We start from the raw sequence: 71,193 nt of genomic DNA on the forward strand, positions 1-71,193 counted from the left end.
GGAAGGGGAGAAGAGGCAGGGATGGTTGCAGAGAGATTTGGAGTCCCAGGGGCCAGGGTGAGCGACCACCACTCACCTGGACGTCACCCCATGCCCATGGGTCAGTGACTTCCCTCCCTGCGTCCCAGCCTCCCCATCTTTTTTTTTTTTTTTTTTTTTTTTTGAGAGAGAGAGAGCAAGAGAGCGAGTGAGCATGAGCAGAAGAGGAGCAGAGAGACAGGAAGATGCAGAATCCGAAGAAGGCTCCAGGCTCTGAGCTGTCAGCACAGGGCCCGACGCCGGACTCGAACTCAGGAACCGTGAGATCATGACCTGAGCCGAAGTCGGACGCGTAACTGACTGAGCCACCCAGGTGCCACCCCAGCACCTCCCCCCCCATGTAAATCAGATCGGTGCCTACCTCAAAGGACTGTGGCAAGGATGAAGGGAATCCACAAAGTGCTTAGTAGGATACGTGTCCTGGTGCGCATACTCAACAAGGTCAGAAAACACTATTGGGGCAGCGATCACAGGCATCGGGAGCTGCCTCCTCCTGCCGTTCACCAGGTCTGCTGCTCTGGTGCCACATGTCTAGTTATTTAAAAGCCGTAAATGAGGCCAATAAGCCATTTAAAAAATGTTTTATCCTCCCACCTTGATATGCCTTCATGACACAAAATAGAAGACTCTTTATAGAGAGGCGCCTGGGTATCTCATTGGGTTCAGTGTCCGACTCTTGATTTCGACTCAGGTCATGCATGATCTCACGGCTCGTGAGATCGAGCCCTGCGCTCAGCTTTGTGCTGACAGCACGGAGCCTGCTTGGGATTCTCTCTCTCCCTCTCTCTCTGCCCCTCTCCCGCTCTCTCGCTCTCTCTCTCTCACTCTCAAAATAAATAAATAAACTCTCTCGCTCTCTCTCTCTCAAAATAAATAAATAAACTTTAAAAAAGGGAACATATTTATAGAGCTATGGTTTTTCTATGACTAAAAAGTAGCAAAATATGGAAGGAGGAGGAATATGATCCTTTGTAAGCCTGCCTGGGATGTTGTTTGGCAAGCGTTGGTTGGATGACTAAAGAATAAAGACATAAATTTATAATTTTTTAAATGTTTATTTATTTTTGAGAGAGAGAGAGACAGAGTGTGAGCAGGGGAGGGGCAGAGAGAGAGGGAGACACAGAATCCAAAGCAGGTTCCAGGCTCCGAGCTGTCAGCACAGAGCCTGACTCGGGGCTCGAACTCACAGACTGTGAGATTATGACCTGAGCCAAAGTTGGATGCTTAACCGACTAAGCCACCCAGATGCCCCAAGACATAAATTTATAAATTATTATATATTTATTTAATAAAATTCATCTTCTTACCTTCATTTCAGTAAAATCGTTAATTATATTCTTATAATCAAGAGTTTCACAATCTGTGTTCCAGTGATAGCAACAATCTAACAGATTAAAAATAAATGTAATTATATTAAAATATACAAAATTGTAATATATTTTAATCAACATGTAGATTAGCATCAATGTGAGAAGCTAAAAATTTAATTATTTTAGATATGTTTTCACAAAACTAATTTTTATTCCAAAATATTCAAAATTATCCATTGTAACTGAAATGCAGATACAAATTACTTACTGAATATGAAAAGTTAAAATAAAATTACTTAAGTAGATCTGAAGGTTTTTAGAAGATTTTTTTTAGTATATAATTACATCTCAGTGTGTATTTTTATAAAAATAAAACTATTTGCAATTCTAGTAAAATTTGTTTAGCTGTTAACGTCGAGAACTGCTTTTACACAGGTGCACCCGGGTGGCTCAGTCGGTTAAGCGTCTGACTCTTGGTTTCGGCTCGGGCCATGATCTCAAGGTTCGCGAGTTCGAGCCCCACGTTGGGCTCTTTGCTGACAGGGGAGCCTGCTTGGGATCCTCTCTCCCTCTGTCTCTACCCCTCCCCCGCTTGCACTCTTTCATGCTCTCTCAAAATAAATAAATAAACTTAAAAAAAAAAAGAACTGCTTTTATACATCACATATATCTATCTAGGACTATATTTGTGTATATAAGTAATGAAATATGAATTATGTGGTATTGCAAAATGTATGCGCAATTGTCGGGTATCCTGTGTGTAATTTTTTAGCACCCCAGGGACCCTGGGTTGGAATGTGAAGAGAAGAAAATGGACTTTCAGCTCTACTGGGAAATAGCTATTGATCACGCAAGAATTTATTACATCTTTGCTAGAGGAGGGGAGAATTAACAAGGAAAAGATTTTGTGTTTCCTCTTCTCCCGGCATTTCTGCTGCTCGAATTCTCTCTACGCTTTGGAGTCATGCGTCATGGTCATTTCCAACGTCAGTAGTAGTGCGAACACACCTTCTTGGCACTCGGTACTCGGATGCAGGGCCTTTTACTTCAAGGCCAGAGATGCAGGAGGTGTCCCTGGGGCCTGAGCGGTATTGGTCACAAGAGCGGATCTTTAGGATTATCGGTTGTCATGCCTGCATTGAAGCAAAAATGGGCCTCAAGTCATGCTTGCACACACGCGCGCGCGCGCGCGCGTGTGTGTGTGTGTGTGTGTGTGTGTGTATGTCCAGGATCAGAGACTCTCTTGCAAAGGCAACTCTCCGATAAAGAAACACAGGACATCGTGCACAGATATTTCTTGGGATAGATTTTCCACAGTGTGCAAATCCTTCTTATAAACACCATTAACCACAGTCGTCCCCTCACTGACTTTGAATCTATTCTAGAGTCCCGTGCCCACCCTGCATGGCTTGACGTTTAAAACACTGTGTCCTGTGTCCGTTTTGACAATTTATGAGAAAAGGTAGAGGAGAGAAGCTCCCTCCTTTCTCACCACCAGGACCCATTCCAGAATTCGACAGCCCCCGGAATCAGAGCAGCCCGTTGGCGGGAAGGCCCCAAGACCTAGAGCTGCCGAGCAAACGTCCGGAGGAGGAAGGATAGTCAGCAGGTCCAGATGCGGCTCTGAGCCACCACTGTGTTCGTTAAGAAACTCTTCGAAGCTTGCCCCTTTTTTTCATTATCTCTGAAGCTCAGTTGGACTTTCCTTCCTCCCAGAAGCTTCCAGGCATTTGTCAGGGGAACAAGACTCCTAGGAATTTAGGGGGAGTGTGTTTGGATGTGAGGCCACTGTTCTGACAGCTTGGGCTGGGAGAAACTGTTGGTGCCGTCTGTGGAGCTGGGGCTCGGAGCCCGGGAGCAGCATTGGACATCAACCTGAACTGGCCTGCAGAGGGGATCGGAGCCCACACATCCGGGCCCCGAGTCCCACGCCACAAGCCAGGAGGAGCGGCCCGGTGTCCAGTCATCTAGAAAAAGGCAAAAGGTAGTGCACGAGGCTTTGAATTCAATCAATTCTTCCGTCAAATAAGTCACAATTCTCCTAAAAATCGTTTATACCTTTACCCCTGGCTTATCTTAGATCTCTAGCCTACGCTGTTTGAATACCATCATTTCAAAATGGCAGGTTTTTCTTCTCATTCGTTTAAAGCAGTGACCTCATTTCCCTCCGTGCTACCTTAGCTTTCAAATCATCCTTCTCCCGAGGTATGTTTAAGGGCAGCGTCTCAATACACTGCGTGTTGCTTTATGTGTGATATAACTAAATAATTATATCCTATAACGTTGATACAGATGGCTTTCAGGAATATAAAGACTGACGGAAAGGCAGGGAGAAGGGGAAGAGAATCAATCTACGTTTCCCCTGGGAGATGATAAGTCATTTCGGTGAATCTCTCTTGAGAGCCCACTGTGTGTCTGCCACTGTCCTAACGCTCGGATCGGTTGTATATCTTCTCCCGAGCTGCTCGTAATCTTGGAGGGAAGAGAAACCCCGTATACCAACGACTGTGAATGAAGGGAGACCGAGCTGAAGTTATGAGAGAAAGATAGTTCAAACCGTCGGCAGCTCTCTGTATGGATCAGGAAGTTTCGTGATGGGTGTCTGAACAAAGGCGTAGGAGCAACGTCCCAGGGGCCAGGAAGTGTCGGCTGCCTCGGGAACTCAGCCGTGTCGGATAGGGTTCGAGATGCCGGGCTGACACGCGTGGCTTCCTTTGGTGGGCAGTGGGGAGCACAAAGGTGGTTAAGCAGGGAGGAGTCTGATGAGAGCTTCCTTTAGGAAGATAAATCTGGCAGCAAAGTAGACAACAGATTCAAGTAAGAAGAAGCAGGAGATTGAGAGGCCTGTCGGAATGTGTGATGGGGTCTTGACATGGAAGAAATGAGGGTCTGAGCTAAGAGGGAAGACAGGACACTGGCCAAAGACTTCTGGATCTACCGGTAGGGACACACTCCCATCTTCAAGGCCGAATGATACTCCTACACCCGCCCACGTCTGTTTCTGTTATGCTTTATGCACATCAGTTGCAGGTGTGGACTATGTCGAGAACCTGACCAGTGTGACTTACGTCCCAGGTTGGGACACTCCAGGCATTGTCAGGGTTAAAAGAAGTGTCGCAGGAAGAACACAGCTCTCTTGTTGGCTGTGGGTGTAGGTGAGTCCCACAAAACACAGTAACGAACACCAGAAAATTCTAGCGAGCCGAAAGGAAAAATGAAATGAGCCAATAGGCACACAGCGGTGCCAAAGGCCAGGTGGGCAGGAAAACTGAAATGTTGGGATGGGTTTGAGACCACAGCCTGCATGAGACCTCCCTTTGTCATCAGGACCTGAAGCCTTGCTCAGCGACGTTTGATTAACTTCTGCGTTAGGTGGGATTCCTGGGAATCTGGGTCTGAGGCTGCAAGGTGCACACAGGACATTTATCAGGGAATGCTCTTGGGACTAACACCCGCTGGGGGGGGGGGTGGAGGAAGCCGAAGGGGGGACAGGGAGGGGTGTGGAAATGTGAAGTAGTTGCAATAGCCCTGGAGTCAGGATGGTCCTTAGGGCTTGACCTCAGCTGAGGCCAGAAGGCTGGGCCTGTATCCCCCATCCATTACTCGGTGGCCGCCGCTGTTCCCCAGAAGGGTGGAGGGGGACCTCGGTGACTCCCATCGGGCAGGGGTGGTTTCTGGAGCGAGTCTCAGCTGTGAGCCCTCGGCAGCCAATGCTTCCAGCAGCGGGGGGGAATAAGAGCCTCCATCCTGGAGGAGAGATCTCAGAGGCAGGCCACGGCATCTCCAGCATCATCCGCTTTCTGGGGATTTGCCTCGTCTGTTGGGAGACTCTTGGGGTGCAGGCCGGCCGAGGGAACGCTGTCACCTAGAGCTCTGGGCTCGTCCAAGCCGACACATGGTGCAAAGCCAGCAGCTGAGGGACACAGAATGGCAAGGCCAGAGCCTCCGAGAGGGCCCAGCCGCGTGACCTTGGGCACACGACTTCATCTCTTTGTCCCTCAGTTTCTCCATTTGTCCAATAGGGACAAAATTAGTACTTACCTCATGAGTTCTTGCAAGACTAACTGAGACAGTGCACGCGAAGCGCGTTGCACTGGCCCATCATATGCAAGGATCTGTGGACAGTGGCTGGCAGAACGTTCATTGCTGCTAATCATTTCGCAAACTTGGAGAAAGGCCTGAGACCAATGTTGAGAGCCCAAGTCCTCATCCAAGAGGTCTAAGAGTCAGGGAAGTCGGATCCATCCCGGAAGCGAGAGGTAGGTTTGTGCAAGGCGGGGAGTCCCGACAGATACCCAGCCCGGGACTATTGGCCCTTGACTTTCACATGTTTGTTTTCAACTGGGTGAGACTTGGCAGAGACAGCCCTACCGACAGGACAAGAGCGAAACCACATATTTCTGGTGAAAAAGTTGCTGCCTTCTTCCTTCTGCCCTATTCCTTTAGTTAGGTTTAATGGCAAGCTTAGCCTTCCCACTGAGTTTTCTTCTCCCTTGAACTTGAAATCCTGGCTTTGCCACCTGTCACCTGTACGGCCTTGTGAAAGTCACAGGACCTCTCTGAACTTCAGTGTCCTTGTCCTTAAAATGAGACGGATAATACTCGATCTCCCTTGGTGGTTGTGAGATTCGAATGAGATATTTGGAAGCAGTTCGCAAATTGTAAAACACAACCCAGATGTCACGGTTATTGGGGGTGTTCTGCTTACTGCTTTTTCTTCTCTTTTCTCTCTCTCTCTCTCTCTCTCTCTCTCTCTCTCTCTCTGGATACGGTGTTCGTGACCAATAGAGAGGCTGGGGAGGACAACCACAGGTTAATGAACGCAAAAGAGTGAAAAGCCCCTGGTGAAAGTGATCTGACAAGAGCTTTCTTCTCTGAGCAAGGACGACGCTATCTTTTGTCCCTTCATATACGAAGGGCCTTTTTTTGTGCCAGAGCCTGTCCGAGGCCCTCAAGGTCTAGAGAGAGAAGACCTCCATTATCTCAAGGTATTCATGTCATCTGTTTTGTCATGTGTGTTAGATTATTTTTCCATTGGTAGCAAAAGGTTTGCGCACGTTCACCCGCGCTCTATCTCCTGGCCCCTAAACCATCTAGCTAAAGCCCTCCTGGGAACAGTAAGACCCTCCCAGGCCTATGACATCCTTAATCCTTGCCACACTCAATGTGGCAGCAACCTTTGACGGAACACCTCACTTCACGTGCACTGCTACCCACACCAACACATGTTTAACTTAACTCAATTGGAGTGGAGAGTGGGGTCTTTGACGAACAGAAATTTCAAGGCTTAATGAATTTTAATTCATCGAGCTTTCTTTTAAGAATGCTTTTTGTTGTTGTTGTTGTTGTTGTTGATCTAGTTTTCAAAACCTCTCCCTACTCCATGGTCTTGGAGGTTTGTTTTTGTTTTTGTTTTGTTTTGACATTTGGACCTGAAATGTGACTTGAATTAGCTTCTGTGGCTGTGTGCAGGGGGGGATCTAATGTCTTTTTTTCTCCAAAGGTGTATTTTTTTTTTTTTTTTTAAGTAGAGGACACTTCCAAGATGGTAAGAAATGTGAATGTGTTGTAAGAAAGAAACAAACAGAACTGGGGAGAGATTCCAGGCAGTTCAGAAGAATAGGCCAGTCTCCAGGGTTTATTAAGATAAAGCCCTGCGGGCCAAGGGGTAATCATGGGGGCTAATCCCTATCCTCAAGGAGCTCACTGTCTCAGTGTGAACACGTGATTATGACAGATTTTCATCTATGGCCGGGAACCCCTCACCTTCATTAAAACTTTCACAGTTAACAAAGGATTCCTATATGTGCTTCTTCACGATGTATTCCTGACCACGTCTGTACCTGTCACTGGGATTCACAGAAGCTCAGGGACTCGCCCAAGGTAACACAGCCAGTGAGCACAGGGCTGGACATAAAATCTGGAATGTCTTCTCAGCCTGGTGTTTTTTCAGCCACGCTGTCTCTCAGCTTGATCTCCACTTTCCAGCGGCTTTTATTATACAATGAAATCTGCTAAATCTGTTTCTGTCTCTCCATCTATCAGCCCTATTTGTCCTATTTGTCCAGCCACCAGTTTATCTGTCCGTGTATCTACCCATTGTCTATGCGTTCATCTGGAATGCAGTCGTCTGCCTATCCGCCTACCTATCTGGGAAGGTCGGGCGGGTGATGGCAGAGTACTGGGAGAGTGGGGGGAGGGGGCACCTGAATTCAGCCAGATCCCAAGCTCACCCCCAGCCAGTTGCCTAACATCATGCCGGTCGCCTCGTGCGTTTGCAAATCAGTTTCCACGTCTATAAAATGAGGTGTTTGGACTAAATGCTTTTTAAAATGTGGCCCCTTTCTAACTCGATTTTTCCGGCTATTGTCTCTAATACTATTTTCTTTACTAATAAATAATTTACTTCACCTCCGTGCACCTTTTGTCTACAGCTTACCCTCATGCCCCTTCCCTGCTTCTTTGACTGCAAGCAATAAATACACAGCTCACAGTCACGCAGGCACGAGGCTGTTGGTTTACACAGTTCAAGTACCGGGTTGATCACAGAGTTGAGAGGAGTAACAGGTGGAAGCAGGGTCTCTGAACTGGAACTGGGGATTCTAAGTAGCCATCCACATTTTATTCTGCTTATCTGTTCCTGTTTATCCGTAGGTCCTACTCTTTTACAGGAGGGCCTTTATCCACACCCTGGGAAATATGGCCCCCGCCAGCCCCCGATAAGCAGCTCCAGCAGAAAAATTCTCATGTTGTGTATACCATAATTGAAGGGGGAGGGTCTGACTGTCCTCTACCAGGTTTTTTGGTTGGGGGACAGGATGATTGTAGCCAAGAGCCCTTTAACCCATAACTCTAATGGAACTTTGTGGAATAGAAGAACATCTCTCCCCCCCCCCCCCCAAAATATATTGAACAGGCCCCCAAAATGTCCTTTACACGCACTGATCCAATAATAAGGTGTGGGTGGGCCAAAAACCAACTTGGAAAAGTTAAGGCCGAATGATGGTTAGGATCATGGGCCCTGGAAACAGTTCTCCTGGATGAATTCGAGGAAATTTCACGTTGACAAGCCAACGTGCCCAAACGATATATCCTCTTTGGGAGAATAACATTACCTATGGCAACAAGTTATCGTGAGGGCCAAGGACAAAAATGAGGTTGTCTGTTACCGCTGCCACAACTGCCCGTTTGAAGAGTGTCATAAATAATAGATTCTGAACAAAAATGATGCCTGCTGATGCCTGACCTAGAGCTCCTCCCACCGTCCCGTGATTTGGAAGGTAGCAGATGAACCAAGACAGAAATGGAATGAGCAACATTGTGACGCTGGCATTTCTGGATCCTTGTCACAGGCCGGTGGCCAGCGTCCCCTCTTTATTTGGCCTCTTATTGCCCCGTGTCACAGAAGCGGGAACTGAGGCATAGAGTGATGAACGTCCGGCTGGGTCACCCAGCCAGCTGGTGGTGGAGGCTCCGTTAGGGGCGTTGCTGATGGACGGACAGAAGCGTAAGCGGGGTTTCCGAGAGTCTCTGGCCGGACGGGACGAGCTTCGACGTCGTCTCTCTTCATTGTGCTTTGCCTCGTGTGCTGTTGTTGGGCTCGCTGTGGGCGCCCTGTCTTTTCAGAGAACACGCGGACGGATGTCGACCGCGGCAGCAGATGGAGAAGAAAACAGCAAAAAGGTACAACTCAGACGCCAACACTTGTGGGTGAATTTACAGTTGTAGGGAAGAGAAACTTCCCAGGTAAATAACATTGTTACCGTGAATTAAATGCCTGGCTTTTATGCAACCTTGGGATTGATTTCTGCTACGAAGGAACAGCGAACGTAAACCTGCTTCAGACTCCGTCATTCTTAGGTTTTTACCATCCAGGGATTTCAAAATCAGAAAGGCGTGTTAGGTCATCCATAGACCTGTTGCTCTTTGTTATTCAACCCTGCAGTCTGGCGGTCCGCTCCGAATTTCTGCAGGATGCCTCATCCTGTACCTGCCGCAGAGCCGTGACTCAGCCCTATTGAATAACTCCCTTTCCCCCCCGTATGACATGTCAACTTCGTTTCATTGCTATGGCATGTTTCTTGCCCTGTGGCTGATAAACAAGGCAACCCAGGCAGGAAACCAAAGCAAATTCCCTACTTCTGATTCAAAGCGGGAGGTCTGCCAGCATAGACCTGGAAGACACGCTCCCTTACCTTGCCCAGTCCCCTGAGGAAGCTGGTTTTCTCTTCCTTAGCCTCCATCCCTCCTCTCGTTCCTGGCCCCCCCGCCTCCCCAGGAGAGGACCACAAAACCCTGGAGCTCTTTTTACCTGAAAAATAAATCCAGGAGCAAGACCTTTTACGTTACGTTTATCAAAAGGGAGGATGTTCGTCTCATGACTCCTTTAAAATGAAGCATTTGTGTCTGAGAGGTTTGAAGTGACTGGTGTCTGTAGGACCGGGATCCACGCTAGGATTCTCTGACTACGTCACAGCCGGGTGGCCACTCGAAAGTCTGGGCTCAGAGAGATAGCACGGTGTCATGGATGCAAAAAGAAAGGCTTTGGGGTTTCCAAGCTTCGCTTTTGTTATCTAAAAATGGGGATTAAAAAACTTTCTTTTTGGGGCGCCTGGGTGGCCCTGACGGTTGGGCTTCTGACGGCTCAGGTCATGATCTCACAGTTCGTGGGTTCGAGCCCCGCATCGGGCTCTGTGCTGACAGCTCGGAGCCTAGAGCCTGCTTTGGATTCTGTTTCTCCCTCTCTCTGTCTGCCCCTCCCCTGCTCACACTCTGTCTTCTATGTCTCTCTCTCTCTCTCAAAATAAATAAACATTAAAAAAAAAAACTTTCTTTGGGGGATTGTTGTAAAAATGAAATGACAGTACACATCAACCACATGTGAAGATATATCCCAGATCGGCGTGATGGTAGCTTTTCTCATGGACGTGCTGTGTCGCGTTCACCGTGATACTGGTTTCTGCCTTAATTGTTTCAAATGACAAAACAGAGCTAATTACAGTTGCCACTAAATCATGTTTTAAAAAGATGGAACTAGTGAAGGTACAAATTCGTAGAACTTTTCTGGAGGCAATTTAGTATTATCTATCAAATAAATATATATGTGTATATATATTTTTTTTTAATAGAATTTTACTCTAAGAATTTGTTAGGAGAGTAGGCAGATGTCATTCATAAGTATGGTAATCATGACATGGTTGACAATATGAAAATTTACAAACAACCTATAAATTCTACATAGGAGACTGGTTAGGTAAATTATTATACATCTATACAGAGGAATACCGTCTAGGTAGCCATTAAAAATCATTTATTCTTATGGGAAATATTCATTTGTGTATCATTAAGTGAAAATTGCAAAGAGTAAACTGGGGTACACTGTTATTGTTAATAAATAAGAAAAGCACGTATAGACAACGGAAAGAAAAAAAAAAAAAAGGAGGGTTCATACCGAAACATTAATCATAGTTTTCTTTGGCTGGAATCCAAGTGATTTTTGTTGTCTTCCTTTGTGTTTTCTGTATTTTACAAATTTCTTGTACCCCATATACTTTATCTCTTTAATTAGAAAAAAACCATGATTTTAAAATATGGCCACTTAACTCATCACGTTTTCAAATGAGCGTTAAGTTTAATTAAGTTTAAAATGCTTCAGAGAGGGGGCACCTGGGTGGCTTAGTCGGTTGGGCTTCTGACCTCGGCTCAGGTCATGATCTCACGGTTCATGGGTTCGAGCCCCGCGTCGGGCTCTGTGCTGACAGCTCGGAGCCTGGAGCCTGCTTCCGATTCTGTGTTTCCCTCTCTCTCTGTCCTTCCCATGCTCTGTCTCTCTCTGTCTCTCAATAGTAAGTAAATGTTAACACAATTTTTTTTTAAGGCTTCAGAGAGACTTTGAAAGAACTTATAAATGTGTACATAGAAGCAAAGCTGAGAAGAAACACCTCAAAATGTGCACAACATGATTTCTGTGTGGTGGTTTAGGCAGTCATTTTATTATCGATCTTTTATTTTGCTGAATTTTCAAAATTTCTACAGTCTACATGTATTACTCTATGAACAGGGAAAATGCTATCAGAGTATCTGAAAAATTGGATAACTATTATTTACTAAGAGTAATATTTTCTCAGTGCCTTCTGTGATTTCTGGTTGATTTGAGCTTTTTTTTTTTTTTTTCTCCTTTACTGAATTTAGTTTATCTTGCAAGTAAATAAACCGACTCAGAGGCAGCCCGTTTGTCAGTTTCAAGATGTCTAATTTGAAAAAAATCTAAAAAATTAAAAAAAAAAAAAAAAAAGGGGGCGCCTGGGTGGCGCAGTCGGTTAAGCGTCCGACTTCAGCCAGGTCACGATCTCGCGGTCCGGGAGTTCGAGCCCCGCGTCAGGCTCTGGGCTGACGGCTCGGAGCCTGGAGCCTGTTTCCGATTCTGTGTCTCCCCTCTCTCTCTGCCCCTCCCCCGTTCATGCTCTGTCTCTCTCTGTCCCAAAAATAAATAAAAAACGTTGAAAAAAAATTTAAAAAAAAATCTAATTTTTTTTCTTCTTAAAATCTCTCATTCAGGGGCGCCTGGGTGGCGCAGTCGGTTAAGCGTCCGACTTCAGCCAGGTCACGATCTCGCGGTCTGGGAGTTCGAGCCCCGCATCAGGCTCTGGGCTGATGGCTCGGAGCCTGGAGCCTGTTTCCGATTCTGTGTCTCCCTCTCTCTTTCTGCCCCTCCCCCGTTCATGCTCTGTCTCTCTCTGTCCCCAAAATAAATAAACGTTGAAAAAGAAAAAAAAATCTCTCATTCATATATCAGGGAGACTTTAATTTGTAGCATCAAGTTATTCAAAGCCCAAGTCCTAAGCGGCCGGAGGGAAGACCGTTCCCAAAAGCGGCCCCTGAATCTGAGGAAAGCCTGAAAATCTTCCGGGCGAGTCTGGCCTCACAGGATTGTCAGCCTGATTTTAGATCAAAGGGGCTCAGATAAACGCATTAACTTTCGACTACTTCTCCTCCAAGCCTCAGATCCCCTGGACGCTTGCCCATTTGGGCTGAGACCTGGAGGCGGCTGTTTTTGGAGCAAGGGTGTCTTGAGGTCGCAGCTAACGCACAGATTTCCATGTCTGGTAAAACAACCAGCATGTGTTTACCAACACGAATGGTATTTTTCAAGGTCAACGCTGGGTTCCTAGCAAACGGAAAAAATAATTGGTATGCAGGATAGGAAAAAAAGCCAAGAAAGTGGTAGGCCTATTGTTAAAGCCCTCTGAACAGCACACAGTTTTAGGGAGGCCTCTCGCGGGCCAGCCTGCCGTGTGCACTCCACCCTCTCGCCCACAGATTGGATCTCACCGTGGACATATACAGGGGAATGAAGTTGGGACATGATTACATTTTCCCCCATCTTTTGTCCTCTTCTTAAAGGGTCACAGTTCTTTTGGTATTGGATAAGAGCTCTTATTGACAAATACGAACAAGGCTGACATGTGCTTAAATACCATCGCAGGTAAGAAAATGAAAAACGAAAAAACTAGCAACGTATTCCTTTCCTGCATCCGTGCGCAGGCCCAACTTAACCCCGCTTTCAGAGACGCCCTTATGGGATGCAAACCTAACTACTGTTCCCCCTTCAAACCTGCTTCTCTCTGGGACAGGACCTGAGCTCCTTGGTGTAGCATTTGGGGGTCTTAGCCACCGCATATCTCTTTAGCCTTTAGCCACCTCTACCCCTCCCACTTCCAACCCAAACTTCCTGTCCTGTCCTGGACCCCAGGAGGGTAGGTCCATAAATAGCAGGACCCAGAACACGGTGAAACAGCAGGCCCTTGTTCAAAACAAAAATTCAAGGATAAGATTAAAAATTTCAAGGGGCTCCTGGGTGGCTCAGTCGGTTAAGCGTCCAACTTCAGCTCAGGTCATGATCTCGCCGTTTGTGAGTTCGAGCCCCGCGTCGGGCTCTGTGCTGACGGCTCAGAGCCTGGAGCCTGCTTTGAATTCTGTGTCTCCCCCTCTCTCTCCCCTTCCCCTGCTCGTGCTCTCTCTGTCTCTGTCTCTTTCAAAAATAAATAAACATTAAAAAAAAAAAAATGAAGAATTTCAAAATGGCGGCCACAGAGCATTAAGCCCCAAGTACAAGGCCCGTGTGACTTTTTGGGTCAAATGCCCATGAAGTCACCCTAACCTGTGGCACGTTTTCACCTCAGTTTCCTCGCTCCTATGGTGTGTGGCCTGGAGTGTCCTATCTATTGTCTGCTTCCATCATCTTCCCTCCTCCGTATTCTTTAAGATTCACTTGGCTTGGGTATCTGTGCCAAAGAGTCTCCCAAACTTCCCTCCCACAACCCCGCACCCACAAGCTGGGGTGGGTATTCCTCTTCTGAGCACCTTTTAGACCAGTGATTCCCAAAGGCTGAGCCGGCCACCACCTACTGTATATGTACCTGGGGCGGTCGTGAAAATGGATCTGAATCTCAGGGAGAGGAGCTTAGGCATCTGCCCTTTGAGAGTTCCAGAATGGATATGCATGCACACTGAAGCTTGAGAACGAATGCCCCTTGCCCAGTGTCCTTGCCAAGCCTGTGCTCAGTTCCCTTGTTTCCTTAACATCTGGCCCTACGTTCACGTGGTTCCTTGTTTGCTGGACGGAGCTAACTGTTCCCATTTCAGGTCTGCCTTCTTTCCGCTCGTGCTTCTCACTGGCTCCCGGGTCCTCAGAGCCTCTCCTCCTTTCCCTCCAGAGTTAATGCAGCTCCACGTGGCATCTCTGGCTGGCCCCGGGCCCCAGGAGTGACCCGTGGGGTTGGCACTTTCTGGACGGAGCTGCCAGGTGGTAACGTGGTAAGTGCCCGGCCTCCATGATTGCGAACCCCAAAGGGAGACCCTAAGTGTTTGCTTCTTGAGGACCTCCAGCTGGAGGAGAGAGAGAGAGAGAGAGGGATGACCCTCTCTCCACAGAGGTGCGCGTGAGAGAGCATCTCATTTTCTCTGTGGTCAGGGGCCCTCGTGTGAGACCTCAGGCAGTCTGCAGGCCGAGGAGACTACAGATGGCACCACCAGGCCCCAAACGGCCGGCATGTTGAGAGGCAGCAGTGAGCTTGTCTGTGGATGGGTTTTCTCCGGTCCCAGCCCACATGTTGGGAGCGCTGATCACAGAGGAGCTGTGCACAAGGCCTGACAGAGCTCCCGTCCCTGTGCCTCAAGCCTGAGCTTGCAGAGGAGGGCCCAGACACTGGAGAGATGTGGATGACAGACCACCCCAGCCCTGAGACTCAACACAGGGCACTGGATGTTTCTTTTGCAGGAAGGGGGAAGAAGTGCCTGGGGGTGGTGCGTGAGCAAAGGAAACAATGGCCTGAGGTGGCCTCCCCGGTGGACTGGGGGCATGAGCTGTCCGTGTGTCCCCCATGCTGGGCTCACCTCAGCTCGGCCCCGCGGTCTCGGCCGGCCACACTCTCAAGACCACCCCAGGGCCTCCGAGATCCGTGAGCCCCACAAGGAGCAAGCCAGCTCCAGGTCTTGGGTCTCCCCGTCGCCCTCCCTCGAGGCACCTGGGGCACGACGACACCAGCTTCCCTCGGCCCTGTTTTGAGGCCTATCTACCAGGAGCTGGAAGACCGCCTCAGGAAAACTTGGCCCTCTCTCTCCTGTTTTGATTAGCGTTTTTGCTTTGTTTAACAAATATCTCACGGCTGTTGTTTCAAAAATTAGTTTTTTCTCATTCGGGGCATCGTCAAATCTGGATCCCGTGCCAGCCAAACTAGGCAAAAATTTCTAGGCCTCCAGGAAGCTGTTACAGAGAGGGGAGCCCTGTGGTTCCCACAGCGTGAAGGAGGACAGGTCACCCCATGGACCATTAAGCAATTGTCTGGGAGCCAGTTGTCTGCTGGTCTGTGAATAGTTGCCTGAGTAAGCAGATGTCTCGCGGATCATGAGGTAATTGGGGCCACGATACCCAGTGCTTCAGCCGCACGATTTCTCCGTCTCCCCTTGAAATTTTCCTTACTCGCCATCATCATCCTCCCTCGCCGTACGAGCTTAAAGGTACCGAGTGCTTAGTATGTGCAAGGCACGGTCTTAAGCTTCTCCTTAACGAGTCTCATTGTTTGCCATCATACCCCTGAAGTGTTGCAGTTATAACCCCTTTTACGGATGGAGCGATTGAGCCTCCGAGGCGCAAGTGTCCTGTCCGAGGTCGGACGGGTATCAGGATTCAAACATCCCACGTGTCCTAGCCATAGTGAGCCTCTGCAGATACGATTCTCTCCAAGTGCAACCTGGTCCGAGGACCGCTTCCGCTTTGTAGCCTCCCGTTAGCAGGCGGGGCTCACAGTTCTCTGCAGCACCTGCCACATGCATTTGTATTTCTGTCTACCTGTGGTATAATAAAAAAATATATATATATGTATATTTTGTCTTTGTCCCTGGTTCCCGGCACAGAGTTCGTAAAACCCTTGGGATTTCCTGAGTGATAGGAATGTTACTTATTTATTTTATTATTTTTTTTAATGTTTATTTATATTTTTGAGAGACAGAGAGGCAGAGAATGAGTGGGGGAGGAGCAGAGAGAGAGGGAGACACAGGATCCAAAACAGGCTCCAGGCTCTGAGCCGTCAGCGCAGAGCCCGATGCGGGGCTCAAACTCACAAGCTGTGAGAGCATGACCTGAGCCAAAGGTGGACACTTAACTGACTGAGCCACCCAGGCGCCCCAGGAATGTTATTTATAAAGGTCCCTTTGACCATACCTGAGTTTATGCTAATGAGGTGACTCCTGAGGGCTCCCAGAGGAACCAAACACGTGATTCACAGGGTAGGAACTTTCAGTCCCACCCCACCTCATCCTCGATCTCCAGAGAGGGGGGAGGGACTGGGGATTGAGTTCAATCACCAATGGCCAATGCCATTAATCATTAATCAGCGGTGCCTACTTATTGAAGCCTCCATTATAAAATCTAAAGGACAAGGACAGAGGAGCCTCTGAGTCGGCAAACACACTCATGTGCCAGGAGGGTGGTGCGCCCCAACTCCACGGAGAAAGAGGCTTCTGCGCTGGGGACCTTTCCAGATCTTGCCCTATGTACTGTTTCATCTGGCTGTTCATTTCTACCCTGTGTGATAAACTGCATTCTAAGTATAGTGCTTTTCTTTTTTGTTTTTTGGGTTTTTTTTTTTTTGGTAATGTTTGTTTATATGTGACAGAGAGAGCACGAGTGGGGAAGGGACAGAGAGAGGGAGAGAGAGAGAGAGAGAGAATCCCAAGCAGGCTCCGTGCTGTCAGTGCGGATCCCAAAGCTGGGCTTGAACTCATGACCCGTGAGATTGTGATCTGAGCCGAAGTCGGATGCTTAACGACTGAGCCACCCAGGCACCCCAGTGCTTTTCTGGTTCTGTGAGTCCTTCCAATGAATTGCTGAGCCTGAGGGCAGGTGGCAGGACGCACTGACCTTGTAGTCAGCCGGTGGAGGTACAGGTAGCCCCGGGACCCCGCGAACAGCCAGTGTCTGATATGGGGGCAGGATCGTGGGGTCAGTTGGTGTCGGAATTGGTTTGAGTTGTGGGTCACCCAGCTTATGCCAGAGGACTGGAGAGTGGCTGGTGTGGAAGAGCTACCCCAACCCCCCACCGGCCAGTGAGACTCGTAGGTCTGGGGAGGGGCTCGTGTCGCTGGTTAATCAACACGGTGGGGGCGGGGGGGGGGGAGGCGGTGCTGCAATGCGTTGCCTGCTCAGCATGGCTCACTCCTCCACCTGCAACTTCAGACTCTCAACCCCCAGCGGGAGCTTCTGGAACCTCTCTTCACCTTCAGGTGTTGAGACAGATATTCACTGGGTTGGTTACAGTGAGGCCGACCTTCAAGTGACGGGGAGTAGTAAGTTTCAGCGCCAGGGTCACACTGATACTTGGTGACAGAGCAAGGACCGGGCTTCCCAGTCTCATGACTGACACACCTCTACCTCACCGTCTTTCGCCTTTCCAAAGTATCCTTCCTGATCCGATGCCACAATTCTCTGGGGCCAAAATGCAAAATGAAGTCACCGTGAAGCTGCCGTTGACTCACTACGGGACCCTGGTTTCCAGGTCGGTGTCACTTCCACTCCAAAATAGTCCAAACTGGACTATTTTCCATCGGGGGTGTAAATGGCCCTTAGGTCTCAGCTTCCTCCCCTCCCCCACCAGATGTTGTGAATCATAGGCCTGTGAATCTCAAGGCCTCCGTCCAATAAAGACGCAGGAGCTAAAGGCAGGTGGGGAGGGGGAAGATCCCGGAAAGTCCCCACCACTGTCAGCAGCTTCCATGGCAGGGAGGATTCACCGGGCTGGCTGGGTCCGGAGCTTGGAGGCCAACTGAGGATCTGTCATCAGCTCCCTCTTGTTCCAGAAACAGCTTCTTCAAAGGGGTCTGCAGCGGCGGTGGGGAGGCCTGCTCAGAGTCTCTGGGATTGTTGGAAGGTGGAAGGAAGAGAAGAAGGTGGGGAGGACGCCTGGAGCCCTGCCACCCGAGTGAGGCCGGTGACAGGAAGAATCTATCAATCTTGTGTGCAGAGCCAAATATGGTGCTGAGGCTCGATAGGTAATAAACAATGGTCACATTGCGGGCTCGACAAGGAGAGACATTACAGACGAGAGCCAGGGGCAGCCTGACGTCACTGTGTGCGGCCGAGCCGGCTGGCTCACCCTGGGCTGCAGAAATTCCATATTTGTCCTTTTTGAGCCCACATGGGCTTTCTTCTCCATGTGCTCAGAGCAGGAAGGGGAAACTGAGGCCCGTGTGTCGCTTGGGAGATGTATCCCCCGGGGTGTGGTAGGAATTGAGCCTGTCTTATCTCGTGACTTGCTTTTGGCAGCCTTGTCCACATGCAGCCAGGCTCTTAGAGGCAACAGCAAGAGATCCATGAGTGGAAATCACCAGAACTGGCACTTCAAAAAATTTATTATTATTATTTTTAATGTTTGTCTATTTTTGAGAGACAGAGAGAGACAGAGCACGCGTGGGGAAGGAACAAAGAGAGAGGGAGACGCAGAATCCCAAGCAGGCCCCAGGCTCCCAGCTGTCAGCACAGAGCCCGACACGGGGCTCGAACCCACGGACCGCGAGATCATGACCCTAGCCAAAGTCGGCGCTTAACCGACTGAGCCACCCAGGCATCCTGAACTGGTACGTTTGTTAATGAAAGTGGTTTAAGCAGACATTAAAGTGTGAGTTTTAGATACTCCAGGACTGGTTTGTTGGGGGTGGGCGGGGGGGGAACACGGGGACACCTAAGGCTGGCCGCTTCTCAGAGCGCTGAAGACAGTCTAGCAGGAGACCAGCTCTCACACATACAGATCTGAGAGCAGGGCATGGTGTTTTCCTATCCAGGCCAAACAGTTGGCACGCATAAGGGCAGTGGGGCCAGGAAACACCCACGCTCTCTTCCTGCACATCACGAATAAGGTGGCACATATTCCTTTCCCTGTGCCTGTCTGTATTCAGGTTTTCTTAACAATGAGATTTCTCTGGAGCGCGTGTCCTATATAGCCGCAGAGACGAGTAGCTGACGAGGGAGGCAGTGTCGACTCGCACAGGATTCTGAGCCAGAGAGTCCTGGCTTTGTGTCTTAGAACCCCAGCTGTGCCCACCACCAGCTGTGAGACCTTAGGGTGTTCACCTCACTCCCCATAAAAATGGGGCAATCTCTTCCTCTCTGCAGGGTTTTCGGGAGAGTCAGAAAGAGCCCTCCAAAAGGGCCGAGCGTCGTGGTAGGTTCTCAGGAAATGGAATGAATTCGGGTTCTCCTAAACTGAAATCATAAACTACCTGTAGGTTGTCATTGGCTAGAAGCCCTCCTCACTCCTGCTTAGAGCTCTCGAGAACAGGCTGTGGCTTTAAAAATGCAGATGCCTTCTGCAGAAGAGGAAAGGCTGTGCGAGGAAAGCCAAAGGGCACCGTGTCCTAACTGGCACGACTCTGTCTGCACCCTGATGCCCGCCTTGTTGGTCCCAGAATGCTGAGCAGGGACCCGGACCAGGGCTTCTGTGGTTGCGGGCCCAACTGTAAGGCCATAATACATCACCATTCTTTCCCCAATGGTCATCCCCAGGGAAAATGCACGTATGCCTCAGAAAGCCTTCAAGGGGGTCAGCAGCACAAGGTGTGGGAACCGGAGGTGGGGGTGGGGAAGATGCAGTTCCCGGGCTGCCCGGAAGCGACGGGCTCTCTGGAGTGCGTTGCTGATGGCAATATGGCCGCCACACTTGGCGCCGGAAGTGATGGCCGCCATATGCATTTTATGCCGTCGTGTTGATTAGACCCGCTCCTGTTTGCTCTCTGCAAATACTGCCTGATTGGAAAATTAGGAGAGCTACGTGCATTTGCTTCATATTGTCCAGGATGGAAAACCCCGGCCCTTTGTGCCAGAAGGAAAATATCTGAGAGGCTATTGGTCTAAGTTTGTTTGTTTTTTTAATGTTTATTTATTTCCTTTTGAGAGAGAGAGCGTGAACAAGTGGGGGAGGGACAGAGAGAGAGAGAGAGGGAGACACAAAATCCAAAGCACACTCCAGGCTCTGAGCTGTCAGCACAGAGCCCAACACGGGGCTTGACTCACAAACCGTGAGATCAGGACCTGAGTGGAAGTCAGACACTTAACCGACTGAGGCCCCTGGGCGCCCCAATGGGGTCTGAGCTTTCAATGTCACGGAGAGAGAATGCGCCAGAGCGGCATCAACAATGATGGACCAAAATGGTGAGGAAAATGGGGTAAAAATGGGAAATAAATTGGGATGTCTGAGAGGCAAGCCATCACTAACACCAGAGAAGGATTAAACCCCAAACACTACTTATGAGTTTTATGTGTAAGTTTACAATTCATATTAGTCCCACAGAGAAGCTACATTAAGAATAGTGGATTAAATAAATAAATAAAGAATAATGGCAGACTGTGGCGATTGTCATTTGTCACCCATAGTGCTCCACGTCTCCACTCGGTGGCAACAAAACCAGTGATCTAAATATTAGCAAGTGGAACACACGATAAACATTTAGTTATATATTATTATCCCTGTAAAGTCATTACAACAGAAATAAAAACTGTTTTTTATTTTAACTATTAATATTCATCAAATGTTAATGAAAATACCTAACAAATAATTATGAAAAAACACATGGCTTAAGTAATAAAGATGAAAGAGATGATAATCGTTGTGAATATTTAATCTGCAAAATAAAGAACATACCATTAATAAGACTTAATTATGTCATTAAATATTTAACTTTACTTTCGCTCCTAAATTTTGTTTGCACTTGGCATATTTCAAATGCAAAAAGCTTTTCAGTAAGATTTGTGGTTTCAGCAACATCAAATGCCAGCACATCTAAGTTTGACTTACTGTCTTCATCAAATTGGTCAAACATCATTTTATTTATCATTAAGTGAAATGAACGACGCTCTTGGCGTTCACTACAAGTTATGCTTTATACAAAAGAGGGGTTTAATAATTGATTCTAGGTTAGAGCCACAAAAACAGTGTTTTCTAGTGGTGAGGAAAAATAATTGCTTTTCTTTTATTTTTTTTGTTTGTTTTGTTTGTTTGTTTGTTTTTTGGAGTATCACACTACCTTGTGTATTCCCTACCGTTTGCATAGACAAATGCAGATCTGATTCTGCCTTGGCTTGCTAGAGAATGGATCCTACAGCAGCCACCAATAGACCCACCCATTTCCTCGGAATTGGTCCCTTATAACTCCTGTTTCCCGAAACACGCTTACAAGTAACAGAGAGTAAGATAGGTTCCTGGTGCTGCTGAAGGCACTGGGAACTCCCGCCCTCCCCCTGGCATGAAGTGACAGCCTCCTCTCTGTCGCCCAGTGCAGGGCTTGGCCGTATCGCTCAGTGGGCACAGCCAGACCACACGCACAGCATAGGGACACAGCTGGCCCTGCTCGTCACGGCCAACTACGCGCATCTCTTCACATTCTGTGTTCAGCGGCATCACACTGGTGGCTGGAAATCAGCCGTGAAACGTTTACACCAAAGAAATGGGCAAATGCTACTCTGGGCTCCACCGCGCCCCCCCACCCTAGAGGACCCGTTAAACGTCTACTAGCGCATCCCTGCGCGCACATGCAGGGACCCGGACGTGATGCCCGGCCGTCTCCTCCTGTGCCCTTTCCCTATCCGGGCCTCTGATGACCCGAAGCTCAAACACTCTGTGGTCGCCAGCAGGGCAGGGCACCAGGCACCCACCTCAGGCAGCTCTCACTGTGCGGTGTGGCCGCTCGGTCTTTCTCCCCTGGCCTCTGAGTCTCCTGACCAACTTTTCTTCCTGGTCAGGCAGCTGAGGCAGGGGCGTAAACGGCCTTGGCAGGCTTTTCCTTCGCTGACTAGAACATAAAGAGCTCTTTGTTGGGAGAGGAAGGCCAATCCTTTCATGGAAGTCTCTAGCTATGTTTGCTGCTCAGTCAGTACCTCAAGTTGGGGCCTGAGGGCCAAGCAGGAAGCTGGACGAGAGGCAAGGGACCCACTGTCCCAGTTGGCCCAGGACTGAGGGCCTTACTGTACTAAAACTAAGGGTAGTTCCAGACGACCCTAGCTGGTTGGTCACCCTCAGGGCGTCTCCCATCATTTCTCTCTCTCTGAGGCTGGACGCTGGGTGACATCAGGAGGCCCAGATCTTTGGAAAGGCCCCTTCCTCCTCTGATGGCTGCCGGCAAGAACAGGAGAAAGCAGGGAAGAAACCAGAATTCCTGAGGGTAGATGCAGTGTTTCCATCCTGGGGCGTAAATGAAGGTCGTGGGCTCAATCCGTCACCCATTAAGGACCCCAGTTACCTAATCTCCAGGGCGTGAGCCCCAGCTGCTGGGAGAGGCCTGCAGGGAGGCTGGTCTGGCCTCCCGCCTCCTGACTGTCAGGCCTGTGCAGGCCCATTGATATTCCAGGGCGGTCGGCAGCCTCAGAGTTTCCCAGCCCCCACAGACATGCTCTTCTGACTTTCCTTTCCAACTTGGCTGTCGGTACCTGACTGGCACACCGGTCCGGCCCTTGGGGGCAGCAGCCTGGCACGTCGGCCTGTCGATACTAGACAAACAGGCCCATCCTGACCCCCGCGGCGGCCTTCAGGGACGTGCTGGCCCTTTTCAGAGGAAACATTGGTGTCTGTGCAAAACTTCCAACTTTGAAAGAATGAACGGTGACCAGAATAATAATGGGGCGAGGCGCCCGACTCCTCGTGCTCAAACTTGTCTTAGAGTCGAGCCATTTTTGACCGTCTCCCCGTTTTCCCATCTCTGCGGTGAGGTGGGCAGTCAGGCGGGCCCCAGGGCTGCTGGGCTGGGGGTGGTGTTGGGTGGTTCCCCTTACTCCTGAGGGGCTCTGTCCACATAGGGGGTGCTCGTGCACAGGCTGGAGTCTGTCTTGTTAGCCAGCAAGAAGCTGATTAACTGTCCCTAGAGATTCAGAGGCTGGGACGGGTGACTTTAGTCACCGCGTAAGGCCCGGCCACTCATCGGTTTTGCCTCCCTCCACCTGCCTGCCATTTGCCAGCCCTCTAAGGGTCTACTCAGGGACCACCCCTCCGAGGTCTCAGCAGCTCAGTCACAGGTTCCCTCTCCAGGCTCACCTGGCACTCAGTGCTTAAGTCTTTCATGGCCCTTGCTCATATCAACACTATTTTTTGTCCTCCTCGAGGACTTCTGGGCGGAAGGGAGCTTTTCGTATCATCTCTGCATCGATAACAGCGCCTTATACTCAGTAAATGCTCAATAAATGCCCACCGAGGGTTTTGAATGCTTGCAGGACTCCCTTTGAATCACAGCTCAAGGGATTACCTACCTCTCCCGGGAAGCTTTTTTGGGTTAATCAAGGGTATCTTCACCTTTAAGTATGATCCCGACCCTCCCTTATGTTGGGAAGTAGTGAATATGGTGTAATTAGTCCTGATAGCTAATGTGAGTTGAGCACTCACAACATGCCAGGCGCTGTGGGAAGCACTTCACGTGCCTTTCTGTCCTTAAGTGACAACACCCCACTGAATTAAGTTCTGCTAACATGGTCCCCATTATCCAGATGATAAAGCGAAGGCACCGAGAGGTTAAGAAACTTACGTAAGTTGACTTATCTGGGAAGTGCTGAGGTCAGGATCGAACCCATCTCGTCTGGCTTTCGACTGGCTCGCTCACGATGTCCTACTCTCTCTGAGTTTTATATTTGGTTGCGTATTGAATGAATGGTTGAAATCCCCAGGGTGGCATTTCTGTGATGAAATGTGCCTGCACAGTCCAACCGGCAGCCCCTTTTCCCGTGGGGCCGCTGAGCCCCTGAAATGTGGCGAGAGTGTGCCCAAGAAAATAAAACGTTTACGTTTTAACTAATGTCAGTTTCAATAGCCTCATGTGACTAGTCGCTACTGTATTGGACAGCACAGCACAGAAGCTGAAGGATGTATTTTGACTATCTTTTCTAAGTCTCTTGCCGTGTAGTCCACGGCCATCCAAGAAGAACTTGGAATGGCTAGTCTTCGTGTCTTTCAGTGCTGGGAAAACACCCAGCTATTACTTGCGCTGAATTCGTGGAATAAGTCGATGTCCATCCTTACAGTGTTTTTTTTCTACCTCCAGTGGTTTCCCGTACGCGAAGACACGCACAGTTCTAGTTTCTTCATTCACAGAGGCCTGGAGAAGAATAGACGGTCCAGGGAGGACTGGTAAACTAGCGCTGAGACCAGGGACAGGAAGTGAGCTACCCTAACAACACCTACTACGCGCTGGGTCTTGCGTTGGGCATTATCTTATTTACTCCGAAAAGCGATTGGGCGGCCTCACTAATTCCCATTGTGTGGTTGGGGAAAACTCAGAAAGTCACACTCAGGAAGTGACAGAGCCGTGGCTTGAGCTGAGTCTGTGTGATTTCACTGGCCCGTCAACTTTCATCTTGATCACAGAATGGTCACTGTTCAACGGCAAAGAGGAATATTCGAGACTGACCACCTGTTCGAAGTGTGTGTGTGTGTGTTTATTGTTCCAATAGTGATACAAGGCAATTGGTTAGAATTTAGCGTCCTAGCAAAATGGACCTCTTTTGTATTCTTACCTCTCTGTATTCCTCATAGGATAGAAAATTCTAGAGCTGCAATGTCCAATACGGTAGGCAGTAGCCACTGTGGCTAGTGGGCCCTCGAAACGTGGCTCATTGAGATGTGTTACAAGTATAAAACACACACCAGGGGCGCCTGGGTGGCGCAGTCGGTTAAGCGACCGACTTCAGCCAGGTCACGATCTCGCGGTCTGGGAGTTCGAGCCCCGCGTCGGGCTCTGGGCTGATGGCTCAGAGCCTGGAGACTGTTTCCAATTCTGTGTCTCCCTCTCTCTCTGCCCCTCCCCCGTTCATGCTCTGTCTCTCTCTGTCCCAAGATGAGTGAACATTGAAAAAAAAAAATTAAAAAAAAAAAAAAAAAACACACACACCAGATCTCAAAGATTTGGTATGGAAAAAAAAAAGAATATAAAATACCTCACTGATGATTTCTATATGGATTATACTGAAATGATTGCATTTTAGATATATTGAGGGTAGAGAGCAATTGATGTTCTTTCTTTTTACTTTTAAAAATATGGCTCCTAGGAAAATCTAAGCGGCCTCTGCGGTTCACATTATATTTACATCGGAGAGCGCCGGTGTCTAGGGGAGTGTATTTGCGAATTCTGGATGAAAGGTAAGCGGCTTGTTAAAATTCTCCTCAGCCTCAGAAAACGCTTTCGTGCCACTAACACCGGCCCCGAAAGGAAGCAAAGTTGGGAGGCTCAGTCGCGGCGTGGGCCCGTGCAGCCCTCCTGGCCCCCCGCGGGCCGCGCTGGGGGCTCCGTCATGCTCCTGCCCTTAAACTGCGCCATCATTTCTTCTCTTGAGCAAAGTGCTTCGTCATTCCTCTCTGGGAGGCAGGTAGGTGATGAAACCACGGCACAGAGAAATGACCTGATCTCTCCAAGGTCGTTATGGAAGGCCGTGGCGAAACCCCACGGAGCAGAGTTTACAGGCCCGAAATGCTTTTCCGGTGGGTGATCTTAACTGCAGGGGAGCAGGTTCAACGCCCGGGCTTACGGGGGTGGGGGAAGGGATCACAGTGTCTGCGAGTGCCTGACCCCACCCGTCCCGTCCCGCGTAGTATTCACCGCTCCCTGGGCTCAATAACTTCCATTCTCCTAACGGAGATGGAAAGTGCCGTCGTATCCCTCTTTGATGATTTAAAAGTGTCGTGTGCCTTTTCCTCTTTCCTCTTTCTATCCAGCCCTCGCCCTTCCCCTTGCCGCTTTTCACGTTTCCATAGCAACCACCTCTATTGTATCCGTGACTGTGAAGAGAAATCTTGCAGATGTTAGTAGAGATCCAACACCTTCCAGCAGCTATTTTGATTCACAGTCTCCTTATCTCTCTCGGCGCTGATTTTCTTGTCCTTTCTTCTCCCTACGGCTGCTCGCTTCCCCCCAAGTACCTGCAAGCCCTTCAGCGTGGCTCCCTCTGTCCTCCACGAGCCTGGGTGAGCTGGGGGCAGGCCAGCATCTCTGGGGCTCATTAGAAACCTTAATTCTTCAGGTGGCTCTGACACAACAACGCGGAAGCTCCAGGGGGGTGGAATCAAAGGCCGGAGGGCAGTGGGGTAGGATCTCCAGACGCCCTTAGGGGAGCCCCCTTACCTGAAGGCCCGCAGAACACAGGGAGGGCCTTCCTCGGCCATCCTTCCCACCTACCACAGCCTGCTCTTTTTCCAGCTCCCGCTCGCCTCCACCCCAGCCTCGTGGAAAGCTCGGGACCACACCCGTGCCTTTGAATGTCTTCATTCTGGGCATTTCCCGCAGAGGGATCAGCCACCTCTCCTTGCTGGTTCAGAGGACAGGGCAGACATGGGAACACGCACACGCACACGCTCTCATCAGGGCTTTGAAGACCCACGACACCTGAATCCCCCACCTCCCCTCTCAGGGCCAGGCTCAGCTGGCCATCTGGAAAGGCCATCAGAATGGGGCTTTATCGTTCCCCTCCCGAAACTGTTTGAAGAGTTCATAGCCTACAATCCCTCCTTGGAACCGGGCATTATTCTCTTGATTACACAAGCCTGACAGCCTGATCATAATAAACATGTAACTGAAGAGAACCTATTCCTTTCCAGCGGCATTATTTATTCACCTAAAGCAAAGGCTGAGCTATATTTAGCATATGATGTCAGTGGGTTGTTTGGATTCTTGGAAATTGGCAGGAAGCCACCTCTCACATGATATATGAAATCACTGATAAATGCTTCTTTTCACCAAAAGAAAAACAGCTTAATAAATGCGGTCCTTTTCTGCTTTCATCTTCTCCCTCCCTCCCTCCCTCTCCTCCACCGTCCTCCCTCCCCGCCGGCCCCTCCCCCTCCCCCTCCTCCCGCCCCTTCCACGTCTGGGATTTGTCTTTCTGTGGCACAGCTCAGCAGAGCCTGTGAAGTGGAAATGAGTTGCTCAGTATCACAGATCAAAATGAGGCTGTTGGGATGCTCGGGATGGTTTTTTCCTCTCCTAGAGCCTGGAAGGCGGCCAAAGCGCGAGTGAATCAGACACACACGCACAAAAAGGCAAATCTATACAGCAGTGGCTTTATGGGGCCCAGTATTTATGGTGCAGCACTCGCTCTGGGTTGCTATTTTGCAGGCGAAGATGGGAAATAGATAGTGATTCAGGATTGCCATTAAGTGTGGAAACAGCCCCTGTACAGATTGTGTGTAATAAACCAAGTACGGAGAGAAGCCGTAAGAAGCCCAGGATTTGCCACACTGGATCAGCCTTGAGGCCCATCAAGTTCAAGCTCCTGATTTGTGTGCTGGCTAATACCTGGTGCTTGGAACAAATCTTGCTGCCTTCCCTCTGTCTTCCCCGCCATGCGCTGGGTCCATTATACAAGGCCGTCGGAGGGCTTGGGCGGGCCTGTGTGTTTGGAGTTAAATTAATTCTTGCCCTCCTGTGGAGATCAGTTTATATGGCCCGAAGCGGAAGATTTAATTGCCCTTCTCTTAGCCCCTGTAAAAAGCAGCGTCATTACTGATCTCGTGGATTCACCCTGGCCCTTTCATAAGCAGCTGTCGCGTTTAACTCAGTGACCCCCAGCAGGGGCCTGGTGGGTAGTTTTCCTGGCCACGGGGAATGGGGAAGGCACGGCCCCCAATGGCGGCGGTTCCTTTACGTTTGTCCTCAGTGCCGTCCCGCGGCCCCCCCGGTCCTGGCATCGGAAGACATCCTGAAGACCAGAGGTGCGCTTGTTTTCAGCCCCTTATTATTTGGGGTGTCTTCATCAGGTGCCTTCTAACATCCGCTCTGTCAAGCAGTCCTGCCTGTAACCGCGGGCGTGTGAGTGACTCGGAGAGTTTCAGAGATGCCACCGTGACACTGGCTGCTGCCGGCCTTTCTTCCGCACCCGCCCCTGGGCTGAGCCGGCTCCCACGACTCTTCAATCTTCAGCCTCAGTCGGAGAGGAGAACCGAAAGGGAGGAGGAGGAGGAAGTGAGAGCAAACCAAAGCTGTGTTCCTCCTGTACCTGCCTCGGTTCTTAGTGGGGTGTGGGATAGATGGACGGGGACAATAGGCAGATTAACCGGGACAGAGGGGGGATGCACCCTTGCATCAATTACTCAGTCAGCGAGAAATCCCACCAAATGAACTCTGGTTGCAGGTCAAAGCTGTTCTCCGATTCCACGGTCAAATTAGCCCTCGCTTGGGACTCCATAATAGGGACTGCAGGTGAGTGGGGAGTCTTTGTTTCAGCTGGGGTTATTTGTTTCCTTCTCAAAACGAGGGGTGTTGGACCCTGATGACCCGTTAGCTCCCTTCCAGGCTCTGAAATTCTCAGGTTCTGTAATTGTGTGATTCTGTGACTTTATGAGTCACCCAGGGGGATTTAACTCTTTCCTGGGAGGTCACCGCCCTCCTCTCCCCGCAGGTGAGGTGAATGAGCTCTCAGACACAGATGCTTCAGGAACACGCCCTGAGGAACAGAGACAGGAACGGGAACAGGGCGCCGAGGCTGCTGTGGGTCCTGAGCGAGCAGGTAAATACGCTTCCTCTGGACGCACATTTGCTCTCACTCGGGGACATGGCTCACTCAGGCTCTCTGGAGGGCCAGGTCGTGTTTATATGAGGATGATGATTGCTGTTTTCTGCAAGGAACGATTCTTTTGGCCCAGGCTGCTTGAGAAGCGGACTGCCTCTCTGTCAGCCCACTATCTCACAGTGTGGTACCTTGGCATCTAGCAGGGCATCACGTGACGGGGCCAAATAACCCACTTGCCCATCCCTGGAGGCTGGCCCACGGTTCCCCTAGGGCTGGGCTGCAGTCACTGTCTGTTTTATCACATGACCTTGGGTGAGGTGTGGAAAGACCAGATGCAGGTGAAGACAGACTGAGAAATTTTAAAGATTTTATTATAGTCACGGTTCCCTTGAGAGAGCACAGGACACCATGCAGGGTCTCCTGGGTAAGCACCGGGGGCGGTCAGGGAGCAGAAGGAGGGGGCATGTGTGGTTTCTATGGAAGGGAACAGGCGAGGCAGGACAAAGTCACGCTTAGGATCGGCTAGTGTTTGAAACTGGCCTCCCTGGGAAATCTGTGTTCACTGGAACTGTTAGAGTTTATAGTTTAAAGCTATCTGAGGACTCCAAATGTTTATGGGTATATTAGGGTTCTTCAAAGAAACAGAACCAACAGTGTGTGTGTGTGTGTGTGTGTGTGTAAGAGAGACACAGAGAGAGAGAGAGAGAGAGAGAGAGATTTTAGGTAATTAGCACAATTATGGTGATTATGGAGGCTGGCAAGTCCAAAGTCTGCTGAGTAGGCTGGCCGGCTAGAGACCCAGGGAAGAGTCAATGCCACAGTTCAAGTCCAGAGACAGTCTGCTGGCAAAATTAGCTCTTGCGTGGGGATGGGTGTGTGTGTGGGGTGGGGGGTCAGTCTTTTGTTCAATTCTGGCCTTCAACTGATTAGATGAGGCCCACCCACATTATAGAGGACATTGGATCAGAGTCCAATGATTTAAATGTTAATTTCATCCAGATACACCCTCACAGACACGTCCAGAATAATGTTTGACTACATGTCTGGGAACCGTGGCTCAGCCAAGTGGACCCTCAGACTTGAACTTCGCATTGGGAGAGTCACAGTTTTGCCTACGGGTCGCTAATAGACGTCCCCCCACCCCCACCCCAGGTGGCTGTCAAAACATGCGCTTTACAGAAATTACAAGTTTGGTTACTAGACGGTCATTGTCTCCATTAAGGGGTAGCTCTCACGTGGCAGGATCTCCAAGGTCTCCTCACCTCTCAGTGCCTTTGCACAGGCAACTCACAGCTACCCCAGGAAAACGTGCGCCTCGCAAAGCACATTCCCTCCCATTATCTCCTTGCGTCTCCAGACAGCCGGTGAGGGCAGCAGTCCCGCCCTCCTCTCAGGAACCAGAGAATGTGAGTGGAGAGGTAAGACACCTTGACCCACTCAGGTCCCACAACCTGCAAGTGGAGAAAGCCAGATGTGACACTCATCTTCCGGTTCCAAATGATGGGGGCTGGCTTTTCGGGAGCCATCGTCACGTGCATCCCCCTCGATGCTCACACGCGTCCGTTTGCCCGACTTTCTGAACGACCCCGTGGGGGTTGCTTCACCCTTTATGCGCGGGGAAGCTGAGGCCTTCCCACCGCGTCGCATGGCGGGGCAGGGGTGGGGGCTGGGTGTGAGGCCAGGCTGGAGTCCACGATCTTCGCCACCTCCCCCGCATCCAGGGGTAACACCACCCTCTCCGCCCGACACACTGCTGCTGCCTGGTCACACCCCACACCCATCACTGAAGACCAGGAATAATCGCCCGGTCCAGCCGTGTCACTAAAGGCCATGAGAAGGTTGCATGACGTTTTGGAAACCCCACAAGGTGGAGTGAGGTCCCGAGATGAGGCTGGGGCTCCGGAAAGCAAGTGTCACTCCCCCCAACCTCACAGCTGGGGGTTGGTCCCAGGTGCCCCAGCTTATCGGGAGGGCCCCAGGGCCTTGCTTCCCTCCGAAGCGTTCGTTTGGTCTCACGTCTTTTGCCGTGTCCCCACGTGACCTGCTGGGCCCTGACTGCCGTCGCCATGATAGGCCAAATGTGGGAGACACATTCATACGATAAACCTTTACCAAGTGCCAGACACTGTGCCGAGAGCCAAAGCTGAGAGATGACGAAGGGGGCAGATCGGGCAAGCAGACAGCATCAACCGGATGGCAGGGCCACCAGGCCACCTGTCCTGTCAGGCCTCTGGAAAGTACTCCGGACCCACAGGCGGAGGCCTCACCAGCTCTGCCCAAGGGATGCTGGCCGCCCTGTGGGAAGGGGCAGGTTGAACTGGAGCCAAAACGCCAAGTCCACGGATGGAAGAATGAGGGAAGGGCAGCCAGGCCAAGGGATCAGCCTGTGCAAAGGCACAGAGGCGCCGAGAGCATTCGGTTCCACACAGCTGGAGTCTACAGCATGTGAGGCGTGGCCAAGAAGGCCCAAAAGTCTGGCTGGACAGACCGTCAATAGCCTGATGTCCCGCCGAGAACAAGCTTGGATTTGTTCGCTGAGAAATATGCTGGCTGATCCTGGAGCAAACCCTCCAGTGCCGCTGAATCTTTGTCAGCGGTGTGTGAAAGTCTCCGATAGACTCCGGGCGGTTATTGAGTCTTGGTTTGTGCTCAGCCCTAGGAAGGAGCTTCGGGGCACGCAGAGAGGGTTAGGTATGGGTTCCTGAGCTCAGAGAGCTTACAATCCAGTTGAGGAGCAAGATTAAGGACATGAACCATTTCGAAGCCATCCCAGGAAAACTCAGCAGGTGTCAGGCAATGTGGCCTCGAGTAAGCGTGGCGAGAGGTGGCGAAGGACGGGACGGTTTATGACGCAGGAGAAGTCACCGCTTCCTGCTGCTGACCCGGGAACGACCACGTCCCCTGACCTCCCCACGAGCCCCTGTCCTTGTCCCCGGCGGATGCTTCACGCACAGCCTCGCCAGCTGTCATTGGCCTGGACGCCACTTTCCCCTTCCCTCCCGTACCTCCCAGCTCACGCCTGTCCGAGCTGAGCACGCTTGTCTCGGACCCTCCTACGTTTGCGGTTTGCCTACAGCCGCCCAACTCCTCCGTGGAACGTGGGCCTGGGGGAGAAAGACGTTCTAATGGATTCTTGAATGATGGAGGTGTCCGATATGAGGCTCCACGTCCTAGGCGGCTCTCTCTTTCTGCCAGAACCCATTTCTTATGGGCTCCTCCAAGGGCACTCGTTTGTGGCTGGTGGAGAGCTCCTTGGCGTGCCTGCCTGTGTGTCTCAGGCAGTCGTCTGGCCTGACTGGCAGTCGTCTCGGTGCGGGCCCGCGGCAAACGCGTCACCTGCACGCGTGGCCCATCTTCTCCCCTGCAGCGCGAAGCGGGGATGATTGAAACGCGACGTTTTCAACCCCAAAGCAAATTACAGCGAGGAATCAGTGTGAAATTACTCTCTTCTGCCCAGAGTTCCTTTTTCAAAGTCAGGCAGCAGCACCCGGGATGAAAGTTGGCCTGTCAGACAAGCCCATTCAAGCTTGCAATTCCTCTGTCATTTGCCCGACAGGCTTGTGATAAAGAGCAAGGATAAAAAAAAAAAAAAAAAAAAATCTGCCAAAAATAGTGCCACCGAGAACCCTACACCAGGGCAGGCTCAGGAGCCAAGGCCGCCCCGGCGCGGGCCTCTCGGATACGACGGCGGCGGCGTGGACTTGTTCTGACAGCGATGTCGTGTGACCTCGGATTTCGGCACCGGAGCCGTGGAGAGGAAGCGGGGCACGAAGCCGCATCTGTGAATCAATCCCTGAAGAAAGGAAAGGGAGAACAAAGTTTACATTGAAAATCTTGACTTTCCAAACAGCATGTCGAGACAGCCCCGCAGCGGACAGGTTTGCTGCAGGCCTGGGATGCGCCCTGGGCTGCTGCAGGCCCGGAGATTCATCTAGAAAGAATACAAGGAGTCTCGTTCTCCCTGGTGCCCAGGGCACTCCCCTTTGCGCTCTTTTGGGGGCCTTCGATTCCACTGGGTGGGGGGGGGTGCCTTGGGGGCCCAAAAGAGGGTGCGTCCCCTCTGCGGCCGGGAGCGCGATGGGCCCAGGAGAACATGGAGGAAGATCTGTCACCTGCGAAACTGTCAAAGAGGCCACTGCAACCTGGTGGCAAATGCTCCGGATTACAGGGGACGAGCAGATCCTGTTCCGGCCCTGTTGCCAGCTCTCAGGGGGAGGTGGGCAGGCTGACTTCCAGGGCTCGACGCCTGCTCCCAAGGCCGAGGCCGAGGCCTCCAGCCGCCCCCACCTGCCAGGTGACCGTGAGGCTTCTCGCCTCCGAAGCTAAGAGGTCACGCCTGTACCCAGATTCGGATTTTGCTGATTTACCTCACCTCCTGGGGCTGCGTGCTTCCTCTGACGGCCCCTCACCTCCCCGAGGTGAGGCATCGTTTGCTCCAGTTTATCGATGGGACCATTGAGTCTCAGAAAGGTTAGCTGCTGTGGCCCAGTTCACACTGCTAGGAAGTGGTTGATCCCAGAGTCAAATCCAGGTCTTGGGGATCGAAGTCTGGTGACTTCCACACAAGGAATTCTCCCAGCCTGCCTCAGAGGCGGCGGCCCATGTGCAAACGGGGAGGGTCACGTGGTCCCTCTGGGTGGTCATTTCACCGTCGTGGGGTTGAGCTTCATGTTGGGGTCTATGCTGAGTGCGGAGCCTGCTTGGGATTCTCTCTCTTTCTCTCTGCCCCTCTCCTGCTCTCTCTCTCTCTCTCTCTCAAATAAATAAAAATAAATAAAGGCCAAAAGAGCTGTGACGATTCCAATATGGTAGCCATTTTGCAGCCAAGTCCTTACAGGGGCCACAGCTTCAGAACGGTCTACGGTTCGATAGGCCCCACCGTCTGTGATAGTCAATGTCACCGCTGCCACCGCGGTCCTGGTTACCGCCAGATTTTACACGTGCACGGTGCTTCCGATCGCTGGCCACCCGGAGAGTTCACCCGGGCCGGGCTGTACCCACTCCTGCCGACTGTCTTCTGTGTCACTCACAGCCTCCTGCAGGCAGAGACTTCCCTGGGGAGGTTTCCCCGGGGGACCCTTTTCTTTGGCATCCTTGAACAGCTGTCACCCTGCCCCAGTTGTTTTTCAAGAAAGGAGGTCCCCAGGGTTTCGCCGAGGCATACTCAAACTTGACCCCACCATGTCGATTGATTCACTTCCACCCCCTCTGGGGGAAGGGGCGCCAAGCCCTGGGTGCCCGCAGCCGGATGCTGGCAGCCTTTCAGCCTTTTGCAGCTCATCTATCACCTGTTGTTTCCGAGCCGGAATACGAGTTCGGCCATGCGGGGATCACAGTGGTTCCCGCAAAGGGAACCTTCTCTAGCGGATCCCAGGACCTCTGGGCAGACCGGCTTCGCGCCCCAGGGCGGTCAGCAGAGCGGTGAGAGCAGGGCACGTAGGTAATGCGGTACAGAGGGTGGGTGAGGGAGGCTGTCATTCAGCACGCGATTCTGAACTGGGCATCTGCCAAGAGCTTCTCGGTCATTTCCGTTAGCCATGACTTCTAAACATCCTTGGGACGTAGGCAGGAACTGTTGCCTCCGTCTGGGAATAAGGAAATGGAGAGAGAAATGTCTCCAGGGACACATCCACAGGGTGAGAAGAGGTCAGAGCCCTTCGTAATGACCACCGTCTTTCAGCCCTGGCCCTGCGTGCATCCAGCAAGTTCATGGGGGAGGGCAATCCTGGAGCGTGGCTTCCATCCAGGAATCATCTGAAACATTAACTTGCCACGGGCCGGGTTGAGGTCTGGGTGACTGTCACATGGCACGTAAGGGGCAGGCTCAGAGGGGTAAGGGATCGGCAGTGAATCACAGAGTGACTGGCACCTTCTCAGCACGGAAAAAGGAGGCTCTTACTCCCCAGCCACGCCTAGGGCCAGCTCTGAAGCAAGATATATTTTTAAACACAAGCCTCGCAGAGAAAATGTTCCCTAGCATGTCCCCATAGCCTACTAATGGGGCAACTGTTGGCAACCAATGCCATCAGCCCGTGCTAAGGGCTGTGTTCTCAATTTTTGGTTCTATTCTTGTCCCCTGGCATACGATAGGGCTTGTGTCCCAGGAGACTGCAGGCCACTGACGAAAAAGAAGGTTTCAGTAGGTTCTCGCCTGCTCTCAATTTCAAGGCTCTCTGATTTCGTTCAGACGTCGGGCCTGTGCGCCTGTGCTCATTTACCGAGTTGGAAACTTCTTTTTTTCTTCCTCTTCTACTTCTTCTTCACATAGATGCCATGGAAACTGCCCGATGCTTCCCAGAGGCTGGGGTACCCCCCTGTTTTGCTTCGGGGCGGCGAAGGGCTGTAAGTCTGAGAAGGTCGGCTGCCCCTCCGATGCCTGGGCAGGTAGCCACTGTGGTCCTCCCTGGTTTCCCAGCGGCTCTGAGTACTGAGAGAACCACCGCAGGTGACTGGCTTCCCTCCTTTGCAAATGCAAAGAATCGTTCCAGGGTCAGTTTTGTTTCTTCTCGCTCTGATCAGGGTCTGTTGCTTAGCCAGAGAAAAGAAAGACACCTTCCGGTCCTCCTTCGAGTGGCTCTGGTCTAGTTTATTCAGGGTATCCTGCTAAACCCTGCTGGTGTGCCCCTGTGTGTTATTAGTGTTGCTGTAGTCGGGTCGTTGTTTTAAGGAAGCCCGTTTCTGAGCGGGGCGGGAGGAGACGCCCTTTGTCTGCCTCTAGGCCCTGTGGTCCTGGCCCTCGCCAAGGGAACCGATCTCGCGCTGCTGTGTTTATTTGAGTTATGTAATATAAACAGCTCCAAGGAGATGAGCTCCTCGACGTTTGTGTTTCGACTCAGGCTTCACTTGTCCTCTGCAGGGCTCATCACTTGGGTGGTTTCCTCTCGCCTGCTCTGTGTTGCTGCCGGAGAACAAAACAGCCTGCCCTTGACCCTTCCCCAGGACCGGCCCTTTCCTCCCCTGACCCAGCAATGAGAGCAAGGCGCTGCTGATGCGTGTCCTCAAAGGCTCTTCACAGGCCGAGGGCAGGGGCGGGGGGGGGGGGGGGGGATGTCCAAACAGAGCGGAGACCATCGGCGTAGGTACTGACTTTCTCTGTGGCTTCTTCACGGATACGGGGTTCCCCCCTGCCAGGAGTATCCCTAGGATATTTAAAACCTAATTCCACTTAGCATATGGATTTACACTCAAGTTTTCAGCAACACCCCCGATGTGTAAAACGTGTGAGGACAGCCAGGAGGAAAGTTCAAAAGGTATTGTAGACGCCCATTCCACGTTATTTTATGGTACACATCCACTTAAATATTTTCAAAGCATTTCAGTGCTCATTGGACCAAGTTCGTGGCGTATCCCCCCGATGACTCCACACTAAGGAAAACATCTTCTCGTTGAGTTCGTGCATCTTCTCGTTGAGTTTGGCTTGGCACCGTGGTCCTCAAGGCCCAGTTGGATCGTGATACGTTTTTAGGAGCGGTTTTCTCGAAACAGCTCTCCAAGGGTCGAGTCACTTAGTTCTTTATTTATACAGTTGTCTTAATGCAGATCACAGATATTTTCGGAATCGTTACTGGCTCTCCAATTTCTTATGGCAAGATGCCATCTCTGTCTCTAATCACCCCTGCTGCTCATGCTTGCCATTTACCGGGGTCACCAACCTCCTCGGGGTGCGAAGAATGTTTGCTCTTGTCGTGTCTTCAGACCTGTGAGTTTGGGGAGGCAGGACTAGCAAAACAGAAGGCCTAGGGGTTTGAGCAACAGGGGATGTGGCAGCCACACTTTTCTTCCCACGGTGTTCCCAGAAAATTATGAGAGGAAGGAGGGAAGGAAGGAAGGAAGGAGGAGGGAAGGACAGAAGAAAAGGAGGAAGGAAGGGAGGAGGGAAGGAAGGAGATGGGGGGGGAGGGTAGGGAGGAGGGAAGGAAGCAGGGGAGGAAGGAAGGGAGGAGGGAAGGGAGGAGGGGGAGGAGGGGAGGAGGGAAGGAACTAAGGAAGGAAGGAAGGAACGAAGGAAGGAAGGAAGGAACGAAGGAAGGAAGGAAGGAAGGGGGGAAGAAAGGAGAGAGGGAAGGAGAAAGAAGGAATTTATAGCAATGAGAGGAGGGGAAAATGGAATTGGAGCTTTTTGTGTTCAATACTCGGAGGTCTACCAGCTGAAGCCCAGCCAGGACCTCTGACAAAGCCACGCAGCATCCCCGTGTGCCTTCAAGCCCTTCAGGACTTCCATGCATTGTTCCGGCAGCCGCTGCAGCAGCTTCCAACTCTTGCATCCCCTCTAATTTGTGAAGTCCCAGCTCTTACCCTCCCGTCTCCCTCTACATTCCTCTCCTTCAAGGTCAAATCCCAGCGCACCTCAACTTTGCCGTGTTTTCCGGGGCGGTGGCGAGAGCCCCTCCCCGGGGAAAGGGGGGGGGTGCCGGGGACGGCGTTGCGAGCGGCGGGGCTGGAAGAAATCTGCTGGGGCCTTGACTTTCTCACACATGTTTCAGATGTGCAGGGTGTGATTGTAAACAGCGTCTTCTGCGCTGCCAAAGCTGGCCTCCCCGCCCGAGCCCTGTTCCCAACACCCCAGGGGTTCCAGTAATAGGGCGTAAAGCAAACAAAGAAAAACAGTAATCTGGTGTTCCAATTGCATTTTTTGTTTTTAGAAAATGGTAATGATAGGTTATTTGATTACCCTGGGTTTGGCTCTGCTCGCTCTGTATTAAGCACATCTGGTATTTGGTAACAATATAAGTAGCTGGAGATTTTTGGCTCTTGAAAATAAGCTTATCCAACGTTGCCATGCAGTTTGGAAACCCGTCAGAGAGGCCGGCCAAACTTGTGGAGATACAAGACTTTTTCTGTAGGCTGGGCAGCTGGCCAGGACGGCTAAAAAATGTGAATTGGCTAAGCACGGCTGCCACGCAAACACTTCTGGAAATTTCTGTGCTCGGGCCTGCCAAATGCATTATGCACAACATGAATTACAAGAGTTTCTAGCTCTCCCAGCAGTTGTGTTTTGAATTTAATTCTCCTGCGCGCTTTATGAAACATACACACACAACCAAAATGAGAAAAACACCGCAAAAATCCACTACCAGCTTTTTTGGGTTTTTTTTTTTTTTTTTTTGTCTCTTTCCATTTGCATTGCCAAGCGTGCAACTTTTCCTGAATTAGGAGAAATGGCCTCAAACTTTGGTTTCAATTACATTAACTCTAACACGTGGGAGGGAAATGTGCTTCCTGGAAATTCTAGAAAGGAAGGATGTCTCGCATCATGGAGACAGCCTAATTTCTAAGTAGGAAAAACAATAAAGCGCAACCAAAGGGCTCAGAAGGAGAAAAACACATACAGCCTGCAGTGCTCACGGCCGGTGATTGGGACTGGGGCCTTGCCGAAGGGCTGTAGTCCAAACAGAGCTGTCAGCAGAATGTGTCTCTCCTGTGCCCGAGACGGCATCCTTGCACAAAGGTCCCTGGTTCGGCCCCGCCGGCCGGCCGAACTATCAAGCTCACGAGGAAATTTCGAGGTGGAGGACGGGCCCCGGAGGACACGCCACAGCCGGTCAAAGGGAAAGCGGGCAGGAGAGAAGCAGCCAAGCCTTCCAGACAGATCCTGGTTCTGCCCAGGCTTCCCTCGCCTTGCAGGGCTGACAAACGTTTGCATCATCTATTTTGTGATTCCAAATTGAGACTTGCCTTTTTCTGGTGATTCAGATGAGCTGGACTGCTCAGACTCTCTGCCCAGGATTGTAAAAGGGCCTGGAGCTCTCTACTTCTATTCTGGAAATGACATTATTCATAGGACGCATATAATTCGATGCGAAATAACCACACCGGCACATGGAGAAGACAGGACGCCGTACGGCGAAATCCTTCCGATTCCTACCAAGTGTAATGCTTTCTTGATATACGGCCTTTCTCGCGAGAACTTAGATAATCGTGTCAATATTAGTAAGCTGAAACTCTGAAGAGTTCTGACTGAGGGCTAATGCTCCCAACTGCGTCATCTGTCAAGCCACTACGCTAGTCTGTGCCTCCGTTTCCCCCTCTGTGTTTGCTTGTCCCTACCGTTCTCCCAGAGTGTGGGAAAGGTCTTGAGTTTGAGCATCCGGTCCTGGCTGGGACCCTTGTAACTCTGTGACCTCCTCCCGGTGGCAAGTCTCAGCATAGTGTCCTCACTTGTAAGACGGAGACAGGGGCATCTTTCCGCCCCGGCACGGTCACGAGGAACCCCACGTAGTAATGACAGTGCACCTGTTTTGCGACCTGTAAAGCGGCATACAAACGTGGGTTGTTATTGGTACCTTTCAAGTCCTAATTATAGAACTTTGATCACTTAGATTCCTGTGAATGTGATAGAGAGCGTGTGAGGCAAAGTGGTCCATGCACGTGCGTAATGTGATCTGGGAATTTATTGGGACTGGGTGGCAAGGAGGAGAGACCGTTGCTTTCTGCATATGATGTAGGTTGACCTCTGTCAGTATGACTCTTAATTAAAGTATGTCACCTGCCTCCCCCTCCCTCTTTCTCTCCGCGCCCCCCACCCCCACCCCCTCCCCCCGCCAGCTTCCTCTCTTCCTCTCTCTATTCCTTTTTTCACAAATCCATTGGCAGCAATCACGGTTAATGTGCCATTTGACTATGTCGACCTTGGATGGAAGGTGAGCTTGCCCGAGCTAATTAAATTTCCTTTCCCGTAGTGAACTGTATCCCAGAACTATCGTTCACACTAAGCAGCGAAACAGGTTTGGGCATGTGAAAAAACAAAAAAATAAAAAAAATAAAAAGCTGGGGCCCCAAGAAAGTACTCTTGGCCTCATTTCCATTTGGCCCACATTGTCCTGTTCTTGGCTTAAATTTGGATCCCAGGACACATTTTCTCAGTTTCCTTTTCTCATGTTCCTGGATCTTTGTTGTAGAATTGTAGGAAACGCAGAGTCAGGGGAGTCAGCCAAAAAGGATTTCTCCCCTTCCCGGGAAGGTCTCGGGTCCTGTCTCAGACACTACAGTGTGGGCGGCCCCCTCTCCACGCGATTATTGTCTTCTTCGCCGTGGCCAGAAGTGGGGGGCTTTGAATTCACCTTGGTCAAAGGGGCTTTTTCTGTTCTCAGTTTTAAGGAGCCCCCCCCCGCCCCCGACTCCCCGCGAAGCACAGCGCCCACCAGTGAGCCAGCCTGGTCCCGCTTTGACCTCCGGGATCCGGGGCTTCTGAGGACAGATCTAGAGCTCGTGAACTGGGGTAAGTGTGGCTCAGCGGAAGCATGAACAAAAAGGAGACAGAAGGCCACTGTTGGGCACAGCAGAGGGAGAGAACGGGGCCCGGGGGCGGGGTGACAGGGGCGGAGGAGGGCATGACTGGAAAGAAGGCCGGGCTGCCGCCACTGCCATCCCAGGCGAGGACGGTGACAATAGGCCAACAGCTCACACACAGCACAAGGGCTGCCTCTGCCGGCCCAGCACTCCCTGTTGAAACCAGCTGGCACTGGTGTTAGTGGGGTCACGGGACCAACGTGGAATTTTCTGGAATAAGAGGCAGATTGGGAAGCATTCCCCAGACATTGCAATATCCAACCAGCCCCTCCTGCCATTTACCTTTCAGGCTGACCGCTGTGAATAATAATCATGAATATTGACTGTGCGCCCTCCCTCTCCTGGCTCGCCACTGTGAATTATTTTAGTCTCACGGTCGCGCGGCACAGTTTTGCTATGATGTAGGCACTGTCGTTATCCCTGGTTTTCAGCGGGAAGAACCAAAGCTTGGGTGGTGGGTTAAGTGACCTGACCAAGTTTACACAGCTCGTAGCAAATGCCTGGGCTTCTCTTTGGCGTCCCGTTTATGGTTACCACACGGCCACCGCCCGAGGCTTTGGACAACCGACCTCTCACCCCCATCCTGTGTCGTTAATATTATTTTTGTATTTGATGGCAAAATGGGCTTCCCGTGGGAGGGGGTGCGTGCAGAAGTGCATATTCTCCGTTCCTTCTACCGGTGAGCTCCGTTGGTGCTACCTGGTTTCCTCGGTTTTGTCTTCTCACTGGTTGCACCAACTCTGGGCAGGGGGACACATCTCCACCCGGCCAGGTTACTGTGGCAGCCCTCGCTGCATTCTGCTCACCAGCCCTCGTGACAGCAAGAAAACCTCACACTTTTACGAAAAAAGCTCGTATTTGAAAGGATCGCTAAGCTTTCTAGTCCACCCCACTGATGACTGTGTCATAGCCAGACCATTTCATCTGACATTTTTAAAGTGAAGATGATGGGTGCCTGGGTGGCTCGGTCAGTTAGGTGTCCAACTCCCGAGTTCGGCTCAAGCCATGATCTCACGGTTCGTGAGTTTGAGCCCGTCAGGCTCTGTGCTGACGGCGCAGAGCCTGCTTGGGATTCTCTGTCTCCTCCTTCTCGGCCCCTCCCTGACTTGTGCCCTCTCCCTCCCTCAAAAAATAAACTTAAAAAAAAAAAAGTGAAGATGATTTTCCACTTTTGTATATTCAATATTTGCCGAGTACCTACTAGGTGCTTACTGAGTTCCTGCTAGCACAGGTACTGTTTGGGGCACTGTCTCCAAGAGTCTGCATGCTTAGGATGGGCGTACTCTCGAAATCCTAGTGTTCCGGGGAAAGCATTTCTTGTGATTTTCCCGCAGAACCCACTCTTCCTCTCCAGGATGACCCCTCTAAGCCGTGAGAGAAATTAAAAATGCCTTCGTGGAATAATTATCCCGTGATTCTCAGTGTGATTGCTAACGTTACCACTAGGACCTTTCCGCAAGTCGCCGGTTGAGCACCTGTGTGTATGAGACCGGGAGAGAATGAGGGAGAAAATACTGCCGTCGCTATCGTTTCTAAATGACAAGATTGGTTTTATCACCATGGTATAATTATTAGTGTTACATATCACCTTTACCTCTTATTTATGTAATAGTTCAGAAGCTAAAAAAAAAAAATTCTTTATTTCTTGGCAAATCTTGGATTCGACGGACATTTGTTAAATTGGGTCGAGCGCTAGCTTCTCAGATCCTAAGTGTATTTGTTTTTACTGCCGCGTAAAGTTACCATGAGCTCAGCAGCTCGAAGTGACACACGTTTATTATGTCTCGTCTTCTACCGGTTAGCTGGGTCCTCTGCACAGGGTCTCACAAGACCGTAGTCAGTGTGCCCCCTGGAGCTGGGGTCTCCTCTGGGCGCAGGGTCCTTTCTCTCCCAAGTTCATAGGGCAGAATTCATTTCCTCCCAAGCGTCTCCTGGTAGGTTTGCTTCTTCCAGGCCAGCAAGTGCGAGAGAGGATCTGATGCTTTGTCTCTGCCCCTCTAGATTTTCTTTTAAAGGGCTCATCTGATTAGGTCAGACCCACCCAAGATAATCTCTCCTGTGAGTCACCCAAAGACACCTGATTAGAGACCTTAATTACATCTGCAAAATCCCTTCACCTTCGCTGCTCCCATCATGAAACACAGGGATGAGTGATACCCTTCCACCTTTGCTGCATTCTATGGTTAGAATGCAAACCGAGGCCCTGTTCGCACTCAAGGGGAGAAGGTTACATATTACCAGGGTGAGGGACACTGGGGATCATTTTAGAATCTGTGGATAGCAAGGTTGTCTGCGTGCTTTTTCATCGATTTATACTTAGCGGAGCAACAGGCATACAATGTAAAAATAAGTGACGGGTCCTGAGAATGTAGCGATTGGAAATAAATTCATGTTTTTGAAGGCGCACTCCACAGCACACTCTGAAAAAGGTCACTTTTTCCCCCCAGCAGGTCTTAACAGGGGAGGGTGGAGGGAAGCGTGGGTAGGTGACGGTTCAGAAAGTACGCGAGCTAAAAGAAACATGAGCCGGAAAAATCTAGGTTCCCGTTCTAGTTGCTCCTCAGAAAGCTGTGTGAGCTTCCCCTATCTGGGGAGCAGGGTGGGAGGGAAGTAGTAGCAGCCTTCCCTTGCAGGTCTGCTGAACAGGCAAAAAGAGACCAACAAACCTTTGTGGGGACAAAGGTCTTAACTGTCCTGACACAGACTGTCGGGAAGCTGGTGGATCACACTGTGCTTCTGTCTCAAAAGGCGGGTGCGTGATCACATCACCAGGAGCCGTTTTTGGTTTTGCTTTACTTTTTTAAAGTTATTTATTTCTTTTGAGAAAGAGAGAGAGAGAGGGAGAGAGAGCACGCATCAGCAGGGCCCGGGGTGGGGGAGGGCAGAGACAGGGAGAGAGCGAGAGCATCCCAAGCACACAGCCCAACACGGGGCTCCGACTCACAAACTGAGATCACGACCGGGGCCGAAATCAAAAGTCGGATGCTTGACCGACTGAGCCACCCACCCAGGCGCCCCTGTTTTCGTTTTTGTTTTTGGCGATAACCAGTGAGGCGTTCTTGAAAGGCACCCACGTCTCTCCCATAAACTGGGGAATGCGTTCTCTGTGCACACGTTAGGGGAGAGAAGAGCCCCTTACACACTCCCTCCAAAGTTGTACCTTGAACTTGAGGTCCAGAACCTCTGATGCAGCCTCTACAGCTGGCTTGCACGGTCCCCTGCATGTCTCTACAAGGCACACAAAGGAAGTGAGATAGGGAGGAGTGTGGGGCCATTCTCGGTCACGTGAGAATTGCTTCTCAGTTAGCCAGATCCGTGCAGCTGCACAAAACAAACACACATACAGTCCAGGCTGGGGAGACCGCCTGCAGAGCGAGCTTCCCTCCTGCAAGGAAACAGTCGTCTGATAATGTGTTAAGATCAGATTAATGTAGGAAGTAAACATGTAATAAATAATGATAGTGTAATAACAGTGTCTGTTGAAAATATGAGACCCGGAGTATGGATTTCTTAGGCTAATTTTGCCCTTATTTAAAAGAAACTGACAGACGTGCTTTATAAAATGGAAGGTGATTTAACAAGGAGAGAACGGAAGAACACCAACTCATTTTCCTTGTTTAACCGTTGCCTTATTCTTTTGGCTTAGAAAGGACAAGTGAGTTTTTGCTTTCTTTTCTTTTCTTTTCTTTTCTTTCTTTCTTTCTTTCTTTCTTTCTTTTTTAAAAAAAATTTTTTTTAACGTTTATTTATTTATTTTTGAGACAGAGAGAGACAGAGCATGAACACGGGAGGGTCAGAGAGAGGGAGACACAGAATCTGAAACAGGCTCCAGGCTCTGAGCTGTCAGCACAGAGCCCGACGCGGGGCTCGAACCCACAATCTGTGAGATCATGACCTGAGCCGAAGTCGGCTGCTTAACCGACTGAGCCACCCAGGCGCCCCTCTTTCCTTCTTTCTTCCTTTCTTTCTTTCTTTCTTTCTTCTTTTCTTTCTTTCTTTTTCTTTCTTTCTTTCTTTCTTTCTTTCTTTCCTAGTTTATTTATTTATTTTGAGAGAGAGAGAGAGAGAGAGCATGAGTGGAGGAGTGGCAGAGAGAGGGGGAGAGAGAATCCCAAGCAGGCTCCCCACCATCAGCACAGAGCCCGACGTGGGGCTCAGTCTCACAAACAACGAGATCATGACCTGAGCTGAAATCAAGAGTCAGACATTTAACCAATTGAGCACTCCAAGTTTTTGTTTTCTTAGAGAACTGATATCTAAATTTCACCCTCCACATCTCCCACCCTGTCCTCAGTTTCCCCCCGCCATCCATTACAGATACGAGGCCATGCCTGGGTTCAGAATTCTCCGGGAAGCCACAGGACTTCACCCTCGAAGCAGGAAAGAAAACAGGCGTTTTTAATGATCTGGAAGCCAGGTCAGTTTCTGATTTGCACACCTCAGAGCTTTCAGTTAATGGAAGGGCCCCAACAACGTTATCGCAGCGTGTTGTTGCTGACTCATCAGAAAGACCAGTCCTGTGATGAAGGAACCTGGGTCGTTATTTCTGTCGTATTCCTGTGTCACCTGAAACATGCATGCTAGCACATGAAGCCATCTGAGAAAGCCACCTAGCTTTTGAGTCACACACCTAAGATATTTTCGTATCTGAGATGCGTAAAGCACAACTACACGTGACTCAGAGACACAGGCAAACAGTGGCCCCGTAAGAAACAGGAAGGGAAACGTCTTATAATAACCGCCTGGTCTGGACTATGGACTTTGTTGGGATTTTCAAATGAGGGGATCTTGTTGGTGTTGAAAGCCATGTTGACAAACTGATACCGTATTTTTAGCATGCCTTGAATGGAAAACATGCAAGATATGTGAACAATATATTTCCAAATATGACACATATTTATAAAACACAGCAAACGCATGACAGATTGAGTAGGATATGTGGAAAAAAATAACAGCTGCGGTACACCCTATTTCTTAGCAAATTCACACACAACAAATGACATTCATGTCCCATGGTTTGCAAAATCTATTTTTTAAGCATTTTAGGAAAGGAGGTAGGGAATGAAAATAAAAGTTTGCAAAAGAAAAAAAAAACAGAAGGTGGATGTAAATTTAAGTGACATGTCATGTAATTATCATGCATAAAACTAGTTCTGGATAGGTTACCCCCTATCCCCCAGCATGCTGCCCTTTGATGGAAATGATATTAAATGAGGCATTCGAAGTGATTTGCATTTTCAGGTGGGCTCAAATGTCATGTATAAGGGAAGGCATTTGGAAAATTTCAGTATAAAACAACCAAGAAGTGTGCCAAAGGTGTTCAGATTTACTTGGATGGAGGCGAATTGGTGCCGATCATAGTTTGGGTTCTGAACTGAGACAAATCTGAGTTCTGAACTGAGACAAATCTGACCAGAGACACTTGGATTTGGATGAAAGGCCATAGGGATCCATGGTCTGTTCTAAAGCAGGGACTTAACACGAGAAGCGGTGTTTTTAGGGGGATAGTGTCAGCGCCTGTGAGCACAAAGCAACCTCTGAGGACAGTGGTGTGAATTCCTTATATGTGTAATATAGGCATTTAGGATTTGCAAAGGAGTTTTCTCATTTTCAACATTTATTTATTTTGGGGACAGAGAGAGACAGAGCATGAACGGGGGAGGGGCAGAAAGAGAGAGGGAGACACAGAATCGGAAACAGGCTCCAGGCTCCGAGCCATCAGCCCAGAGCCCGACGCGGGGCTCGAACTCCCGGACCGCGAGATCGTGACCTGGCTGAAGTCGGACGCTCAACCGACTGCGCCACCCAGGCGCCCCGAAGTTTTCTCATTTTCAAATGCATAATCTTATCTGAGCTAGGGAACCCCCTTGTGAGGCTTGCATTCATCGCGCACACTGTCCTAACAAAGAAATCAAGAGTTGTGACTTTGGGGTCACACTCAGAGGAGGCACCAATCCTAACAACCAGGATGTTTGTCCCTTTAGGATGATCCCCGGAAGACATGGGGTTACGGGTATTTTTTTTCTCTCTTCTTCTTGTTACTTCTGTGTTTGTCCAAGTTTTCTGCAATGAGAAAATATGATTTTATAACTCTAAAGTGACATGAAATATTATTGCTGTAAACAAGGGACAGAATCCCCCGTTCTCATTCCTTCTAGACCATTCCCTTTGCTCCACCCCCTACTGGAAGCTGGGACCGACTTTCCTGGCCTCTGCCCCCAGCTGGAGCTCTCCCAGAACTCAGGGCTCTGTTCGTAGGCTGAGCTGGTGTAAGTCAACTTAGAACAGGTCAGCCTGGGAGTCTAGAGAACTAAACTTGCGTCCTATTTTCTACAATGCTGGGAAGTTCCTTCATATCTGTATGCCTTAGTTTCCTGCTCTGTATCCTTTTTGCCAGATATGGAGTGTTTCAAGATTCCCAAGCACACATTGCCTTATCAAAGAAAGGTGATGCTAAGATTACATTCTTGTGGGAGACGGCTAACGTGTTGAAATACCGCACTTGCGTTTTCTGCTTGGCCTTGGCCTTACCGAAAGGAGACTTTGGGTAACAGAAGTAGGGGGAGGGAAAGGAAGGTGGGCATGAGAGACGGTGGAGAGGGAGGTGTACCAGTTGAACCGAGGCTGGAGTCATCAGCGGGCGTTCTGAGCTCCTCTGGCCCTTCCGGGGCGGGCGTGGCTCTAATGGGACCTCCCTCACTAACGGACACGCCACAGAAACTCATTCAAGGAGGCCATCTGATCTAGCGTCATAGATAATAACAGACCAGACTGCTTCCTTGACCTTGGGCAAGCAACTTAGCCTCTCAATTTCCCACTTTCTCTACCTGTAAATAAATGATCTCACTGGGAGGTGAAGGATAATTGAGATCGAATTTCCAAAGGATTTTTAACTCCTTCGAATGCATCAGTTTTAAACTTTGGGGAAGGGAGGGTTCTTGGGACCCTCTGAGAATCTAATGAAAGCCAGGAGGCTTTCTCCCAAAACAACATGTACCTGGCCATCAACTTTCATATAAATTCGTACGGTTTATAGATTCCCTGAAGCTTAAACTTCCTCTAATTTCGGGGAAAAAAAAACCCACACCTGCCTTAAAAGCAAAGTGCTATAAACATGTAAAAGATAAATAGTGTGTCATTTTCGTGTCATTGCCATCCTGTGGATTTCATTCGTGAAGCTCATGTGTTGTTATCACGACTATCCTCCTTTCATTATTGTTAAAAATACTCTGGGGCCCCTGGGTAGCTCCGTTGGTTAAACGTCCAACTTCAGCTCAGGTCATGACATGGTTTGTGAGATCAAGCCCTGCATCAGGCTCTATGCTGGCAGCGTGGAGCCTGCTTGGGATTCTCCATCTCCCTCTCTCTCTCTCTGCCTGTCTCTCACACTCTTTCCAAATAAATAAATAAACTTAAAAAAATACTATACTTTCTCTATTGGTTTTCGTCCTTCCCCGACACCCACCACCAGATTATTATTATTATTATTATTATTATTTACATTAAGCACCTTGGAACCAAGGATGCTTTGCTACTGGTCTTCTGTGTAAGACGACATAGGTCTCTTCCATCTAAGTATAATCTAGTAAATAGATAAGAATATGTATAATTAAAGTGAGCTGCCAAAATGAGTTCTTTTTTTTTTTTTTATCACTCTTGGACAGTTAAAATTGCAATGCTTGAGAGAAAATGAAAAGTGGCCCCTCGTCATGTTATAGAGGGCACTTGACACAGGCATTCAATCTGAGATTGATTAAAATTTGCATACTTCTTATTATTTATTCTAAAATAATTGAAAAGCAGTGGTCTTGAAGAGAGAATTTTTTTTTCGAAGAACAATATTTGATGCATTGGTTCCAAAGGAACCAGCCCATTTATTCAATAATGAAAAAAGGCATTATTTTCACATTGCCACCTAATGTCTTCTGTTTTCTCCCGTCATTATTTAGCTCAGCTGGAAATTAGGCATCTTCTTCAGTGACGCTTAAACAAAACAAAACAAAACTTGTGTTGTGAAATAGCACTATCCTTTGTGGACAACTGGACTTCAGAAAAAGACACTTGGCATGGGTTAACATGCTTCTTGGGTTTATACTGGACCCTCCTTTCTTTTCCTTTTCCGTTTTTGGCACAATGGATAGGTTTTTAGCATGCCAGAATCTGTAGTTCTTGCTCTCTGAGATGTATGTGTATATATATATATATTTTTTTTCCTTTTTACTATCTTCTATAAAAGGAGCTCGCTATTGATTGCAGCTGACTGAGTCGCTTGAGTTGATATCTAAGCAACGCTAACCCAGATAGGGATTAGCATTACATCAGCTGTCAGGCGAGGAAGCCTGGCAGAGTGCCAGCCTGTAAAAAACGGAACGCGTTTGCGTCACTGTTCCCTTGGTGATGCTTCTTGGAGCCTTGTCAGCTGTCCCCTGAGGTTGTTTCCTTAATATGTCAACAGACATTCCTGAATCTTTAATGCTGGATAGCTCTTTTCCTCTTCCAAAAACACTTAGGTGACCAAGCAGCTGGTGCTATGATCTTTCGAAATGTATCTCTTTCATGAAATACGTGTTTGCTCTGTGTTTGCTCTCTTCGGAACAGTCGAGGGGATTTAAGAAGGTTTGGATTTCTGCTTCTCCCATGTTAGAGGACCTATTTTTGAAGAAACAGGACAGCCAGCTTTAGTGCTGGGAGCTGCTTCTCTGCTTTTATCTTCCTTCGGAAAACCCCGTATTCCCTCACCAGCTTATCCAAACCCTCCAATTATCCTGTTACACTGTGACATCTATAGAACGAAACAGCTGGTTGAAAAGACCCGGCTGGAATTTGCCCCCATTTATGATTTGCTCTCTGACCTTGCTCTAAGAACATCCGCGAGACAGAAAAAGGTGTGGGCAGTGACCTTGAGCGTCCCCTGCTTACCGAGAACGGCGTATAAGAAAGGTTTGTCACCCGTTGCCCACGTGAAATCCATTTCCTCATTTTCCCGACGTCTTTTTTTTTTTTTTTTTTTTTTTTTTTTTTGCCATCCTGGCAATTCGATCTCTACTTCCATCTTGGAAAATTTTACACTGAAAAGTAAGTGGGTAAAGCCTCGCGCTAACATACCTTCTTTCTCTTTCTCTCTCTCTCTCCCTCTCTCTCTGTCTCTCTGCAAGTAAACGTAGCCCATTGAAACTGGGTTATTTCTCCCTGCTCAGTAACCCACCAGATCATTATGCCGTGGCTATACCAGCTAATTACAGTCAATAGTTTGAGCAACTTAAATTTGGAAAGAAGTCATTCGGGTTTTGGAGGGGTAGTGTGGCGGTGTTATTAAATTCATTTAATCGTAAGTGACCATGATGGAGTACGTAACTGGGGGGAAAGCCACTTTCACGGTGTGTGAGCCTCAGACTCCGCTGTCAGAGGAGCGCCTGTCGTCGAGCGGGCACACATCTTGTCCTTTGGAGACACACTAAGGGCCCCGAGAATTCTGTGGCCGTGGAAGCTGTCTCTGGGCTAGGCCTCCTGGGACGGCCGCTTCCTCATTCTGCTGGCTGATGTAGCAATCGGGTTTCTGTTCTGCAAGTCCTGTGCCCCCGGCGCCCAGCCTCCCGGGAGCCCCTTGATCACCCCCCCTGCAGAAGGTCCCCATTGGCTCCCCGGGGGACAATGGGGACAGAGCTGCCCAGGAGAGGAGGGAGTTAGGACCCTTGGGTTTTAGAATTGAAGGGAATTTTTGGAGTTCGTGAAACCCACGCCCGACATTCATTTTAAGAATGAAAAATCTGAAGTTTGCTGGTGTGGGCTAGCTGGTATCATATCTGGGAGGAGGACCCATCTCTCTGCACTGGCCTTTGTTTTTCTTAGTTTATACTTAAAAAAAAATTTATTTATATTGAGAGAGAGCATGAGCAGGGGAGGAGCAGAGAGAGAGGGGGAGAGAGAGAATCCCAAGCAGGCTCCATGCTGTCAGCAAGGAGCCAGACGGGAGGCTCGAACCCACAAACCTCAAGATCATGACCTGAGCTAACGTTAAGAGTCAGATGCTTAACCGACTGAGCCACCCAGGCGCCCCTGCCCTGCTTCGTACAGCAGCAGCTCTTGTCCGGGGGCAGAGCTGGGCTGGGGCAGCACAGGGCACTCTTCTCCCCGGTTCAGGGTCCTGTCCAGTGGAGTCAGTGGCTGGAAGACCACTGAGGCCACATGCAGCGTGGAACTGAGCACTACGGATGGGGCTCCACTCCAGCAGGCTGTCACCCAAGCACACCTCTGTTTTTCCTCACTTAGCCGGGGGCCCGCAGGAGAGCTTTGCTGTGCTGTGTGCACCCCACTTACAGCCGCGAGGGAATGCCATCCCCGACTGCGCACACCCCCTGGCGGGACCGACGAGGCAGCAAGAGTTAGCCCAGCCGTTGCTTTGGGGCCAGAGGCACAGAGTCTGGATGGTGCCGAGGACAGCGTGTAACAAGACTCCTTGTCTCTTCCCCTTGGGAGCCAGGAAGGGGAAAAAAAAAAAATCACAGACACCTGTAAGAAAGTGGAAAGAGGACTTTTAGCCCTCCAATAGGGCTTCCACATCCAGAATAAGATTTCCTCGCCCTTACTTCTTCCCTTGTTGCCCCAAACTCCACGCATCCCCCATGGGCTGGGCTGGCGCACGGCTGGCTCAGCTCGGTGGCTGTGATTCGGAGGGAGGGCTTGGGGGTCCGACCTCCTGCGTTCCAGTCCCCGCTCTGCCACTTGACAGCTGTGCGATCTCGGGCCAGATTTTCTCCTCTCAATATCCTCATCTGGGAAATGGAGAGAACACTATTGAGTTTGATGAATATACCAGAAGGATTAAGTGAGGTGGGGCCCCTCAGCGTGCTTGGCAAAGCGCCCGGCCCAGAAGGGGTCAGTACGCCTCAGTCGCCGCTATTAACATCGCGCAGAGAACGCTTGGAGAGAATTCTCAAGGCAACCGATAGACACACATCTTCTCCGGTTTGGGGTGGGGGTGCGTTGGGAACCAGTGTACCGGCCTGGCGAGCAGGAGGTGAGCCGGAGACGAGGAGACGGGTTGGTGGGAACAACACAAGCGACCTAGACCTTGACCGAGCTGCATATCAATATATATCCCGCCTAAAGGGTTGGAGCCGGCTTGCACTTGCCTGTGGCGGGGGGCACCTGGTTCTACCACGCAGTGTGACCACTGGACACGACTGGGGGGAAAAGAGAGAAAAGAAACGCCAAAGTAATAATGGTTAGCATCGGCATGGCACGGTCACGGTCTCGGGAGGACCTTCATCTCTGTAGACAACGGAGGGTTTTACACTATCCTCTTTTTGCAGATGAAAGAAACACTTTCTTAGACTCTAGGGACTTGCCTCAGATTGAAGAGTGAATAACTGTTGGCGGTCAGGCCTGGACTCCCTTCTTTCTCAGAATGTTCCTCCCGGCCACACACACTCAGATGCACGCGCAGGTGCGCGCACGCTCCTGCCTGCATACACATGCACACACGTGTGCACACACATGGAGGCACACGCGCGCACGCGCAGATGGGCACGATATAGGCCAGGGAGACCCGGCGTCTGCAATGTGCTTTGCTCGCTCCAGTTGCCGGGGGCCTGTAGCGCTTGGAGAGGTGGCTGCAGAGACCGGGGTCCGGCCCGCTGCACCGAGGCTCAGATAAACCCGGGAACCAGGAACCAGGAACCTGTGACCCCTTCCTTCCCCCGAAGGCACCGGGGCGGACCGACTGGGCACGGGGAAAAAAGGTAACGTCCCCTTTCGTGTTTCCCCGACGTGCCTTTTGCCATCATGACAACTGCGAGTTGCTCTGGGAATCAGTCCTTCTCCCTCAAGCTCTGGAATGAGTCATTTGGCAAAGAGCTGCGTGCGGAAATTACAGAGCTTCCGTGTCACCTATGGAAACCGCGGTGGGGCTTTTGTTTGTTTTGGGTTTATTTCTGCCGCTGTCCTCACTTCCGCTGTGTGAGAGGCCAGTGGGGAACCACGCGCTTCACACGTGCTGCACATGCGCACCCCGCCTACACGCGGAGGCCTGGGGCGCAGGCTGGAGCGCCCCGGCTTTCCTCTCTCTGCTCGCCCTTCCAATTCCTCTGCGATCGCATCCGCTGCAGCTTTGCCCCGCGGGCCACTGTCGTAGGAAAGCAGATTTGGCCAGTGGAGACCAGCGTGAGCTGGGCTCGACCCCACTGCGGGAGGCACCTGTGCGAAAAGGCTCCATCTGGGACACCTGCGACATGGTTTAAGGGGACACTTTCTTGCTTCACGTCCTCTACAGGCTTTAGGGGTTTCTTTTACCATACATCTTTTGTTTTAAATTTTATTTATTTTTAGAGAGAGAGAGAGAGTGCCAGAGGGGCAGAGAGAGAGGGAGACAGAGAATCCCAAGCGGACCCCAAGCTCAGCGTGGAGCCTGATCGCGGGGCTGGATCTCTGAGTCCGAGGCTGAACCGACTGAGCCCCCCCAGGCGCCCCAAACCATAAACTTTTTTATGCCCTTGATACTTAATGCTCTTTTCATGGTTGGCTCATTGAAAAAAAAATTTTTTTTTCCTGGAAACAAGAAAGGAGCTCGTAATTTTTTTTTAATTTTTTTTAACGTTTCTTTATTTTTGAGACAGAGAGAGACAGAGCATGAACAGGGGAGGGGCAGAGAGAGAGGGAGACACAGAATCGGAAACGGGCTCCAGGCTCTGAGCAGTCAGCACAGAGCCCGACGCGGGGCTCGAACCCACAATCTGTGAGATCATGACCTGAGCCGAAGTCGGCCGCTTAACTGACTGAGCCACCCACGTGCCCCTGAAAATGTGTTTAAAAAATTTTTTTTAACATTTATTTATTTTTGAGACAGAGAGAGACAGAGCATGAACAGGGGAGGGGCAGAGAGAGAGGGAGACACAGAATCCGAAGCAGGCTCCAGGCTCTGAGCCGTCAGCACAGAGCCCGACGTGGGGCTCGAACCCACAACCCTTGAGATCATGACCTGAGCCGAAGTCGGACGCTTAACCGACCGAGCCACCCAGGCGCCCCACGTAATTTTTTAATAGCAATCTGTCTCTGTGGCTGTCACACATATAAACTCTGTCACTTGGGAGAATTTTTAAGCACCTTCTACGGCTCAGGCACTGTTCAGGGAGCTGAGGATATAGCAGTGACCAACATGCACACACTTCTCGTCCTTGGGGAGACTAGGCAATAAATGACTGAGAAAACTTCTTAGAGGGGCGCCTGTGTGGCTCAGTCGGGTGGGTGTCCGACTCAATTTTGGCACAGGTCATGATCCCAGGGTTGTAGGATCGAGCCCCGTGTCTGGCTCCACGCTGAGCGTGGCACCTGCTTAGGATCTCTCTCTCTTTCTCTTTCGCTCTCCCTTTGCCCCTCCTCCCCATTAAAAAAAAAAAAAAACATCTCATAGATATTTCACAAACCGAACTTAGAATTAAGGTCAATAACACTGAATCCACTTCAACTTGATGGCCTATCTTTATTCATATATTTTTAAATATTGTTACCTAGTCACTGGTGATCTGGATTTGAGGATTGGGACTTTAGTTCTTTTCGGAAACCCTGAGCCGGTCTGGTCTGTACACAGGTGTCCACCAGGCAGCTGGCTGATGGAGGCTGTGTCACAGAAAGTCTGAGATTCTGTGACTTCTTCTATGGTGATTATGGGAGTTTGGCTACCGGGCTGACAGGGCGCCCCCCCCCCCCCAACCTATGGAAAATTGGGTTTTGCTGCAGGTTGACCTTGGAAAAGAACGGGTAAGTAAATATAATTTAAATGGTTCATTTTTTTTTCTTTAGGGATATGGAAAACAACCAAGACCCTTAGCTGTAGAGAACAAACTGATGATCACCAGAGAGGAGGTGGGTGGGAGATGGGTTAAAATGGGTGATGGGGATTAAGCAGTGCACCTGTCGTGATGAGCTCCGGACGAAGTGCTCAATCACTATTCTGTGCACCTGAAACGAATATAACCCTGGATGTTAACTCTACTGGAATTTAAAATAAAATTTAAGAAAACATACATGCCTTAAAGAAAGATGTTGCTGAAGGAGAGTTCAAAAAAAAAAAAATAAAGGTTTACATAAACCGCTTACTTTTGCAAAACTGGCCCTTGCTGATTTAACTGGTGGCTCACTCGTTCGTTCATTTACTGACCGCTGTGGTGGGCCAGGCACCCTGCTCTGTGTCAGAAACACAAAGTTTAATAAGACGTGGTCCCTGCCTTCAAGGCGCTCATAACCCGGGAGGAAAAGCAGTTGCAGAGACGATCGGGTAACCGTGGCATGTGCTGTACTTGAGGCTGAGTGATGGGCTCCACCCCGCATGGGGCAAGGCTTCAGAGAGAGGACAAACCGTGTCTTTAACGTGGGTTTATTTTTAAATTTTTTTTTCAACGTTTATTTATTTTTGGGACAGAGAGAGACAGAGCATGAACGGGGGAGGGGCAGAGAGAGAGGGAGACACAGAATCGGAAACAGGCTCCAGGCTCTGAGCCATCAGCCCAGAGCCCAACGCGGGGCTCAAACTCACAGACCGCGAGATCGCGACCTGGCTGAAGTCGGGCGCTTAACCGACTGCACCACCCAGGCGCCCCTTTAACGTGGGTTTAAAAATAAGTGTCTTACAAGAGCCAGTGCCTTGTCTCCCTCCTCCTCTGTCTAACATTTGTCCACGGTGGCTCTAAGGAATTTGGCCACGTTATCCGGCTACCAGTAAACAACTACGCCAGCCCTTCTATGGGCTGATCTGCTTAGTATTCTATTTTGTGCAATCAGAGATTAAATTCCAAATTCACTGGCACTGAAGATGAAACAGCTAATTACATACAGTAATTGCATTTAAAATCCATGCCTTTGAGTGACTGATGAAATCTGCTTTTTAAATGCTCCTGAAACTCAATGTACCCAGCAACTGACTGTGGTTAAGGGGCAGTGTATTTTTAGTCCTGGAGTGTGGGCACGGCTTCAGCCTCTTTCGCCCATGTCCTTTCCTTGAATTCAGTCTGTGCACTTAAAAGAATACTTTTGTCCAAAAGGAAGAAGTAAAATTGGCTGTTTGCAGGTGGCATGATATTACACATAGAAAACTCTAAAGACTCCACCAAAAAAAAAAAAACCACCCAAACATTAGAACTAATACGCACATTCAGTAAGGTTGCAGGATATAAAATCAATATCCAAAAATCGCTTGCATTTCTATGCACTAACCACAATCCATCAAAAAGAGAATTTAAGAAAATCTTATTTACAATAACATCAAAAAGGATAAAATAGGAACAAATTTAACCAAGGGGGTGAAAGATCACACTGAAAACTACAGAACATTGGTAAAAGGAACTGAAGGAGACACAAATACAGGGAAAGATATTCTGTGTTCATAAACTGGGACAGTAAACATTGTTAAAATGTCTATACCACCCAAACTCTCTACGGATGCAGGATTATTCCTATCAAAATTCCAATGGCAGTTTTCACAGAAATAAGAAAAATGAGCTTCAAATTCATATGGAACCACCAAAGGCCGGGAATAGCCAAAGCAATCCTGAGATGGAACAAGGCTTAACAAAGAGGCACTGTACTTCCTGATTTCAAACAAGGCTACAGTAATCAAAACAGTGTGGCATTGGTCTGAAAACAGACATACAGGCCAATGGAGCAGAGTAGGCAGCTCAGAAATAAACCCACACATATATCATCAATTGCTGTTCAACAAAGGAGCGAAGGTTTTACAAGGGGGAAAGGATAGTCTTTTCAATAAATGATAGGGGGAAAACTAAATATCCACATGCAAAAAAAGATCTTCCACCATACACAAAAATCAGCTCCATATGTATTAAAGGCATGAACATGAGACCTGAAAACATAAAACTCATTGAAGAAAACATAGGGTAAAAGCTCCTTAACATTGGTCTTGGCGATGATTTTGTTTTATTTGACACTGAAAGCAGAGGCAACATAAGCAAAAGTAAACAAGTGGGACCCATCAAATTAAAGAGCTTCTGGGGGGCGCCTGGGGGGCTCAGTCGGTTAAGCGTCCCACTTCGGCTCAAGTCCTGATCTCACGGTTCACGAGTTTGAGCCCCGCGAGGGGCTCTGTGCTGACAGCTCGGAGCCTGGAGCCTGCTTCGGATTCCGTGTCTCCCTCTCTCTCTGCCCCTCCCCTGCTCGTGCTCTGTCTCTCTTTCTCTCTCTCAAAAATAAATAAATCATTAAAAAAAATTAAAGAGCTTCTGCACAGCGATGGAACCATCAACACAATGAAAGGCGACCTACAGAATGGGAGAAGATATTTGCAAACTATATGTCTGGTAAGGGGTTACTATCCAAAATAGACAAAGAGCCCATACAACTTAATAGCGAAATAATAAGGATAATAATCCCAATTTAAAAAATGGGCAGAGGACTTAAATAGACATTTTTCCAAAGAAGACCTACAGGTGGCCAACAGGTACAGGAAAAAGTGCTCAACATCCCTCATCATCAAGGAAATGTAAATCGAAACCACAATGACAGATCACCTGACGCCTTGTCAGAATGGCTAAAACACAGGAAATAACAAGTGTTGGGGGGCACCCGGGTGGCTCCGTCAGTTAAATGTCCTACTTCAGCTCAGGTCATGACCTCACGGTTTGTGGGTTTGAACTTCATGTCGGGCTCTGTGCTGACAGCTCGGAGCCTGGAGCCTGCTTCAGATTCTGTGTCTCCCTCTCTCTCTGCCCCTCCCCCACTCATATTCTGTTTCTCTCTCTCTCTCTCTCTCTCTCAAAAAGTAAATAAACATTTTTTTAATTAAAAAAAAGAAATAACAAGTGTTGGCAAGGATGTACAGAAAAAGGAATCTTTGTGCACTGTCGGTGGGAATGCAAATCAATGCAATCACTGTGGAAAACAGTATGGAGGTTCCTCAAAAAACTAAAAATAGAATGACATATGAGCCAGTAACTACACTACTGGGTATGTACCCAAAGAATATGAAAACACTAATTTGAAAAAATATAGAAATATAGCCCCCCCCCCGTGTTTATTGCAGCATTATTTACAACAGCCAAATTATGGAAACAGCCCATGTGTCCATTGATAGATGAATGGACAAAGAAGATGTGGGATGTGTATACAGTGGAATATTACTGAGCCATAAAAAAGGATGAAACCTTGCCATTTGCAACCACATGGATGGATCTAGAAAGTGTAAGGCTAAGTGAAATAAGTCAGAGAGAGACAAATGCCATGTGATTTTACTCATGTGGAATTTGAGAAACAAAACAAAGAGAGACACGCAAGAAATTAGACTCTTAACTATAGAGAACCAGAGGGGAGGGGGGTGGGAGGAGGGGTGAAATAGATGAAGGGGACTAACACTTACTAACACTTAACCGTGTTGAGCACTGAATAACGTATAGAATTGGTGAATCACTATATTATACACCTAAAGCTAATATAACACTGTACGTTAATTATACTGGAATTTAAAAAATTAAGATAAAAATTTTTTCAAAAGGAAAGGAATGCTAATAAAACTTAGGAGCCCTGAAAAAAAAAAAAAAAAGAAAGACGAGATAATAAACGCTGGCGAGGACGTGGAGGAAAGGGAACCCTCGCACACTCTTGGTAGGGCTGGAAATTAGAGCAGCCCCTGTGGAAAATAGTATGGAGGTTCCTCAAAATATTAAAAATAGAACTACCATGTGATCTAGCAATATCACTTCTGGATATATCTCCAAAGGGGAAAAAAATCATTGTCTCAAAAGGATATCTGCACACCCATGTCCACAGCGGCATTATTCACAATGGCCAAGGTGCAGAAACAATATGCACATATGCACTATATGTCCTTTGACGGATGAATGAATAAAGACAATGTGATGTATTGCCATGGGATATTATTCAGTCCTCAAAGAATCCTGCCATTTGCGGCATGGGTGAGCCTGGAGGGTATCATGCCAAGCGAAATAAACCAGGTAGAGACAAATAATGCCTGAGATCACTTATATGTAGAATCTTTAAAACCAAATAAACAAATAAACTGGGTCTCAGAAACAGAGTTGAATGGTGATTCCCATGGGGGAAATGGCGAGAGGTTGGTAAAAGGGTACCTTTCAGTGATTCGATGAATAAGATATGAGGATCTCAGGACACCCGGGTGGCTCAGTCAGTTAAGCAACCGACTCTTGATTTCAGCTCAGGTCACGATCTCACGATCATTAGATCGAGTCCTGCGTCAGGCTCTGTGCTGAGTGCGGAGCCTGCTTGGGATTTTTTCGCTCTCTCTCTGCCCCTCCTCTGCTCGTTTCCTCTCTCTCTGTCTCTCTGTCTCTCTCAAAATAAACACTTTAAAAAAAAAAAGATATGAGAATCTCATGTATAACGTAGTGAGTATAGCTGATAATACTGTATTGTATAGTTGAAACTTGCCAAGGGACGCCTGGGTGGCTCAGTCTGACAAGCGTCCACCTCTTGATTTCAGCTCAGGTCACAATCTTGCGGTTCGTGAGTTCAAGCCCTGTGTTGGGCTCTGCGCTGACAGCATGGAGCCTGCTTGGGATTCTCTCTCCTCTCTCTGCCCTTCCCCTGCTTGTACTCTCTCTTTCTCTCTCTGTGTCTCAAAACAAATAAGCTTGAAATTGGCTGCAAGAGTAGAACTTATGTATTCTCACTAAAAGAAGTGAATGTCTGAGGTGCTGGGCGTGTTCATTAACTCAACGGTGGGACTTCCTTCACGATCAACACATCGCCATCCTCCTAGCGACTTTTTTTTTTTCTCTATAATATGGGAAGGCTTACAGTTTCAATATGTAACATTTGTAGCACTTAAAAATATATTTAAGACCCTGCGGTGTTGTTACAATTTTAGTCATTAGCTATTAAAATGTATTCGCCTATTAGAATTTGTTCATAGAATCCATTATTCATTGTAAACATCTGGGGAAGGAAGGTACACAGACCTTCTCCGGCCCCGGTGCCCAAGCTAGTGCTTCTGCTGGGGAATTCAACTCAGGACACGGCTGTGTGTCTGGAGGACGTTCCCCTTAGTTTTCTCTCCCCTTCATGCCTAGTTGCGGCTTTTGGAATCGTTGCAGTTGGACGGAAAACCGAGGAAGTTATGTCAGATGAATCATTTCACTGTGCGTCGCTGTACAGAATCACTTCCCCTGGATAATTAATAAAAGATTGACAGGAAGAATGTTCCTGGAATAATGAGCAGGCAGTTTCAGAACTGGAGCTTGTATTTTCCTCATTTTGCTCGAGCTACGGTGAACGCCCGGTTTTTGCCACTTGAGGATTTTTGACAGAGGTGAAAACGGCCTTCTGAGAGCGACTGCACGGCTGGTCTTCGGTAGGACGCAGCCTGGGGACTCCCGGAGTGGAGACCCCCCCCCCCACCCTCCCCGCCGCAAAGACACCACAGCAGGCTGCCACGACCGGGCAGAGCCCCTGCCAGACCCCCCAAGGCCGCCTCTCCGGGATCACCCGCTTTGCACACCGGTTTTGGCGTTTCGTGGCTCTGATCCACATCTTTATAATGAGAAGAGGTTTCCAGTTTGTAGGGAAGTAAGTCAGGCAGTGCAGATTCAGGTGGCATATAAGTTTTTTTTCCTGTTTTTACATAAGCTGGTGCAAAAAAAGTTTTCGCGGACTACACCAGGAATCCTAAATCCTGGTTGGTCAACACCGCGTAGGGCTCACGTTACATTGAATCGCCTTAAACCCTGTAAACTAATGTGGGGGACCATAGAACTGATTTGCTTTTTGGGTCAAAACGCTGACCTGACTATAGCCCCTCTTTTCCCTTACTGTGGTTTTCATATTTTTGCTTTTTAAACAAAGTTTGTTCCTTTCTGCGATTACCCTCTCCTGTCTCTTTTACTTGTACGTGCTGAGACACGTTGCGACTTCATGAGTAATCTTGATAACATCACTCAGATTAAAAAAGAACTCTGGCGCTGATCTGAACTGTGACCTCTTGCAAGTCGCTGCAAGGCTTTGAACTTCGGTTTCCCAGACTGGAAGAGGAGGCGATTGGACTAGAATGTTTCTGGTTCCTTCCAGTGGAAAAAGGCTGTGGTCCTGACGTGCGCCTGGGTTGGCTTGGGGCAGAGCTTTACGGCTTCATTGTGAGATAGCTGAGGGTTCCTTGGGGATCCCTCTGGGGACTCTGCCCTCCCTTCTCTCCCTCTCCCCTCCACCTGTCCCTAGGTGCTCACCTCCCAGCCTTTCAGGACTCTGCTGCCCCAGGCCAAGAGCTCAGACCGCTCTCGGCTGCCACTGGGCCATGCAGGACTTGACCCTTATCTCTCTCTGCTCCTCCCTCCACCCCTAACAGAGCTGGTGTTCTATGCCTTCCATGGTGGAAACTCATGCAGGGGTCTTCAAACTGGATCCCCTAGGAGTGCCCGAGGCTCAGAAGACGTAAATAGGTTTCTCCGCCCAGAAGCACACAATTGCTTTGAAAATGTGTGTGTTCTCTTAAAAGTTCGTGGAACGCATGCATTCCAGTTCGAAATGCATCTGTTTGTTTCATTAGAAGAATACTGCTTTAAATAACAGAGGAACGCTAATCCACAGGTAAGACAGAAGCTCCAGGAGAATATTTGAGAAATGTGGAACAGGTTCGCTGAACCACTGGCACAGCTGGAGGAAGAGCTGTTTGCGTTATCTTGGGGTCCTTGGAGCCCTGCCTCCTTTCTTACATGCGGCATTTTACACGCATGCAGCAATTTTTGCGTACGTTAGTGAATTATTTCCCCGGATATGGTTGTGTGTGTGTGTGTGTGTGTGTGTGTGTGTGTGTGTTTTACTTCCAGCCCACATGGTAGGGAGGGGGACGCGATGAGGGGACGCTCTGGGGGGCAGGGCATGCCAGGCAAGGGGGTCACCGTCTTTGCCCAGCTGTCTGGACTGCTCCGGGTGACTTGGACCCGTGTCGCTCTGGGCAGGTTGCTTTCCTAACCTGGGATGACGGGTCACCCTGTTCAGCCTCTCCCACAGGCCACCGACGTCTTCAACGTTGTTGGAAGAGCTGCTGTTTCGACGGTCAGTAGAACTGTAACTTAATTCTCACCCTTTACGTGGCCAATTGCATGTACAGCTGATGGTCCTGTAACGTCTCCCGACAGGGTGTTGGCCACTCCTGCTCAGATCCTTGGGGGGCTGGGGTCCCGGAAAGGTACCGCTCATCTACACTCTCAGGGGACTGCCTATACCTCCAGGGCCGGAGTGGAGGGGATGGTTCAGGTCAAAGGGAAGTGTGCCTTAGCCAAACCCCGTCAACCCCTTGGCTGCTCATTGACGACAGGGTGCTAATAAGGGACCTACCTCACCGGGGGGTGTGGGCGCACTTGAACTGATTTTATGTAGCAGGACACAAGTGCTAAGTATTATTATAGTTATAGGAAGAGAACCACCATTAGCATTTTTAAGCCCTAAGGATACTTGAAAATCAGAACCTCACGGAGGTGCGGATAATGGCTGCCTGAGAGCTGGAAACTGCTTATACACAATCACCAAGCTGCCAGCGTTTAACTCATCACGGTGCAGGGTAATTTGGGTTACATCAGCCCGAAAGGGAGCTGGGGAACCTGGAAGGGGTGGTAATTAAAAAAAAAAAACACATCCTTTTCTATGTGTTCATTTAATCAACCACTATCGGCAGAGTGTCTGGATTTGATGCTGGCAGGGGGTTGAGGGGCCCCGCAGCACAGCCAGCCTCCAGGAAGGGAGGGACGATCCTGAGGGGGGGGGGGGTGATTCCAGAGCTGACGGAAAGCGGCAGGATCCTGGGGCAGATGGACAAGTGCTGGGGCTCCGGGGGCCCCAGCACAGGGCCTGGCACCCTGCAGACCGCCCCCCCCCAAACTGTTCGTGGAGTGAAATAAGCAAATAAAAAGGAACAACGGTCAGAAAGTCCAGGTGGGGGGGGGGGGAGGTATTCGGGCAAGTTCGAGGCAGCAAACCCCAGGACAAACCATTGAGTGACAGGGTGTGCTCGACCTCAGAGGGATGGCACAATGGTGGCAGAGGTCCCAGGTACGGACCTGGGTTGTTCACAAGAAGCCACGGGCACAAAAGGTCAGAGAGAACAGGAGCAGGGCCGGGCCCTGGGAAATGAGCTGAGCTGACAGCTGAATCCCCCAGACACCAGCGAAAGGGACTTGAGGCTTCATGTCTGAGTCCCAGCACACCACACCCCATGCCCCGTCGTCTCTGTTCAGGTGGGCCTCCTCCCAGGTTCCCCGGCAGGAGATTTTTGACCCATTCTTCCATTGCCAGCTTGCCGGGTGCTTTATAAATATTTTTTTCAGTTTATCCTCACAGCAGTGAGTTGGTGGTCAGCGTTGGCCCAGGTTTTCCAGTGACGAACCTTGGCTCAGAGAGGTTAAGCAGCTTGCCCGAGGTCACACAGCAAGTAACCAGGAGAGCTCGGGGTTGGCACCAGGAACGTCTGACTGCAAAGCCCAGACTTGTTCTCTATCAAGTCCTTTCATGGACTCACGGAGCCTCCAAGCCGGGAGCGGTCCGGAAGGTCATTTCGGTGAGCCCTCTCAGTAATGCAGCAATATTTTCTCCCCATTCTCCATAAATTGCTTATGCTCTTGCTCAGAGAAATGGCAAACAAGGACAAAAGGAAGGAGGAAGCAGGTGAAGGGGGAAGAAGGAAGAAAGGGAGGGAGAAAACAAAAGTCCGGCTTCAATGAGCATATTTAGGATTTCATTGACAAAAAACAACCTAGCAAGAAGCCACTTTACTTTCGGCATACCTGAACAGTTTGGATTTCGTGTTTAGTGTTGTCTTATATCAAGTTACATTTGGAGATGGGCCCTGTCACCTTCTGGGGCTCGAAAGTCCCAAAAGGGCCCAATCTGCTCAGCTCAGTCCTGGCCTCTGAGAAGGGCCCTCTCCCTCCAGGCAAGGCTTTGTCTCCTCTTGACAAACGTCCTAATTCGCTGCCCTCATAATGGAGCTTTTCTATCACATCTCCCAGTTTGACCCCGTGTCTGTAGCAGCCCAGAGGGCCCCCGTCCCGCCTGCCCCGGCTTCCGGAGTGAGACAAACCCAGGGTGAAGGTAGGAGACAGGCCGGAGATGCTCCCCCAGCCGGTGGAGATAAGAGAGAGTAGCTTTCCCGGATCTGGGACCTCGGGGAGACAAACTCTGAGAGCCTAGAGTTGAAGTGGGGTGCAGAAAGGCGAATCGGTCAAGGCACAAGGGCTTTAGTTCTGTCTAGCATGGAGCTTCTAGAATTCCAGGTGAAGAGCAGACAAGGCTGTGACCCGGCCAGGGTGGCTGCCACGACCTCCTGTTGCCCGAAAATGTGCCCAAGGGCACCGGGATCCTGAGAGCCCAATAAGGCAGGCTTCCTGCCCTCAGGTTGCCTAGAATCTAGGCCAGGAACCAACTAGAAGCGACATGAAAATAACCATAAGGGGGGCGCCTGGGTGGCGCAGTCGGTTAAGCGTCCGACTTCAGCCAGGTCACGATCTCGCGGTCTGGGAGTTCGAGCCCCGCGTCGGGCTCTGGGCTGATGGCTCAGAGCCTGGAGCCTGTTTCTGATTCTGTGTCTCCCTCTCTCTCTGCCCCTCCCCCGTTCGTGCTCTGTCTCTCTCTGTCCCAAAAATAAATAAACGTTGAAAAAAAAATTAAAAAAAAAAAAAGAAAAGAACCATAAGGGCAAGAGGGATTTAAAAAGGAAGGGACATGGGTGGATGCGGGTAGCTGGAGGACCTTCTGGCGGGAGGAGAGTCTCGAGTGAGGACATGAGGCCTGGGATGGTCTGGGCAGAGGGTGGGAAGATAGGAAGAAGGACATGGGGAGGGCTAGAGGGGAGTTGAGGGTGTAAGAGCCAGAAGAACGGACAGAAAGTCCTCGCCAGGATGTGACAGATTCAGACAAAAACACAGCGCTACCTTACGTTTATCACGGATCTCAGAGTAATTCTATATATTGTGTCCTGTGACTTCATCTCGGCCTGTCAACCTTTCTTGACGAGTTTAGGAAGATATGACTCCGATCTCTGAGCACAGCCCATTGGGGTGAGGGTTGGGGGCCGAAGTTGGACTTTTGGATTCGGAAACCCAGCGTGGTTCACAGGTATTTCTCTCTGGTGGCTGAAGCCATAAGAAGCCGCATGTGGAAGACTGGAAAAGTAGAGGCAGGAGGGCTGAAGGGAGGGAGAGAGACAGAGAGAGGGAAGGGGGAAGAAGCAGGTGTGCATACATCCAGGGGAAGCAGTCCTATGGTTCCCTTGCATAAGCCACTTAGGTCTACAGAAAGAGCGAGGCTCGGTGAGAAATTTGCCCCAAACCATCAGCGAGGAGGTAATTCAACCTGGGTCTCCAATTCAGATCGGATCTCAAAGCGTCTTCAAACGCTCCCCGCCACAGCGCCCTGTGTTAGGTGGCCAGGGTCGCTGTGACAATGGGCCACAAACTCGGTGGCTTTGGCAATCGAGCTCATGGCCTTGTGATTCTGGAAGCCAGAAGTCTGAAATCAGGATGTCACCAGGGCCTTGCTCTCTCTGCAGCCTGTAGAGAATTCTTCCTGGCCTCGTCTGGCTTCCAGACTGGGCGCCTGGCTTCCTGGGACTGACCCAGGGCTGCCCAGCCCGTCCAGCGGGAGCTGCTGCTCTGAGCCGGCTCTCGCCTCTTTCCTGTTGTAGGTGGACAGGTAAAGCGATCTTGTAGGCACAGGGGAAAAGGCACAGAAAAGAATGGAAATTTGGGAGGGGTGAGCAAAACGCGGACATTTAAATCTTTGATGATGAAGTGAAAAGGTCAGCGGGGGCCAGGGATAAGGGGAAAAGGGGAGCCAACAACGAAATCACAGCAAACCCGTCTGGCTGGCTGTTCGCTTATTCCGTATGAAGAGCCTCACGTGTGCACGGTGCTCGAGGACACGTCTGCCATGCAGCAAGCTTTCAGTGGGTGGCTCGTGCATTTGTGCTTTTGTGCATTCAGATTCCCGTTTCACAGCTTTCCCTCCTATTCTCTGTTACGCGCCTTTGGGTAATTCTGAAAGATGACTGTGCTTTACAGTCGTGTAAGAACCAAGATGTTGGCCTTCTCCTTAGGTTTTGGAGATGGGTGGTGAATTTTTAAAACTAACATCTTTTGGGAAGAACCCGGATTAGCCAAGCGAGAGAAGAAAAAGGTAATGAATTATACTAAATATGACAATTCAGTTCATCCCCGGAAACCCTAGCCAGCGGCCATCTCAAAATATTCTTCATATACTACTCTGCACTAATAAAGATCTTGCTACTATATATATATATATATATATATATATAATGTAATACCATAGGCCTTAAGGATATGTGTATGGGTATATGTGTGTATGTGTGCTCACACACACACATAGGCCCTAAGTATATATATATTTATGTGTGTATATATATATATATGACATGTGCACATATATGTGTGTGTCTATGTGTATACATGTGTGTGTATATATGTATAAGCCCTAAGTGTATATATATGTATAAACGTGTATTTATGTGTATATATATGGTATGTGTGTGTGTAATATATATGTGTATACATATATATGCCCTAAGTATATATATGTATTTATGTGTATATATATATATGGTATGTGCATGTACATATGTATATATGTGTGTGTGCATGTATGTATATATGTATGTGTACATATATATGTATAGGCCTTAAATATGTATATATTTACTTGCATCTATATATGTATATATGTATATATTTATGTGTGTCTATATATTTATACATGTGTGTCTATATATGTATATATGTGTATATATTTATGTGTCTATATGTGTCTATATTTATGTGTATCTATATATGTATACATGTGTGTATATGTATATATGTGTATATATTTATGTGTCTATATTTATGTGGGTCTATATATGTCTATATATGTCTATATGTGTCTATATGTGTGTTTATATGTATATATTTATGTGTGTCTATATATGTGTCTATATTTATGCGTGTCTATATATGTATATACATGTGTCTACATATGTATATATGTGTATATATTTATGTGTCTATATGTGTCTATATTTATGTGGGTCTATATATGTCTATATATGTCTACATGTGTCTATATGTGTATTTATATGTATATATTTATGTGTGTCTATATATGTATATATATGTGTCTACATATGTATATGTGTGTCTATATTTATATGTCTATATGTGTCTATATTTATGTGGGTCTATATATGTCTATATGTGTCTATATGTGTATTTATATGTATATATTTATGCGTGTCTATATATGTGTATATATGTGTCTATATTTATGTGTGTCTACACATATGCTACATCACTAGCATGTCACACTTTTAGCCATTTGATTAACCATTTAGTAATTTAGCTTATTTTCTCTCCATACTCTGAGGACAATGAAGTATCCTCTCGAGTAAATGAGCACGTTCGGACTCCCTTCCTTAGCATTCGCGCCTCTCATTTGCCCTTCCCAGCGACCTCTCAGGATTGGCAGGGCATCAGCAGGCCCAGCAGCGCTTTGATTCCTGGATCTCCCCTTTCTTCTCTCTCCTGTGACCTTGGTCGTAGGATCGCTTCAGGACCCAGCAAGCCCACCTCCTCTTGTCTTTGAACTCCCCTCGTCTTGCCACAGCATCCAAAAGAGGCCCCCTCTGAACTCCTGATGGTGCCTCTTGTTTGGCACTTTCTTCTCTTCCGACCAGATAGATACCGAGCGAGCGTCTGATACGGACCACCGCCGAGCTTTTGTGCCTCGCCGAATCCCCTACCACGAGGTTTATTCATAGATGTTGGCGGTAGATTCCAGTCCCAAAGACGCAAAGGGAGCAGTCAGCGCTTACCTTCTTTCACTGAACCAAGGTGCGCCATAATTTTGAAAACCCGTCTCTCCGCTCACAGACGTACGAACCCTCGAGCCCTCTCTCACGTAACCGAAAGAATTGAAAGAGTATTCTAAAAACCCTGAACGGGGACAAACATGAAAAGAAGCTGAGCTTTTCAGCACTTCCCATTAAGCGAGCTGCACCTTGGATGCACGAACCAGTAAATTATCGCACAAAGTGTTTTTCTACTCGCTTAGTCCTAGGACTGAATATTTACTTAGACTTCCACCATTAAAGGAAAGGAGCAACTAAGAAAACCACAGCCCCATTACTTTCTAAGGGATGTACCTCCTTACAGCACACCTATGTAGTTGGGTGTCTTTCTCTCTTTTGAAATATGAAACAATGTATGTGGAGAGGAGGCAGCTATTAATTAATCAAGGACTGATCAGCCAGTCTGGGTTTGACCCAGAGGCTTGTTTTTCTCCTTTATTCCTTTCTCCCGCCCTCGTGGATATTCCAGCCCCCCACGGACAGCCTGCATGGGAAGGGAGGCCATCACTTGTTTAGGTAGCAGTTTGGGCTTGAATTCTTGCAAGATCTTTGCATGGAATTCGGACCTGGTTTCTTCATGATTTCCTTGGTCTCCTTAATTAAACTGGGTCATTTCAGGCTGGTTCTTTAAAGGATCTTGAGGATTTATTTATTTTTAAGTTATTTATTTATTTACTTTGAGAGAAAGAGAGCACGCGAGCAGGTGGGGACAGAGAGAGAGAATCCCAAGCAGCTCTGCACTGTCAGCACAGAGCCTGATGTGGGGCTTGAACCCGTGAGCCGCGAGATCATGACCTGAGCCGAAATCAAGAGTCGGACGCCTGACCAACTGAGCCACTCAGGCACCCCCGGCCCGAGGATCTTGAGGATTTATTTTATTTATTTATTTAAAAAAAATTTTTTTTTAACATTGTATTTATTTTTTTTTTTAATTTTTTTTTCAACGTTTATTTATTTTTGGAACAGAGAGAGACAGAGCATGAACAGGGGAGGGGCAGAGAGAGAGGGAGACACAGAATCGGAAACAGGCTCCAGGCTCTGAGCCATCAGCCCAGAGCCTGACGCGGGGCTCGAACTCACGGGCCGCGAGATCGTGACCTGGCTGAAGTCGGACGCTTAACCGACTGCGCCACCCAGGCGCCCCAACATTGTATTTATTTTTGAGACAGGGAAAGACAGAGCATGAACAGGGGAGGGTCAGAGAGAGGGAGACACAGAGTCTGAAACAGGCTCCAGGCTCTGAGCTGTCAGCACAGAGCCCGACATGGGGCTCGAACCCACGGACCGTGAGATCATGACCTGAGCCGAAGTCGGCCGCTTAACCGACTGAGCCACCCAGGCGCCCCTGAGGATTTAAAAGAAAACAAAACAAAACATTCTCCACTTGGCCATGCCCTTTGAAGGGCGCCTTCTTGTCCTTCCTCTGCTACTCTGGGACGGGAGTCGGGGAGATGGGATCCATGCCGTGCAGAGACGAACAACCTTTGGGGGATGCGCGAAGGGGCTAGCCCAGTGGCCTGCCTTACAAGGGTGCTTCCAGGAGCTACTAGTTGGTGAGTATAAAGTACCGTAGAAACCGAAATTGTTTCTGAAAATGCCCAACAAGAAGACATTTCTCAAACCGGGACTCAGATATTTTACAGGAAATCCAACTCAAGCGGAGCCTCACACAGCCATTATCACTTAATTACCAACATAAATCTCACTAGCAACTTCCATAACTTCATTTGCAAATGAATATGCACACCTCCTAAATCACTCCCTCCTTTTCCCCCTCTCCCTGAAAGCCATTCCCCTGGAGCTCCCAGAAAAGTCTGCCGGGGGCCGTGATTTGCAGAGGCTCCCGGGTGCCCCGCGTCAGGCCAGGCCTGCGTGCGCCTGGACCGGCCATGCGGGCCCCGGGGGGGCCCCGCTTCCCGCTCACCCCCATAAATCCCTGCGGGCACCGGTGGGTGCAGACACGTGGCAGAAGCCTGGCTCCACGTGCTCAAAAGGTTCACAGACCACAGTGAACTTTTTAGTGATCCGAGGCCAAGTTTCCGCTGTGTAATGAAAACCGAAACCTGGTTTTGGGTTTCCTCACCAAATTCACGCAGACCGAGTCATGGCAAGAGACGTGTGAGGCAGGACGAGCCCCACTGAGGCACGAGCGAGACACACAGCGTGAAGTTCTATTTCTGGCCGTTCTGCCAACTTGTGTGGCCTGAAACCGCCCGTCCACTCTCACTCCACTTGGCCAACTCGCCCTCGTATGGAGACGGCGCTTTTGACCACGACTTACCTTTCTGGGAGGTGGGGGGGGGGGTACAGGGCAGAGTACTTTGAGCATTCCTCTGAGTCCTATAACACAGTACACACAACTTCAGGATACTACGGCCATCCCGCCCCAACCCACATTTGCATGTTGCCCTCTGTCTGCGTTCTGAAGCGTTGCTCCGATTTCTTCTAGGCTTCGCCAGGCACATTTATGACTTCTTTGCCTTTCAACTCCTGGAGAGCACCAGAAGAATGCCTCCATTATTCCGAGGGTTCACCTAAACGGTCTCCCAGCTCATTCCCGACTTGGAGGTCCTGCGAGTCCAGGAAGTGCCGTGGCGGAAGGAAAAGGAACCCAGGCTTTGAAGTCAGGCATACCCGGTTGCGAGTGCCGGCTCTCGAATCTACTAAGCAGTGTGACTTTGGGCAAACTGTTGAACCTCTCGGAGCTTCATAGCCTCATCTGAAAAACTGGTCCGATGCCAACTATCAAATTGTTGCCGTAAAGGTCAAGAAAGTACTTAACGGGACGTGGGAGAGAGTGCCTAGCTTAGTGTAGTTGCCGATGTCAGCATCAGATCCTGCTTTTCGTTATTCACGTGAGGCTCCGATGGGTCAAAAACAGAGGCCGTCGTACATTTGAATATTGCTTCTTCCTTCTCATCCAGCCCCCCCCCTTCAGAAAGAGAAAAAAAAAAAAAGGAAATAAGCAGTAACCCTCAGAGGCCCTTCTGAAAGCATCACCCATCCATTGAAATGTACTTTCCATTCAGAAACGAGGTTATTAATTATTCATTCCTACTGGAACTGAAAATAAGAACAGAGCTCACTGCTGACGACCCAGAGCTTGACGAGAACAGTGTTCCAACTGCTTGATGTCAGTCATTTCCTGTGATCTACGTAATAGATCCCAAATCCGAGATTTGTAGTGTTGAGCATCAACCAAACTTGAGACTGAATGACTGTCAATAATATTTAGTAAATGCCCTGGAAAGACTGTTCCCTTCACTTTCATTTCCACTCCAAGCAGTGCATTTCTCGGGGATTATTTCACTGCATGGGTGGCCCAAGTCCCTTGGCTTTCAGCCTTATGGCTCATTCCACCGCTCTGGGCAAGCAATAACCACCCAAAAATGCAAGCTTTCCTTTCATGCCCTGGTGGCATGAGTAACATCATTAACTCTTCCCGGCTGAGGTTTGGGATTACGTAAAAACCTTACACCCCACTGTGTTAACAGTCAGAATACCAGAGTAACAAAGCGTTTGCAGTCTGTTTTCACGCCAGGAATGCGGTTGCCCTAATAAACAATCCCTGAGATATTTTTCCCCCCAGCAATTACGTTTCATCAGGATTGCGGATTTCAAAATGGAAGCTAAGTATTCCCCACTTCTTGTTCCGGGGAGAACATGCATGAGGACCCTGGGCTCTGAGACTCTTCAGACAAGGGGAAATACTGCTGGCCTGTCCCCAGGAGCAAAAGGAGAGGAAAAAGCACAGCTGTGCAGTATGGTGTTTCACATGTTTCTCTACAGATGAGCTTCGGAAAGAGTGAAAACCTTGCAGGACGCTGGGCAAGAGGAGACATAGTAACACATTTCCTACGGGCCCTGGGCCAGCGCTGGGACAAACCAGAAGACCGGGCACGTGCACCGTGGGTTCCGCGCGCCATCTGGTGGCCTGAGGCTGACATTGTGTGCACCGGCTGTCACCCCACTGATGCGAGATGCACACCGAGGAGTGACTTAGAGGGGCTCTGAAGTTCTGCTGGGAGGTGATCGCCAGGGCCCCAAAGGAAGACGCCGGGGGCCAGGTGTTCCGAACCCCATTCCTTATTCTGCAACAGGATACTGAGACCTCGGGTTCTCCATGAAAACAGATAACGATCCTTCCCTGAGGACCAGCCTTCCTCGGACACATAACGATGAGCGATTATCGCTGAGCAGTCTGGCCCCTCATGTTCTCCTGTCTACCTCGCTGGCCCAGGTCTGGGCACAGGAGTCCCCCTCTTGCCCCTGCCTGGAACACACTCATGTTCTCGACTCCAGCCTTCTGAATCCTGCCCTCCCCAAGGCTCGGCCTGCAGGCATCTTTACATTCTCAGAATACCTGTCTCATTCTTTGCCCACCCTAGTGTTTCCAAAGCACGTTCCAAGAATACCGGGTTTGTTATTTAAGAATTGTAACTTTGGGGCACCTGGCTGGCTCAGTCAGAAGAGTATGTGACCCTCGATCTTGGGGTAGTGAGTTCGAGCCCCCCGTTGGATGTAGAGATTACTAAGAATAAATAAATAAACTTAAACAAGAAAGAATTGTACCTTAAAAAAAAAAACAAGCATTCCAATTTGGGAAGCTCTAGGCTATCCCAAGCTAAAACAGGTGTCATGGTGGGACATCTCAAAAGCTT

At 49.4% G+C, this 71,193-nt stretch overlaps 3 long non-coding RNA genes across 4 annotated transcripts; 2 read left to right on the plus strand and 1 right to left on the minus strand.

The window, feature by feature from the left end:
• Positions 1-18,435: 18,435 nt before the first annotated feature.
• Positions 18,436-26,452, plus strand: LOC122492725. 2 transcript variants are annotated; one of them, XR_006299751.1, is made up of 3 exons: positions 18,436-18,482; positions 24,925-25,837; positions 26,070-26,452. It is a non-coding gene; the product is annotated as an uncharacterized LOC122492725 (long non-coding RNA). The 2 variants fall into 2 exon arrangements; XR_006299750.1 differs by lacking the exon at positions 18,436-18,482 and having other exon boundaries at positions 24,762-25,837.
• A 1,361-nt stretch (positions 26,453-27,813) lies between these two features.
• LOC122492726 lies at positions 27,814-45,266 on the plus strand. Its single transcript, XR_006299752.1, has 4 exons — positions 27,814-28,067; positions 28,267-28,374; positions 39,468-39,595; positions 43,984-45,266. It is a non-coding gene; the product is annotated as an uncharacterized LOC122492726 (long non-coding RNA).
• Positions 28,732-36,236, minus strand: LOC122492727. The gene is made up of 2 exons (XR_006299753.1): positions 32,750-36,236; positions 28,732-32,170 (listed from the first exon to the last, which is right to left on the minus strand). It is a non-coding gene; the product is annotated as an uncharacterized LOC122492727 (long non-coding RNA).
• Positions 45,267-71,193: the final 25,927 nt, after the last annotated feature.

This window comes from Prionailurus bengalensis, chromosome D2 (genome assembly GCF_016509475.1).
Source record: "Prionailurus bengalensis isolate Pbe53 chromosome D2, Fcat_Pben_1.1_paternal_pri, whole genome shotgun sequence".
NCBI classification, from domain to species: Eukaryota; Metazoa; Chordata; class Mammalia; order Carnivora; family Felidae; genus Prionailurus; species Prionailurus bengalensis.